This window comes from Carassius gibelio, chromosome B21, assembly GCF_023724105.1.
Source record: "Carassius gibelio isolate Cgi1373 ecotype wild population from Czech Republic chromosome B21, carGib1.2-hapl.c, whole genome shotgun sequence".
Lineage (NCBI taxonomy): Eukaryota > Metazoa > Chordata > Actinopteri > Cypriniformes > Cyprinidae > Carassius > Carassius gibelio.
This window is the reverse complement of record NC_068416.1, coordinates 7,437,933-7,510,021: the sequence shown is the minus strand read 5'-3', so window position 1 is coordinate 7,510,021 and position 72,089 is coordinate 7,437,933. Positions and strand designations below refer to the sequence as shown.

The 72,089-nt window shown below is 37.8% G+C and overlaps 3 protein-coding genes across 3 annotated transcripts; 1 reads left to right on the top strand and 2 right to left on the bottom strand.

Annotated features, from left to right (window-relative positions):
• Positions 1 to 8,452: 8,452 nt before the first annotated feature.
• LOC127985720 (NEDD4 family-interacting protein 1-like) lies at positions 8,453 to 20,211 on the bottom strand. The gene is made up of 8 exons (XM_052587789.1): positions 20,017 to 20,211; positions 16,591 to 16,678; positions 16,275 to 16,405; positions 12,743 to 12,830; positions 12,452 to 12,576; positions 12,101 to 12,167; positions 11,785 to 11,890; positions 8,453 to 9,045 (listed from the first exon to the last, which is right to left on the bottom strand). Exons 1-7 carry the CDS (start codon positions 20,044 to 20,046, stop codon positions 11,787 to 11,789), a joined length of 633 nt encoding a protein of 210 aa, XP_052443749.1. The 5' UTR covers positions 20,047 to 20,211; the 3' UTR covers positions 8,453 to 9,045; positions 11,785 to 11,786.
• Positions 20,212 to 24,008: 3,797 nt separating this feature from the next.
• mpp1 (MAGUK p55 scaffold protein 1) lies at positions 24,009 to 42,005 on the bottom strand. The gene is made up of 12 exons (XM_052587783.1): positions 41,588 to 42,005; positions 35,424 to 35,552; positions 35,189 to 35,267; positions 35,021 to 35,106; positions 32,275 to 32,343; positions 30,293 to 30,489; positions 30,067 to 30,173; positions 29,602 to 29,682; positions 29,040 to 29,120; positions 25,030 to 25,232; positions 24,823 to 24,897; positions 24,009 to 24,705 (listed from the first exon to the last, which is right to left on the bottom strand). Exons 1-12 carry the CDS (start codon positions 41,708 to 41,710, stop codon positions 24,529 to 24,531), a joined length of 1,407 nt encoding a protein of 468 aa, XP_052443743.1. The 5' UTR covers positions 41,711 to 42,005; the 3' UTR covers positions 24,009 to 24,528.
• Positions 42,006 to 53,572: 11,567 nt separating this feature from the next.
• gpr34l (G protein-coupled receptor 34 like) lies at positions 53,573 to 58,324 on the top strand. The gene is made up of 2 exons (XM_052587786.1): positions 53,573 to 55,868; positions 56,003 to 58,324. Exon 2 carries the CDS (start codon positions 56,082 to 56,084, stop codon positions 57,063 to 57,065), a length of 984 nt encoding a protein of 327 aa, XP_052443746.1. The 5' UTR covers positions 53,573 to 55,868; positions 56,003 to 56,081; the 3' UTR covers positions 57,066 to 58,324.
• The last annotated feature ends 13,765 nt before the right edge of the window (positions 58,325 to 72,089 follow it).

Sequence of the window (72,089 nt, the reverse complement as noted above, 5' to 3'; positions counted from 1 at the left end):
AACCCATTAGGCAGTGATCAGGATCCTTGTGTAATGGTTCATATAACAGGGTTATGTCCCCTACTGAGAATACTGTGCCCTTTGCCTTGAGCTGTCTTGCTAGATTAAGTTAACTACTAAGTCCTACCTGCAACTCTTTTATAAAAAACTTTGCCACTGTTAAAGGGGAATGCAAAGCTCCATCAGATTCTCAGGGTCGGTTGCTTTGGCCTCTTAGAGGATGATACAGTCTCTGGTCAGGATGTCATTACAAAGGAATGCATTCTGCAAAACAAGATCTATAGGTTCCATATGCGATTGCAGCTGGAGGCCAGTTTGCCGTAGAAGAGAGAGAATACTAATGTTAAGTAAACAGCCCTCTGTTTTTCCTGCTTGCTGATTAGTTATTCCTGTGCTGGAGTTGATATATTGATATTTAGATGTGTTCGGATATAAAGTTGCTCAGTTCATCTTGCGTGTTTACGGATCGAGTAGAGGGCAGAGAAATAATTTTAACTTTGTGCAAACAGACGTCATCATTAGCGCCAATTCAAGTAAAACTTATGTTTTATAAATTAATTTGCTTTGAACACAAGCCATGATTACTATCTCATAAAACAAAACAAAAACATGGTTCGTTTCATATTGTACAATGCCATTTTTTTTATGCTGACAAACTTTTGTCCCGGATAATGTGAATAGACAACAGTAAGGAAGCACATAGACTTAGAAAACAACACTTTGTTTATTTTAGCGGTCCGTCATGTCAATGAACATATGTGGTCAGCTAATAATGCCTATTTGGGGTGGGACCACCTGATTGAGAACAATGAAAAAATATTTGAAATCAGATTCCATTTGGTGCTACTAGTAGTTGTATCTGACCTCCAAGAAAACACAACCTAATATTACGATACACATTGCATTCATAAGGAAACTGAATTTTATTTTCTATGTCTGGGTGTAATATGTTCAATATGATGCATTGAAGACTCCTGTGGAGGCAGGAAGACCCAACCAGAGATGGGTTAGTCAGGCAAGAATAAGTGATTCCATGGAGACTCCACTCCTGGCAGAGAGGAACAGCAGTGGGGGAGCGTATGACTCACTGTCCATCCCGGGAAGAGATTCCACACAACAGCAAACAGTGATACAGACATGATGAGTTGAGGGATATTAGTGTGACCTTAAAAATCCCAGTTAAAAGCAGGATACCATTGCATATTGAGCGCCAAAACTGTATTAAATACAATATAAACTGCTTCCTGGAAGAAAACTTAACTAATTTATAATAGCTCACTATAAATAAGCATTTTAAATTGTAGGATGTGAGAATTCTCTAATAATTATGTGAAACATTTGTGCAGGACAAATCCACCTCAGGTCAGATGTAATCGTAGTCACCGGAGGTTCCTTGAAATTGCTTTGTTTGCTGGGCTGCTCTGCTGTTTTTGAACATTTAATAGCTTTGGAAAGGCAGAGAGGGGCCTCTTCTCCCACCACGAACTCACTCTAATGACAAAAACACATTTTGTTTGGGAGTAGTTTGGGAGGACAGTCAGAAAACACACACCAGTGAGATTCCAGCCCAGCATCTATTCTTCCTTCTTTTTCTTTCCAACCATCTTTCTCTTTCTTTGTCTCAGTGGAATGGTATTCTGAAGCATTTGGTTAGATCATTCTGAGGCCATAAGTTGTGCAGGCGGCTAATTATAGGCCACACTGTAGACCTGAGGGCCGGATGTGACAGCAAGCAGTGTGTGTGTGTGTGTGAGAGAGAGAGAGAAATCATGCATGCGAGTATGTTTAACTGGGTTTGCAGCAGGGGATCCAACCTTAGCCCCTCCCACAGAGTACTGCAGCAGTGACTCATTCAGGATCAAGGCAGAGAGACGGCCAGGGTCTGCACACGCAAACACATTCCTCCAGCCTAACACACACAACTGATACACTCAGATACACAGTATGAAGTCATTCACAAAAATCCAATACATAGCCTTATGTTAGCAACTGAACAACTAGATCCTTCTTGGCATCTCAAGTGAACAGAATTGAATAGAATAGAATAGAATAGAATAAAAACAAGCCAAACAAAAAGAAGCAGAACATAACAGAAACATAATTGAATAAAAAGAAGAACAGACAATAAGTATAGAACAAATCTGTGTAGAACATAATAGAGAATATTAGCAGAATAGAACAAAATACGAATCTGGTAGAACATGATAATAGAGTAGAGCTGAATTTGAGCAGAAAAAGGTCATTGGATGAGATATATAGAATATAACAGAACAGAATGGAATAGAAACAGAACAGAATGGAATAGGAATGGTATACAGAACAGAGCTAAATAGAACAAAATAGAATAGAATAGAAATAAATTTGAATATAGGCAGAAAAGAGTGTGAGCAGATTAGAAGAGAACACAATACAATAGAAACAGAATACAGAGGGACCAGAAGAGAGCAATGGAAATAGCTGGAAATGAATTGGAACAGAGTAGAATGAACAGTATAGAACTGAACAGAACAGAACAGAATAGATGTATAACTGAACAAGGTATGAGCAGAATAGAACACAAATGGAATACAAAAAAAGTAGAATCGATCACAATGGAAGGAGAAAAAGAAAATCATAGGATGAAAATTCAACTGAATAGAAAAGAAAGGGAGCAAAATAGAACACAATAGAAATAGTATGGAAGAAAATAATAGAAAATGAACAGATTGAAATAAGAACAGTACGTAAGAAAGCTAAGTAGAACAGAATAAGAGCAGAGCAGAACAAAAATATATTTAGCTATTTAAATCACATCTGACATTACAAATGTACAAGGTTTGTTTCTCATTACACTGTAGACATGGTTCAGTTCTGCTTCTGTATACGGTCCACTTAATAGTTGTGTTAATGCAAGTGTCTTTAATTACAATGCAATAATCATGAAACAATAGCTATTCCATTCTCATTGTCTGTAATGAATGATCATGCAGTAGTTAATGATGTATATCCACCAGCACACACACAGAATAAAAACGCTCGCTCGCTGTCACCTTTATGCACACACTGCCTACATGTGTGACAAAGAGTGAGATCAGCACGCAAACTCATTTAAGTTCTATTCAGAGCTGCTGCCAAGGAAGCCAGCAGACTTTTTTCTCCACTTCCTTTTTTTTCTCTCAATGAACGAGTGACGTGCTTCTGCCTCTCTCCACCCAAACCCCCTCCCAACAGGGAACAGAGCGGCCCATTCATACAAGCGCTCAGCCAATCGGCTGCCAGGGAGAAGCGGGGGTGGTCTGTGACGAATAGGTCACCTGTATTACATCACTGGGCTTCAGGAGCAGCGATCGAGAAAGAGGAGAAAATCAGAATGAAGAGCGAGCCCTCCCCACTCTCTCTTTCCTCCAGCATGAGTCAGAGGCAGTCTGATTCCCTTGATGCACTGCGGAAGCGTAGCATGACGTCTCCTCGCTCTTTCTGTGTGAGTGTTTGGAGGGCGGATGGTTGAATGAGTCCTCTACAGCCAATCGCAGCATCCCAGCCTTCGCTGTCTCACCTCATTCATAAAAAAAATGAAATGTGGATGTAGATAGCTGGGTAATATGGCTGGCCAACATTTCAGCATCTCTTGCATCGCTGCATGATTACTGCTCCATAGAACCGATTCCCATCTAGGGGTATCATTTTTCAAATGTTTTGTAAAAGGGAAAGCTCATCCCAAAAATTATTAGCAAATCTTTTTTTACCTTTGAAAATCTAAGTAAAATATGTTCAAATATATATCCATACAGTAAAAGTCAGTTGGGTCCAATGATGTTTGGAACCACAATGACTTTAATGAACAAAACAGTTGAAATATTATTTGGCGTAAAATATCTTCACATAAAAAAAAAAAAAAAAAACCTTGGGTGAAATATAAAAATGTATATACATTACAGTGAATTTCAGACTTGCTTCTATGGTATTTAAATTCCACAGCATAAATATGTATACAACTTTTTAATTCTGTTTTAATTTCTCATTCACTTATAGGCAGTTGCCCTGTATTTTTATTCTTATTATTTTTTTTATTAAAAAGTGAACCAATGATATACTACTACAGCTTTTGTTGATATATTGTAATAGATTTGATCATATTCCAATGCTGGATGACAAAATAACCATATAAACTTCATTCACTAGACAATAGAGTACATAGTGCTTAGTGTATAGTGTTTACAACCCAATTTGGGACACATATATGGTTATTTTCATTAAAAAAAATGATGTCATATGATTTCCTGTAGAATATGACTCGAAAGTTGCACATTTCTGGTTCAGTGTTGATGAAGAGGTTCTTGAGCTTTCTTGATGGGGCTGTGGGGCCTCATAAAACCAAAAAGGTTAGGAAACACTGAGCTATAGACCGTTTATATGATGGTTGCTGATTGCCAGAACAGAAGACAGGTGATATAAGATGAGCAAAAATACAGAAATCCTGAACGGCGTTCATAAACAGAGCGATGAGAGAAAGGTGCAGAAAGCAAGTGTGAGCAGAATACAGCAGCCGTCGATGAGTCACCAATCGCTCGGCCGTCACTGCCGGCGGTAACCAGTCAGCGAGAGTCCTTGCGCCGTTCGATTGACTTTATCAGCACTGAGGCAGAGACACAGACACACACACACACCATCAGAACATCTATGCCAAATGTGTGTGTATGGAGAGGGGGCTGTATGAGTCATAAGTGACTAAAGCCCCCCGCCCCCACCTTTACTAAGTGCTGAGACGGTATCATGGTACAGCCATTGTATCAGATGGTAATAGCATGGTACTTTGATCCATCCCATAGTATTGGGTGATTACCATATTATATATGCTATTTACACATGTCCCTAAAAAGGTACAACCGTGGTATGAAAAAAAAATGATGGTATAACTATGATACATATTCTAAAATCCATGTTCTCACCATGGTACATTTGATGGTATTGCAAGGTACCAGAATGGTATTTATACCATTGTACTGGATGATTACCATATATCATAGTATTTACAAGTCATATGTAAATAACAATATTGTGTAAAGACTGGTATTGCAACAAAACAATGTCTGAAAAACTGCACTGCCACAGAGCATGTTAAAAATAAAATAATAAAATATAATCATGGTGTTACCATGGTTCATGTGATGGTATCAGATGGTGATGGCGTGGATGGTACTAAATGATCACCAAATTTATCATCTTATTTACAAAAAAAAAAAAAAAAAATTGTGACCATGGTACATATGCAACAGATATAAGATGGTCCTTCCATAAAGTACCGTTATTATCATCTGATCCCATCATTGAACCCACAATAGAGTGGGGGAAATATTTATTTGATCCCCTTCTGATTTTGTAAGTTTGCCCACTTACAAAGAAATGAGAGGTCTGTGATTTTTATGGTAGGTTAATTTTAATGGATGGCGACATAATATCAACCAAAAAAATCCAGAAAAACACACATTATATAAATGTTGCTTTTCAGTGAGTGAAAAAAAGTGTTTGATCCCTTACCAACCAGCAAGAATTCTGTCTCCCACAGATTGGTTCTGTGCCCATGTGGAACACAGATTAGTCCAGACACTTTGAGTTACTCTTAATGTCAGCTCGTTAGGTGTTTAAGAAACCTGTCCACACAATCTGTATCTTCCATTCCAACCTCTCCCAGCACCATGGACAAGACCAAAGAGCTGTCAGAGGATGTCAGAGACAAGACTGCAGATCTGCGCAAGGCTTGAATGGGCTACAAGACCATCAGCAAGAAGCAACTGTTGGTGTGATTATCTGAAAATGGAAGAAATACAAAACAACCATCAATCGGTCTCAGTCTGGAGCTCCGACAAGATGTTGCTTCATGGGGTAAGGATGATCATGAGCAAGGTGAGGGGTCAGCCCTAAACTACACAGGAGGAGTTTGTTAATGATCTTAAGGCAGTTGGAACCACAGTCACCGAGCAAACCATTGGTAACACTACGCCGCAATGGACTGAAATCCTGCAGCGCCTGAAAGGTTCCTCTGCTCAAGAAAGCACATGTACAGGCCCGTCGAAAGTTGGCCAAATAACAGCTAAATGATTCAGAGAAGGCTTGAGAGAAAATGTTGTGGTCAGATGAGACCAAAATTTAGCTTTTTGGCTTTAACTCAACTTGTCAGTTTGTAGGGAGAGAAATGCTGACTATGACCCCAAGAACACCATCCCTACAGTCAAGCATGGAGGAGGAACCATCATGCTTCTGTTGAGGGTACAGGACGACTTCAACGTACAAAAGAGTGGCTTTCCCCCACTGTATTAGGGGTTCAATTATGGGATCAGATGATAATAGGGTACTTCATGGAAGCATGGTACGTCTATGGTACATTACCCCACCGCCCACCCAAAAGAAAAAAAATAAAACCTTGGTAGTACCACATGTACAATGGCAGTACCATCTTATATTGATTGGATATGTACCATGGTAATGGAATGTTTGTGTGTGTGTGTATGTGTTTTACAAATTCCTTGTACTATTGTGAATAAGATGGTAAATATGGTGATCATTTAGTACCATCCACGCTATCACCATCTGATACCATCACATGAAGCATGGTAACACCATGATTTTATTTTTAATATGCTCTATGGGAGTGCAGTTTTTCAGACATTGTTTTGTTGTAATACCGGTCTTAAAAAAAAATTCCCCCACTGTATTGTTATGGTACATGCAAAAAAAAAAAAAAAAAAAGGTTAATATTTCCATTGCACCATGGTTATTAGTTACCTTAGAAAAAGAGATATAAACTAAACTTATTTTATATCTTGGCCACTGTATATTTTTGGTTTAGTTTAAGTACAAAAAAAAAAAAAAAAAAAAAAAAAAACCTCATGTAAACTAAATAGATATAAATAATTATTAAAATGACAATGTCTGAAGCTTTACAATTATAACAAAATATTGCTTATATATTAAAGTTAATACTAGAAAATAAGTTCATTGGGGAACCCAAAATGGCTCTTCTATGGCATTCCTGCAAAAACCTCCTTTTGGAACCTATTTTGTAGAATGTATGATCAGATTAACATGAACAAAAATCAACTTTTCCCCCACTCGTCTGTCACAGTCACACTCCACCTCCCTCCGTATTCAAACAGGACTCTGGTCCCCTTCTTGGAAAGCCATCCTGGATATATTTAGGTCTCCAGAGCATGAATGTGTTTGCGTTTGCGGAGATGATTGTCGGTGGTAGGAGAGTGTTAGGTTATTAAATGCTGTGCGCTTCCCCCAGGAAGTCACACCAGAAGGAGGAAAGAGAGCTGCTGGTTTCACACCTCAAATGGACGGCACAAACAGGCAATAACAGGAGACAGCCTGTGCCTGCTCCTCAAACCCACACTCACATACACACAACTGCACTGAGCTCAGGAGCTATTAGATGGGCAAAACCCTTCTGTTTAATATTTTACATTCCATATGATTCATTACTTTCATTTCACTGACATGATATATTTCCCGTCGATAGATTCCAGCCGCAACCACAACAGAAATTTGCCCTTGTTGACATGAATATTTTCCCTCTACATCCAACCAATGAAATCAGGTCAGACTAGTTTTATTGGTTCAACGACTTCAGGAAGGGCTAACAGTCGAAAACAACCCTTCAGTAACAGATGATTCTTTCTCAAAGGCTTTCGCTGTTAGAAAAAACGGTCAAAGACACTTAAGAGCGCAAGAAATCAAAAATCTAGTTGAAAATGCAAGTAACAGGTGCTTAGAAACATTTATTTGTATTCATATTATCCTCATGTGGTTTTAAAAGTATTTTATTATTTTATATTATATTATTCTGTATAAAGTGTAACTGCTAATAATGTTTACTCAAATTTCTTATATATATATATATATACTGCACCCTTACGAGAAAGATGCACTTTTCCAGTAGTCGTTGAACGCCAGAGACGTTTAATAGCAGTATCTTATTCACAAGCAAATGCATGTGCACAGCCGCTGGAATTCAAAGGGCGACCGCAAAGCTGCATGAAAAACTGAACACAAAAGACTAACTTCCTGTGTCATGGACGAGACCCAAGGTGACAAGAGCAGACAAGCCACGGCAAAATCATGCATGATTAGACAGCGAGAGATCAAACAGGCCCCTATCACGGCCACTGCACAAGGTGAGGGAGAGGCATCCGGCTTAATGTATATTCAAAGGACGGAAAAATGTGCAGTGCCATCAGCCGCGTTGTATAAAAGAAGAAACGTTCAACTGCAAATATTAACGTTTCCTTCAATTAAAAAGTTGCAAGTACTCAAGCATGAGGCCAAATGTTGAGTGCAAAGAAACTAATTAGCTAATGACGCCATTCATGTGCCTTCTAGATCTTTTTACAAATATTCAATGATTTGAAGTTATTAATGCTATTAATAAGCCACTCGAAAATCTACATGGCCAATGAAACATCAAAACTGATAACTTAAAAACAGCAACTTTAATTTCATGTCATGTAGGGAGCATGAGAGAAACAGTAGAAGAGAATAGAAGAAAAGCATCGACCGTTTTAGATTCACTTCATTTCACACTGCCATTCACAAAGAGAAAAGCTCTTCATGAATGGAGACCAGCAGTGACTGGTTGCTTCACTGAATGAGATACGGAGACACAGATCAAAACGCAAGACTTCCCCCTACTGGTTAACAGGGAGGACAGTGCATGCCTTTACTATAAACAAGATCTCATACATAAGGCTTTTTTAATACATTACAGACTTGAAAAGAGCAAATAGCACTCGACATCAAACCACTAATGGTGTGGGACAGTTAGCATCCACTACTTTACATTTAGAAACGTAAAAACAGTATCTTGTTATCTGGCACCCAAACTGCTTTTTCAAAAGCAGAGGGTGGAAAAAACGCTCTTCCTCCATCGCTCTGGAATTCTGCGGTCTTCCTTTTCGATGAGTAGATAACAGACGGAAGGATTTTTTTTTTTCGTAAATATATTTTCACTGCTGGGTCAACGGCTCAATGCAGGCCTGTGAATGTGTTTTCAGTTCCAGCAAGTGACTAGAGCAGATTGAGAAAAAAAATAAAATAAAAGCATTATTCATGTGTTCATTTTTTTTTTTTGCTGGACAGTCATAATTATAAACTCTTCCATAGCTGTTCCAAAATGCATGCTTGCTTCTTTTTTTCTTTATGGTCATTGCTGTATTTAACCTATATGGCATGTGCCAGTGCAAGTGTCTCGGCGGAAGAGAGGGGCAAATCTTGTTCAGTCTATGAGGATGAGTTCATGGTGAGAAAAATGTAGGGCTGAATTATATTAGGTTTTTACAATGAATTCTTGCTAAAACAGTTTTTGGCCAACTCTCACAGGGTTAAAACCAGTGGACTCTGATAAAACACGCTTTAGGGTTAACAGGTTTTGGCAGAGAGAACATGCCGGAGGATCTTCTCCTTGTATTAAAAACTTGCGCGTCATACTGGAATGACTTATTCTACAGCAGGTATAAATAATCTGGTCCCTTCAGTTGGAAAATTGACAGAAATGTCTTTTTATAACATTGGGGCCAGTTTGACGGAGTTTATTCAATGTATATAGATCACACTCTGTTTGCCATTTGTTATTAACACAGGAACAAGTGATTGGTTTTAAATCCATTCCAGGTCTGCCAATAATGCATCTTTTGCCCCTGAGGATGGGATGAACTATAGTACAGCAGCTGGTGGCCACATAAAATACACAACGCAACTTTTGATATTAACCCCCGGTTTGTTCAATGCCTCATTATTCCATTTCAGTTCGTTAAAAAAGCCTGAGTAACCATTTCAGTTTGTCTAAGTTGTTTAACTACGCTAATACTAATATTTACATGTTAAGAAATATTGCTGGAAATAAAAGCAGTTGAATGTTAGAGGACTTTTTTTTATTTTAGGCTGAATAATATAATTCATTGTATCCTGAAAAGAGGTTGTTGATAGTGGGCTTTTAATGTAACCTTGCATACATTTTTAAATATTCATTTTTTAAAGCATTAAGCTCACAAGGGAATCATTATACAGTATTGTTCAAAATAATAGCAGTACAATGTGACTAACCAGAATAATCAAGGTTTTTAGTATATTTTTTATTGCTACGTGGCAAACAAGTTACCAGTAGGTTCAGTAGATTGTCAGAAAACAAACAAGACCCAGCATTCATGATATGCACGCTCTTAAGGCTGTGCAATTGGGCAATTAGTTGAAAGGGGTGTGTTCAAAAAATAGCAGTGTCTACCTTTGACTGTACAAACTCAAAACTATTTTGTACAAACATTTTTTTTTTCTGGGATTTAGCAATCCTGTGAATCACTAAACTAATATTTAGTTGTATGACCACAGTTTTTTAAAACTGCTTGACATCTGTGTGGCATGGAGTCAACCAACTTGTGGCACCTCTCAGCTGTTATTCCACTCCATGATTCTTTAACAACATTCCACAATTCATTTACATTTCTTGGTTTTGCTTCAGAAACAGCATTTTTGATATCACCCCACAAGTTCTCAATTGGATTAAGGTCTGGAGATTGGGCTGGCCACTCCATAACATTAATTTTGTTGGTTTGGAACCAAGACTTTGCCCGTTTACTAGTGTGTTTTGGGTCATTGTCTTGTTGAAACAACCATTTCAAGGGCATGTCCTCTTCAGCATAGGGCAACATGACCTCTTCAAGTATTTTAACATATGCAAACTGATCCATGATCCCTGGTATGCGATAAATAGGCCCAACACCATAGTAGGAGAAACATGCCCATATCATGATGCTTGCACCTCCATGCTTCACTGTCTTCACTGTGTACTGTGGCTTGAATTCAGAGTTTGGGGGTCGTCTCACAAACTGCCTGTGGCCCTTGGACCCAAAAATAACAATTTTACTCTCATCAGTCCACAAAATGTTCCTCCATTTCTCTTTAGGCCAGTTGATGTGTTCTTTGGCAAATTGTAACCTCTTCTGCACATGCCTTTTTTTTAACAGAGGGACTTTGCGGGGGATTCTTGAAAATAGATTAGCTTCACACAGACGTCTTCTAACTGTCACAGTACTTTCAGGTAACTCCAGACTGTCTTTGATCATCCTGGAGGTGATCATTGGCTGAGCCTTTGCCATTCTGGTTATTCTTCTATCCATTTTGATGGTTGTCTTCCGTTTTCTTCCACGTCTCTCTGGTTTTGCTCTCCATTTTAAGGCATTGGAGATCATTTTAGCTGAACAGCCTATCATTTTTTGCACCTCTTTATAGGTTTTCCCCTCTCTAATCAACTTTTTAATCAAAGTACGCTGTTCTTCTGAACAATGTCTTGAACGACCCATTTTCCTCAGCTTTCAAATGCATGTTCAACAAGTGTTGGCTTCATCCTTAAATAGGGGCCACCTGATTCACACCTGTTTCTTCACAAAATTGATGACCTCAGTGATTGAATGCCACACTGCTATTTTTTTGAACACACCCCTTTCAACTAATTCAACTAATTGCCCAATTGCACAGCCTTAAGAGCGTGCATATCATGAATGCTGGGTCTCATTTGTTTTCTGACAATCTACTGAACCTACTGGTAACTTGTTTGCCACGTAGCAATAAAAAAATATACGAAAAACCTTGATTATTCTGGTTAGTCACATTGTACTGCTATTATTTTGAACAATACTGTATGACCATAATCATCAATTGAAGGCAAACCTGGAGACAATTACGTTTTAGAGCTTCATTTAATAAACACAAAATAGCTTTGTATTCATATAGAAGAGGCTCAGAAATATCAACCTTTAATAGATGAAGAGAACTCTGGTCCGTGGAAGAGTAGAAACAGAGTCTGCCATTTTTCGGATCTTGGCATAGTTAATAAAGCCTCTGAGGAAGAGCAGGAAGCCTGCAGGTCATACAAATTCATTTCAGTGCTCTCATTTCTAACTGGGCCGACAACATACAATGTTATTCATGCATACGATGCGCTTAAAATTAAGAATGTCATTGTACTAGATAAACATCAAACTAATGCTTAAGAATCTACTTAGACGGATCATAAACCTGTTTGACAAGTGAAACATTTCACTCAGGGAACTTCAGTTGTGATACGTACCGAGCACCAGGAACACCCACCATAACCAGTACTGTCCCTCAAAGTACCCAGGGAAATAAGCAGAAAACTGAGAATGAAAAGAGAGAGGAAGAGTGAGAAAGAGATGCACGGATAAAGCACCGATCGTGTCCAGGCTTGTAATGTCTTGAAGAAAACACATTACATTACATGACAGCATGTTCGAATCATTTAGTCAGATTTGAGCAGTTGTGGTGATTACTAATGTGGGGTAATGTGCGTCTGGAATGTTCTCACTAACCCAGCCAAGCCAAAATGGTTAACCAGTTGATATGTTATCTAAATAAATCATAATGTGTCAGTTTAGCTGCGGATGTCTAGGTGGGAGCGTACCCGTACGATGAGAATCCATTTGATGATGGACAGACCAAACCCAGATATGGCGCCATATCGCCCAGCCGCTGAGGTTGTGAGGCAGAATGACAGAAAGAAGCCAATCCAGTTGAAGAGGAATGCCACTGAGGAAAAAGAGATTTTCATATCTAAATATCCGATTTTCTGATTTATTTGTTTGGTAACATTCACACTTAACTTATGTTTGGAAAGTCCTGCTTGATGGGAAGGACATAAAGGAACACGGGCATGCAAAAACTGTAAAAAAACGGAATTCCTGAAAACACTTACTGAAACATGTCAACATGAAAATGCCGTCATTGCCTATCTGCAGCTGGTCAGCATCCTCAAAGTCATCTCTGGCCACAAAGTCATCATCCTGCAGGAAAATATACAGACACAGAGAGTCCATCAACTCTAAATGTGTAACAGAGACAGAAAGAGGGAAGCGAGGTTAAAACACAACAACCGTGAGGTCGATTAAAGGGGTCATTACATGAGAAATCCCATCTTCAATGTGCTTGAGCTACTCCAGTCAAGAGAAAAAAAGGAAGTACAGACCCCAGAAGGACCCCAGCATAAGGAACAAGTGGATGGTGTCAGGAGGAGTACAGGATGTTTGTTTGGAGCATTTGACTGCATATTATGCAAATGAAGCACAGTAATAGAGAGTTTGAAAAAGCCACTTTTTGTGGAAAGATGAAGCAGCCAACTGTATTGGATCTGACAGCAGCTGCATCGCAAACCAATACATCATAAACAATTTGACAAACATTGGTTTGTCTGTTAATAGTGGTTTTATATAGATCGCGTTCATGCAAAAGCAGGGGTCATTGATACTATTTCCTATGCAATGATGTTAGTCAACAATTACAGTTGCATTTCCTAATAAACCCGCTCTTTAAAAAACAAATAATTTCAGACAGAGGATCAGAATCATGCCTTGACCCCTTTAAATGAGAAAAACGAGAATTTGATAATGGTAGGAGAAAGTGTGAATGGATGCATTGGGCCTCATATAATTCACAGAAACATAAACCAAAAACACTGAAGTGACAATAAAGCAACACTTTAAGAGCAGACTTGGTAGACATGTAGCTTCATGGTGCTTTCACACTTGCTTTGATTGCTTGGTCTCAACTATACTAGGATTGCTTACCCGTCCCCATGCTGTCTATGGATTCTGTTAAATTTTATGGGAAAAGCACATCTGGAAAACAGCAGAGGATGTAAAGTGAGCTGCTGCAGGAATACTGCATGACTTAAGGCCGTTTCACACTGAATGCAATGCAGAAAAGTGAGGCGAATTGCTGACGAACGGTGTATTCACACCAAGCATGAAACGAGTGATCCCCTTCTGCTAATTCACACCTGCACGCTAGGTGGCGCGGACCAACAATGAATTTTTCCTCAGATATGTATCTCATATATGGATTAAACATCGTCCGCTGCTCAATATACAGCATTAAATTAAAACAAAGTTTGGTAATGCTTATTTTTTATAATGCTTAGAAGAATGCATCGTAAAAATTACTTAAAAGCACAATTAGCATCAAGCTACACTTGAAAATGTACTTATTAATGTATTTATATTCAAAGATGGAAAGTAACGAATTACATTTACTTGTGTTAGTGTAATTGAGTAGCTTTGTGTACTTTGTTTTGTGTACTTATTTTACTTTGACTCAAATATATTTAGTTTGAAGTATTGTACTTTGCTACATTTTAAAACACATTAATGAGTAAAAAAAAATATAAAAAAATAAATAAAAAATAGACAGGCGTTATGGTGCAGATGATAATGGTGAAAAAGAAACCCCGTCGTATTCTGCTGAACTTGAACTCAAAGGAAATGATTTTATGCTCTATTATGCAGTGCAGCCTAAGCTGTGTTTGCCTAGGGAGACCAAACTAATAATCATTTTATCATCACATCGCAGCCCTCTGAATTATTGAAGATTACTACCCCTAGGACATGCTGAGATCAGATCACATGATGCATTGTAGAATTAAAATTAATTATATTAAGAACATGAGAATGAATCTGTCCTCAGATACCAACAAGAACTCATCATCCACTCTCTTCTGTCTTGCAGGATGCTCTTCTTCGGTGCTTGTTTGTTTACAGTGATTTTCAAAACAGCGCCACCATTCTAGCTTTTTTGTGCAACAGCAGCTGATCCAGACATGTGATCTTAGCTCAAATCTGATTGAATGGCCCGTTTCATTGCTGAGGGATGAAAAAATTTAAATAAATTGACAGACAGACAAATACATTTTTTGTTATGCCTCTAAATAGTTCAGCACAGAGTCACATTTTGTGTAATACCACCCCTTTTTGGGGCGATTTCTGTCAGACTGAGAATTACCCGGGCGCTCTCATTGAATTCCATTCCATTTGTCCGTGTTCACTCCATCTCAAATCACACTTATGGAAAGTGTTTGAGAAATGATGTATCTTCCGCAGCTTCATTCAACTAGTTTTTTATTTTGTCTCGAGTAAGAGACTGTATAACATTCACATTACATGATTTGACTGATTTATATGTAGAAGAAATGGGATAAGTGGTTTTCATAACGGCTGGCCGAATTAAAAAATGTACTAAAACTAATTAATCCTTGAGAGCAAGAGGGTTCCCTTGGTGTTTCGGGGGACATATGCAGCTTTCGTAATTTGCATATAGGGAGGTCAGACAGTTAAGATTTTGTTTGCTTGCTTTTGTTTTTCTTTATCATTTTAATTCAGCAATTTTTACTTTTACTTTCAAATGGTAAGCCAACATCTTATATTTTAACTTCTTTTTGCACTCTTTATTTGCACAATGCCTTTCTAACATTCACTATAAAATGTATCCCATAGTGTAAATTCACTAGATTTATTTTTACTGCTTTCAAATTACACATCATTTTGAGGACAACAATGGGCAGGATGTGGAATAACTATTTAGTAAATTATGGATTTTTCTTTTTTTTTTCTCTCTCTTTTGATCAAGATTTTTGATGGTTAAAGAAATAACGAACAGATTAGTTTAATTGTCAAACTTGTTAGCTGCAGTCCTAATTACACATGATTCAATTTCTGCTGGAAGGAGGCAGATTCATGCACTCAGGTTCCCATAACCCGTACCCCAGACCAGCTTTTAAAACTGGACTCATGCACAGCTCACGGGTGCACACCCAAGTTTGGGAAACAAACCGAACTCTGCCATCAAATGAACCCCAGTGTCTATTAAAAGTGCTTGTGTGAAAGTACCATAAGGCAGAACAAGTTCTTAAATCAGTCAACATAAAAAGTACTAGGAAGTGACATTTCTCTGGATTTTTTTAGGGGTGCTCCGATCACGATCGGCCGATCGTTATGCGCATCTCGTCAGTAAAGCCGGTTCTCTAATCAGGGGTTAATTCCATCAGGTGCGTGATTTCACATAGAGCAGCTGTTACTACACAGAGCCGTTGTTAATAGAGAAGATGCGCAAATCCACTTCATTTTCAGCGTTTTTTGGCGCATTTTCTCAGTTAACAACGGCTCTGTGTAGTAACAGCTGCTCTATGTGAAATCACGCACCTGATGGAATTAACCGCTGATTAGAAAACCGGCTTTACTGACGAGATGCGCATTAACGATCGGCAGATCGTGATCGGAGCACCCCTAGATTTTTTGCTGACTTTTAAACAACAAAAGTTAAAATTTTGACATCACATGAGTCTCATCCTAAAATTTCTGCTAGCACTGGGATACTAAAGTTACAAAAATAAATATACAACTATATCGTAACGGGTTCAAGCCAGGTTGGAATTAGTGGCTGAGATTTGCGATACTTACTCGGCCTGAGACGAGTGGGACAGTCGCCTCTGCTTTGGATCGCTCTGCCTCATCGTACGAGGGTAGAGATGTGGCTACGTTGTAAGATGGGGGCTTGGGAAATGCTGCATCATCTTTGTAATCAAAATATGCTGAGAAGAGTGGAAAAAAAATGTTGATTGCTATCTCATAATATGGTTTGAACAAACAAATAAAAAAAAATGTTGTGCACAATGATTTCCATGTTCATTTAAATTCAATATTAACCTTTAAAATACAACCCAGAATAATTAAAATGGAAAACACAGGAAAAATAAAAAGATTTTACATACAGTACCTGCGCTGTCAGCTGTGATGCTACTGTAAGGGGGCGGAGCATCACTGGCCACCTGAGCTCCCTCCTCTGGCTCCTCTTCATTGGGCAGCTGGTGACACAAGAGAATTCATTGACTGCATGAAATCTTGAACTTTGACTCCTGAGTTTGACTGTGACATGGTTGCAAATACAATTCTAACAAAGGCAAGTGGAAATATGAGATGATCTGGTACAAGTACAACCTTGGTGTCAATGTAAATGCATACACCATGACAGTGTAAATCCATCACAAATGTAACTAAGTTTAAACTCACATGACTTTCCATACACTCATCACATTGCCACGCACTAAACACTCACATCTGTTCCAGCAGTGTTCATCTTCATCATTACACAAATCAGGAACAAAAAAAGGGCTGCCAAACTGCCCTTTATTAAAGGGGTCACATGATGCGTTTTCATTTTTTCCTTTCTCTTTGGAGTGTTACAAGCTCTTGGTGCATAAAGACAATCTAGAAAGTAAACTTGATAAAAGTTAAGACTCGTCCTACACCCCCCCTTAAAACTTGCTCTAACACGCCCCCACATGGTGGAAAGATTTGCATAACGCGGCCCAGATGTTCACGCACAGAAAGAAGGTGTACCCTTTATTCTCTGTGTACCGACCATGTGGTGTAGATGGTGTGTGAATCACTGTGAAAACGAAACTACTTTATTTGGCCTTCCAAAAGAGGACACGACTAGAAATCATGTTTAATTACGTTTATAATGAGTTTTATGTCTCGTCGCTCTGGCTAGACAGGGGATCACAATATGTAAAGGGGCGTAACATTTCCGTCACACGCTTGAGGTATTCGGCCAATCACAATGCACTGGATAACTGGCCAATCAGAGCACACCTCGATTTTCAGACCGATGAGCTTTGTAAAAAATGTACGCATTTCAGAAGGCGGGGCACAGAGGAGAAACAATAATGCACAGTCTGTGGAAAATAATGTTCTTTTAACCTTAAAACGCATAAACATTTCATTACACCAAATAATGTTTTTTTAGCAGCATCATATGACCCCTTTAATGATGAGCAGATACTCACACTACATAAAACAACTTCAATGAAAAAAGTTTTATTCATTAAATGAAAAATTAAACAGCCACATAATAGGGATGGAATAAAATTACACCATTCTGTAAATGCAGTATTATTACTACCCCTAAATATTACTGCATTAAATCTGACATGCATTTCTAATGGTCAAAACTTTACTTCTACTACATGTACTACATGTCTTCTGCTCGCTGATGGATAGTTTATAGTTAAATTCCCTTTTAGTATAACATCTGGTCAAAATCAAACTGATTTACATTAGAAGCTATAACAATTTCTTATTTTTCAACTATGTAAATAACAACATATGTACCCAATTGCATATTAGCGCTCAATTTGGGCATCTGAAAAAAAAAAAAAAAAAAAACTGTGATGCATTTTATTAAAATAAGCTCCACATTCTCTCTAATATTACAGACTATTATTTCAGGTTTTATATCAGGCGTAACAGAAATTTATGTAACATGGTTATATACTTCAATACCATACATGGTTACATTATGTACATCTATTTATTATTTTTTATTACATTATTTTATCTTTTAAACATATTTTATGGTTGACCATGTCTCCAGACACTCATCATTGTAATGTCATGGTTAATGGGACGTTGTATGTTGTGTAGTTTTACCTCGACAGAAACAGTTTTTGAAGTAGATTGTACATGCAGTTCTATAGCAGTTGATCAAATTACCATGGTATTACCATCTGATATCAAAACTGTACCATATAAAGGTTAACGTTAGTAATAACCTTGAAGATGTAACCAAATAGGATGTTTCTTAAAACAATATAATAATAATAATCAAACATACTTCTGCTAACATGTTTGCTGTAGTGTAGTATTACATTACAAAAGCCTCTACTAACGTTAATTCAGTGTTCTAACTAGGGGTGTCCATGGTTAACCGGTTAACCGATTAACCGTTAAAAATTGCGTAACCGAGTGAAACATTTTGCTCGGTTAAGTGACGTCAATGGCGTGCATTGAATTTAGTTGTAATACATTTTTGCACCACTAGAGACCGCCAGAGCGCTCCCAGACATTTGTAATGTCCACAAGAAGAAGTCATTTTTCTAATATGAAGCGGGCAAAAAAAAGTACAGCGTTGGAGCACTTTAAAATTGAGAGTGACGGGGCAAAATGCAAGTATTGCAATACAGTGCTTAGATATACTTCAAGTACAACCTCGTTGTTGTAATCTCAACAGCCAACACCCGGGCATCATTAGGCCGGTCAGGAGCGAAAGCATCTCAGCTGCGTGGCGTGTCTGTTTTTAATTCGGCTCCCATGTTAACAGGTTAGAGCTTGCCGACTGCCTGCGTGAGACGCGCGGCTAGACGCGTGCATGCTAGAAATAGAACTGACGCCTTGTTGGAAGCGTTTCCAGGCAAAATATAATAGGAAAATATGTTTATATGTCATTTTGTACACAAATACATATTAATTCATGACATTTTGATATTTGAAAGTCTATAGGTTGACATAAATTCAGATATAAATGTAATTTAAAAAAATAATTATCGATTTTCAAATATTGTACCTGTCAAACATGATCATAGTCATAGCCTTAGCGAGGCGGCCGCGGAGCCTGCTTGTTACCTTCGCCTAAACACGGAAAGTTACATAACCATTACTAGAGCCTGTTCCTTTATAACATAGCCAAAGGTCGGTGTATATTTGCTTTATACATTTTAGGCTTATTCTCAAATACAGATTGTGTTAGTGGGCGGGATTATTAGGTAGTTTTAATAGGACAATTTGACCGGAGAGATTAAATTTTGTCGGACATTTCTTTTTTTTCTTTTTTTTGGCCAATGTCTGGAAATTACCGGACAACGGAAACCCTGGCGCACACTATGGTTAACCGATTATTAACCGCTAAGGTCCTCGGTTAACGGTTAATGTAAAACTTGAAAACGTGCAGCCCTAGTTCTAACCAAATATATATAACGTTATTTTTATTCTTTTTTGTCAATTTACATGTCTACATAAACATCTGCAATATATTTTACTCTTCTTGCATGGGTAACTTACTGTAAAAGAGTTAAGTAAATTATATTGTATAAATAAAAACTTTGACGTAAGAAAGAAACAACTGCATTAGCAAGCATTCTTAAATAACGAACTGGTTAAACGCTATATGTTCACAGGGGAGCGCAATTTAAACGTTATGTCATGCCGCTGTCATTTAAATGGACGTGTATTTAATTTCAAAACATTGCGGCCCGCATCCTGTCAGAGCCTCGGTGTTTCCCGACAACATTCCACGCCGTGGAGGCGTCTGCCTCGGGTCTGCTTTCCTAAAGAACCGTGCCGAGTCACAGTGGAGTTCACTCACCTGCTGATATCCCCCACTTGGCTCCGCCATCGTCAGCGAGATTAAAAAATTAAGGATGATCCCAGTATAGACACAATTCAAACAGCAGACTGTCTAAATAAAATTCTATATCTAGTTGATGTCAAAGCCACAGCCCTCATCAGATCAGATTTGTCTTGAGCTTCCTGTGATGTCAGTCAGACAGTTGTGAACTTTAGCGCTCTCACAGGACGAAACCAGCACTACATTTACATCAACACGACATTATATATACTTATTACATATTATATGCATTGGTTTAAGAAGCTGCTTCGAAACGCCCGTTTAAAGCGTTATATAAATAAACGTTCCATGACCTTAACATTTTCATAGTACTGCAAAGGTGCTGAAATGTCTTTTATTTGTTTTAACATTCCTTCTTTATTGATTTCAAGCATCATTTTGATTAAGATGTTTTTTTCTGAAGTAGGCCTATTTGCTAAAATTATTTAGTTAAAGACTTCATCTATATATTGCCTACACAGGCCTACAATGTGTCTGTGTCAATGGAACTAAATGCAGTGCATTTACAAGAGAGAATCTATGAAAGAGAGCAAAACTGATGTGTCAGGAACACTTAATGATGTCCCATTAGTTAATGTTAGTTAACAAAACTATTTGCACTCCCATCGGCACTTTAATGGAATTGCAGTCTTATTTGCCCTGTTTAGTAATTCTGGTCCCTTGTCTGTACTATATTAATTTTTTTTTAAATCATCATGGATGTACAGATCAGGGTAGTTTTGAATGTGACAGAACATAACACAGGCTTCCTTCAGGGGTTTATTCCAGGTGCTTTGGAGCCGTGGAAGGAAATATGTAGAAACTCATCATCTACGCTCTGCATACATGATGTGAGAAATATTAATGCATGACATGACAGATATCTGATACAGCTGAAAGATGTGTCCTTTCCAGCAAAATCCATGTTTATCATACCGACGACCTTAACATAATAACAGAGCGGCCGAAGAGCTATCACACAATTCGAACACAAATATTTATTTCACATAATATTTACAGCAATAATAAGAAAAATGAATTATAAATATATAGATAAAAAAAGTCTTGCTATACATTAAATATGTAATCTTGTTAAATGTAAGTAAATTAAAATAAAATTAAATGTATTTAAATATCATGCCGCCTACTTCCTGCCTAAACAAACAAGCAAACAAACAAACAAAAACATTCCTCGTGATAGCTATGTCTGCTTTTATAATTTCTTGATTGGTCTATTGTGATTCTCTGCATTGTCCCATGTTGCTTGTTTACAACTGGTTCAAAAGAAAGGTCACAAGGTCATGCCATTCCCTTTTTACGAGCTCTTCATTGGCTTCTAGTTCACACAGGATTCATTTCAAAATGCTCCCGTTTGTGTGTAAATGTTTACACCACATTCCTTGTTACCCATCTGAATTGCTGTTTCTCTACAGTCCTTCTAGACACTTAAAATCAAGTATTCAAAACCTACTTATGGTTCCCTGCACGAGGCTGGGATCTAGATTGTGGAACAGCCTGCAGCCAACAAAACCCAGTCTCAAGTTGCTCCTTCCCCATCTGTTTTTAAATCTCTCATGTAAAAACACCTGTTTTCTGTAGCTTTCAAAAGATGCCGATGCTCTCATTTTTTGTATGCTATTTCCTGTTTTGACTGTGTCTTTGAACAGTGCTTTGGTCTGTCCTGTGACTCTTTTTGAATGTGCTTTATAAGTAAAAGAACTAGAACTAGATGATAATATGTAATGTGTGAAGCAGGGACTTCTGGGAAGGTACATAAATTGAACAATGTTTTAACAGTGAAACTAATAATGCAGTGTTAAAACATTTTTCACCTTTCATGTTGATTTTCTCCATAGATTTCCATAGAGATCCCACAGGGCCCTCTAGTGGCAATAATTATAAGATGCATCCTCACAAGAGGTCAGAGGAGACACACAATGCATAATAATCTATTATTATGTAAAACTTAGAAGTAAGTAAATAAATAAAGAACAAAAATAGAGTGGATGAGGGTTTAAAATGAAGCATATGCATTTTTTTTAAAGATTATATTAGCCTAGTAATCCGCTGAAGATGTCGTGTGGCATTCAATTACAATTTTATTATATGAAATATGAAAGTAGTTTAACAAATGCTGTGTATTTCTCTGAAATCCCTCTTAAAAAATTCTTGGTTTCTAGTTAAACATTCAGTATAGTGAAATATTTGCCATTTAAATGTTGAATGCAAAAAAAAAAAAAAAAAAAAAACTTAACAGAATACATAGCCACTTTTAAATAAGCATCAATGGAGAGATAGCTGTGGCTCAAATTACGCCTCAAAGGTAGACAAAAGTACTTCTGAAGTGCTTCAGAAATAAACATAAAGATAATTATACATAGATAGATAGACTTCCAATCTTTACTATCTCTGAAAGGCAGAATAGTAAGAGTAATATGTAAACCATAAATCCAAATTCCTTCCCCTGTGGAAGAGTTTGTGTTGGTTCTCTTCCCAGATTTTCATTTGAACTAAAGTGGAATGCAAAGCCATTATTATTAAACTTTTACTAAAAGATATATAATATTTTACAAATATAATGAATTTAGCAACATGCTAACATTTACATGGAATCATTAAATCTATGAATGTATGATTGTAACGATTGACAAATAAAAAAAAATAAAAAAAAAGAATTATAGCGACTACAAAACAAAAATGGAGAAATCTAAATTGGGCAGTGTAGTAATATTGACCCAGTCCATCTGAATGCAGGGTACAAAGCTCTGTTCTGGGAACATTAGCTTCATGTCATATTTATCATAATGTTTTGTTCATTGTGTATTTTAGTCTGGCTAGATGAAATCAATCAATTAAGATGAAGTTTACAATGATTTTAAACTGTTTAAAGAGCATTAAAGGTTATGCAAATCTGTCACTCATAATTCAGGACAGAAACTTTATTAGTTTAATACATTTGACTTTACATGAAACAACTTTTTTAGAATAGACCTAGCACTGTGATTAAATATCAGTGTGTACATTATCAGGAGAAATATATATCGAGGCACACTGAAGGCCAGACTTCAGCTTCTATCATCTGTATAAGTGTGCATTTTCATGACAGATTAAGGGGATAAAATGAAAGAAGTCAATAAATGTGTGTATATATATCATCTGTAACCTCATCATCCCATTGTTTGGTGTTTCAAGACAACAGACTGTGTTCACACAAAAACCAAGCAAAGCCAACTTCACAAATCCAACATCCATGAAAGAGCTGAAACTTATGGAAGCCCGTTTCTGCCACTGAATAATAAAAAAAAGTATCGCACAATTTTTTTTAAGAAGAATTGCGAGTTCATATTTTGAAATTCTGACTTTATAACACACAATTTTTATATTTCGCAATTCTGACTTTCTTTTTCTCTCACAATTGCGAGTTCACATCTTGCAATTATTACTTTTATTTCTCAGAATTGCGAACCCGATCTCACAGCAATTCGTACATTTTTCACGAGGTGGCTTATTCATTCGAATTCGTATGACCACACTCGTACAAATTAATTAGATTTTTGCCACATCGTACGTATTTTACGAGTTGCACAATTCGTATGAATTTGTACGAATGACCTACACCTAACCCCGCCCCTAAACCTAACTGTCACTCGTAGACAAATCGTATAAAATTGTACGAGTGAGGTCGTACAAATTCGTACGAATAAGCCACCTCGTAAAATACGTACGAATTGGTCGTGAGATAGCGTTGGAATTGCGAGTTAAAAAGACAGAATTGCGCAAACTCACAATTCGGAGAAAAAAAGTCATAATTGCGAGATAAAAAGTCGCAATTACCTTGTTTTATTTTTTATTTAGTGGTGGAAACGGGCTTCTATAGAAACTGCCCGTCAGACACCAGTGCTAAAACGTGAAAAAGATGTTGTAGCTAGTCGCAGTAACAGTTTTCCACACTTTAACACAGAGAGTCACAGTTGGAGTGTAGGGAGAGGTTTATTCAGTTCTTTTAAAAGTGCCTTACATTAAGACTTGAGGTAAATCCATATGTAATGATGAAGAACATTTCAGGACTGCCTTTAAATATCCACTGATACAATTTCATGTGTTTTTGACATGTTTTTTTTGTTTTTTTAATGTAATACTCTTTAAGAAGAACATGGCACGTTACAAAATAAACCACACTGAAACTTCAGGGAAGATCGAAAACCAACAGACCTTAATGAACTAGTTAATGAACACTTAATGAGTGCTATCTTGAATCACAGTAGAGGTCCTTTTTGCATCGCTAACAATGTCATCGCTTAATGCTATAGCGCTATGTCATTTGGAAATCATTCACATATTAAACAAAAAAAGAACAAACTTATTGCTTTTCTGCCAAACATTCTATAAAACACTTATTTCTGTGCAAACGGTCTTGATAACGACTGTATTAGGCAGGGCACTGTGTGAGTGGGATTTACGGAGGGGCGACAGGAGAAAGGGATTGGGGTTTTAGTAGACCCAGGAGATCGGTACCCACTGCGGGGTTGAGGAGGCTCTCTCGATGGCCTCCTCCACACACTTAACACTCTCATCTACATCGTTGTTGACGAGCATTTCGTCGAAGAAGTGGCGGTATGCACCGAGGATGCTGTCGGATTCCTTCTGGATGCTCTGCACTGCCTCTGACTGAAAAGCAGAATGGAAACTTTGGTTGTAAAAATGAAAGACTGTTGATTTATAGCCTTCGGGTCATAAGCATGAGTAGAAATTAACATATGGGGTTTAAAGTAATCAGTTTCTAACCTGATTGGCAGTGTTTGTAGGAGCAACGAACACCACGAGAGGAGCGAACTCTGCCATTCTGAGTACTTTCAGCGTCTGGAAAAAACCATTGATTGTCAAAGCAGGAATTAGTGATACGGGAAGAATTAGGTTAATTGAAATTGCAAAATACAGGGCTCAAATGCTATGTTAATTACATTGATGTCTGACTTGAGAACGTGTCATTACCTGCGGTTCCACGTCCAGCACAGCGATTTTCCCTTGCTCGTGAATCTTGTGCACCGTTTCGATCTTAGTCCCAAACATGTGTCCCTGGTGACTGCCGTATTCAAGGAGCTCATTCCCGATGATACATTTGGTCATTTCATCATTGGAAATAAAGTAATATTCTTTGCCATTTTCCTCGTCCTTCTTCTGGGGTCTAGTGGTGTCTACAAAGACAAATGGTATTCATTATTTAGTTTGTCTTGCCTTTTAGTAAATATATCCTCTGAAAAGAGGTCTTTTTTTTGAGAATATCTTAAATTAAGCTCTAAAAATCATCTATAAATAATAAAAAATACATAAAAAAGATATATATTAAAGTCTTAGGGGCTGTTTACATGACAAAGTTTTTTTTAGCCAAAAAGGGATTTTTTTTATTGCTTTTGAATGTTCGTTTACACGACAACAATCGTTTTGGGGACTTAAAATGCATATTTTTGAAAACGGCACCGTTTATCGTTTCCGTGTAAACACCCAATACGGGAATCTTTGAAAACGCTTATGTCATGCGCAGACATTGTACGTTTTAGGTATGTAGACATGCGTATTACGTGTCGATTTTTAAGGCAAGTGCGAACAAACATACATAACAAAGGCATATGTTACTGTTGATGCTCAAGAGTTTGCTAACACTTCTTCAGCAAAGTCTGGATTTACTTCACCAATATTACAACCAACAGCAGAGAAACAACATATACAACATATAATAATACTGATCATGTTCTGGTTACTCCACTGCACACGTCGGATCACTTCCTCTTCACTCTTAACCTTAACATGATCTCTGACACATCACTTACCCCTCCACATGTCATCTTTCGACGTAACCTATGCACAGTTTCACCCTCCCGGCTATCTGCAATGGTTTCATCTTCACTTCCTTCCCCTAAACTGTTTGCATCTTTGGATGCTAACAATGCTACTGATACTTTCTGCTCCACTCTTACATCTTGTTTAGACACTGTTTGCCCCTTATCTTCCAGGCCAGCCCGTAACACCCCTTCTGCCCCTTGGTTATCTGATGTTCTACGCGAACACCGTTCTAAGCTTAGAACTTCTGAAAGGGTGTGGCGCAAGTCCAAAAATACTACTGATCTTATTGTGTATCAGCCACTCCTATCTTCTTTCTCTGCTAATATCTCCTCTGCTAAAAGGACATACTACCATAACAAAATTAACAATTCATCTAACTCTCGCATGCTTTTTAAAACATTTTCCTCACTTCTTTGTCCTCCTCCTCCTCCTCCTGCTTCATCTCTAATAGCTGACGACTTTGCAACGTTTTTCATTAATAAAATTAAACACATTAGTGCACAATTTTCCACACCACAATCAGTCAAGCTCATATCACCAGCAAACTTACACTCATTTACATCCTTCTCTTCACTCTCTGAGGCAGAAGGGTCAAAACTCATCCTTTCTAATCACCCTACAACTTGCCCGCTTGATCCAATTCCATCTCATCTCCTTCAAGCCATTTCTCCTGAAGTTGTACCTGCACTCACTCACATCATCAACACTTCCCTCCACACTGGTGTTTTTCCCTCATCATTTAGACAGGCACGTATAACTCCACTACTTAAGAAACCCAACCTCAACCCATCTCTTTTAGAAAACTACAGACCAGTTTCCCTTCTTCCTTTTATTGCAAAAAACACTTGAACGAGCTGTGTTCAAACAAGTCTCTACATTTCTCACACAAAACAATCTCCTTGACAGCAACCAATCTGGCTTCAGAAGTGGACATTCAACTGAGATGGCCTTGCTCTCAGTTGTTGAAGCTCTAAGACTGGCAAGAGCAGAATCCAAATCTTCAGTACTTATCCTGCTTGATCTGTCCGCTGCTTTTGACACGGTTAATCACCAGATCCTCCTATCAACGCTACTGGCGAAAGGCATCTCAGGAACAACACTTCAATGGTTTGAGTCTTACCTATCAGATAGGTCCTTCAAAGTATCTTGGAGAGGTGAGGTGTCCAAGTCTCAACATCTAACTACTGGGGTGCCTCAGGGCTCAGTTCTTGGACCACTTCTCTTCTCTGTCTACATGGCATCATTAGGTTCTGTCATTCAGAAACATGGCTTTTCATACCACTGCTATGCTGATGACACTCAACTCTACCTCTCATTCCATCCTGATGATCCGACGGTAGCTATTCACATCTCAGCTTGTCTAACAGACATTTCTTCCTGGATGATGGACCATAACCTTCAACTCAACCTTGCCAAGACAGAACTGCTTGTGATTCCAGCAAACCCATCGTTCCATCACAATTTCACCATCAAGTGAGGCTCATCAACCATAACTCTTTCAAAAACAGCTAGAAGCCTTGGAGTTATGATTGATGATCGGCTGACTTTCTCAGACCACATTGCTAAAACTGTCCGATCCTGCAGATTTGCTTTATTCAACATCAAGAAGATCAAGCCCTTTCTTTGGGAACATGCTGCACAACACCTTGTTCAAGCTCTTGTTCTGTCCAGGCTGGACTATTGCAATGCCCTCTTGGCAGGTCTTCCAGCCAGTTCTATCAAACCTTTACAATTAATTCAGAACGCGGCAGCAAGATAAATTTTTAATGAGCCAAAAAGAATACACGTCACACCTCTGTTTATCAATTTGCACTGGCTTCCAATAGCTGCTCGCATAAAATTCAAGGCATTGATGTTTGCCTACAAAACTACCACTGGCTCTGCACCCATTTACCTAAATTCTTTACTTCAGACTTATGTGCCCTCTAGAAGCTTGCGTTCTGCAAGTGAACGTCGCTTGATTGTGCCATCCCAAAGAAGCACAAAGTCACTTTTACGGACTTTTAAATTAAATGTTCCCTTCTAGTGGAATGAACTCCCCAACTCAATCCGAATAGCTGAGTCCTTAGCCATCTTCAAGAATCGGCTTAAAACACATCTCTTCCATCTTTATTTGACCCTCTAACTTTAACACTCACTATTCTAATTCTATTCTTTAAAAAATCTAACTACCTTTCTAATCTTTTTGTATTCTACTTTCTTTTCATTTATTATGCAGTTGTATATGTATGTTTCCTACAGGAACTGTTTACTAACAAAGTACCACCGAAAACTTGTGGCTTGGCATTCGTAATGCAGCATTGCTGGCAATTTTCGCAAATATGTGTAAATCATTTAGAAAATGTTGTCATGTATACGTGAAAATGTAAAAAAATGCAAGGGATAAACTTTTCAGTTTTTGACAAAATCGTTGTCGTGTAAACGTAGCCTAAATATCTTATGCATTCTTTTTTTAAGGATGACAATATAATCTCAGTGGAAAACCAACAAAAAAAATGAATAAAACTTATTTTGAAGCGAAAATCCGTCTTACATTTTTTTTAAAGCATTCAAAAATTGAAATAAAAAAAAAAAACTAGTTAGTTACTTGTTTTTTAAAAGTTGAACTAAAATAAGTCAGTCTACAATATGTTTACACAGAAAAACAATGGAGAATCAATGGAGTGGAATGGAGTGTTTTTTCTAAGGATTTCACTCAGTGGTAAGAGCAGTGGTTTCTACCATAGCTACTTGTTTGTGAACACCGTCTGCACTGCTGGATGTGGTCTTTAGATGAGTATGTAAACTAGTGGTAGCTCGGAGATTTTTAACAGCCAGCATTTTCCAAAAATACAAATAAAACGTTCACGCTGGCAAGCTATTTTAAACTATAACAAACTCTAAACAAACTTAGATCTTCTTAGAGATGACGTCACATTTGATTGTTTTTTGTAAAAAATACTTCTGTGCCTTTATAGTATACAAAATGCAATTTGCAATAGAGTAAATATGATGCAGCATGTCAACTTGACAAGTTATAAAAAATGGCAAGATTGTAATATTTTGGTAAACTATGTACACATAGATTTAAGACTGTATATGATTCAGATTGGCTCTCAGAGGTGGAAGAGTTCATGGTTAAGTAATGAATAAGAGCAGGCACGCAGCTGGACGGTACATACGTGGTGCTGGGTAAGCAAACTTCTCCGGATATTTACTCAGCAGGGAATTTTTTATATGGCTCCTTCCGACTCCATGTGCACCTTTAAACAACAGCAAAAGAGCAAATAACACATTTTAGCCTGTACACTTCTAATTAACTGTGCATTTTCAAATGTTAAGATCATCGTTGTGGATCTATATTTTATCAAGGTACTCTTTTTTATATTCCCATTGTGTGCAGAAATGGAAGTTGTCATAATTGGTTAAACGTCTGACACATTACAACAAATATATATATTTGCATTCTCATTTGCTCCAATGGACCCTTTGATGGTCATCAGCATTGTAATACCTGCAAAATGTATATTTCATCTTCCTTCAAATATAGAAAATATATCTGATACTTTGAACTCAGAGACTGAGTATGGTTGTCAGAAGAGAGAATGATATGGTCACGCCCTCAATTTGTATTTTTTTAACTACAATGTAAAAAAAATAAAAAAAATAATAACTGTGGACTTCCATTCCCAATAATTCCCTGCTGGTCTGAGCGGTGTCTAAGATAGCTATGGCGATGCTTACCGATGAGAACCAGAGTTTTTCTGTTGAATGCAGGCAGTCTCACTACCTCCTCATAGGATATTACATCAAGCTGGTCAAAGACTAAGGAAGAAACACAAATTATTTAGTTAATGCATGACAAGAGCAATGTCTGAGGCCTGCTTCTACAACAGCGGACATATGTTGCACTTTAACACAGACACCGTTTGTGCTTCATAAAGAAAATAAAGTGATTTCTGGGTTATTACATTGAGTATTTTCTTTTAATTACAGCCATAAACTGGTAATTCGGAGGTGGCATTTTTTATCATTGCAAAATCAAATTTTCATTGGTAGAAGTGTCACCTTCACATCCAAAAAGTAATTAATTAATCTAAAGTATATGCATGTATTTATCAAAAGATGGTTATTAGATGATTTTTTCATAAATATGCACTGCATTTGATATGAGTTCACATACAAGCCTTAGAGGTAAGCTTTACTTACTTGAGCTATGTTTGGCAAGGTATTTGTCTTTGCATTTCTTTTTCTTGCCAAAAGGACTGCAGGACTGACCGGCTTCTCGTGTTGCTTTGCTTTTGCTTGCTACTCGCCTGAAAAAAAAAATAATGACAGGGAGATTGAACATGTAACATTACTAATCTCTCCATAACTTCAAAGAAAGTCAATCTGTCACCAAATATACAAAAGATGAATGCATGTCAGAACGTACCATTCCTGAAGTTCTGGAGAAGGGAGGAGTCCTGCGAAGTCTGTGGAGGAGTTGTCCACCTTTCCTTGCCACCAATTTGGATCCTTCTTATTGATAATTTGAATGATGTCACCGGTTTGGAATTTCAGGCCAGCTTCTTTGCACGGGATGAGGTCATCTTTGGTAGGGTCATAGTCGAATTGGGCTCTCATATACGTCTGCAAAAACATTATTTAAAAAAACATTAGTCCCTTATAAAACCATTGTATGCACTTCATACTTATCAGCCAATCACTGATTTCTAAATTTAGAGACAGGCTTCTTCATGATCAACAAAAGATGTCAGGAACATGTATTAAAAAAAAGAAACATTACTATTTTTAATGTTTTGAAATAAGTTTCTTCTGTTCATCAAGCCTGCATTTATTTGATCAAAAATACAGAAAAAAAAACATATTGTGATATATTATTACAATTTAAAACAATTGTTTTTAAATGTATTATACTTTAAATGATCATTTATTTCTGTGATGTAAAGCTGAATTTTTAGGATCACTATCACATGATCCTTTAGAAATCATTCTAATATGATGATTCATTATCAAAGTTGGAAACAGTTCTGCTGCTTAATATTTTTTCAGAACATGTGATACTTTTTTAGGATACTTTGATGAATAAAAAGTACAGAAAAGAAGCTATGTTTTTAAAATATAAATATTTTGTAATAACAATATACACTACTGGTCAGTAATTTGGGGTCAGTATTTTTGTTTTCTTTCTTTTTTTAAAATAAAATCAATAGTTTTATTCAGCAAGGATGTGTTAAATTGATAAAAAGTGATAGTATAGAAAATATATTATTAGAATATATATTATTAGATTTTTTTTTCTTTTGAATAAATGCAGTTTTAACATTTTCTTCATCAAATATATTAGACAGCAGAACTGTTTCCAACACTCATAATAAATCAGAATATTAGAATGATTTCTAAATGATCATGTGATAGACTGGATGTTACATGTGACACTGAAGGCTGGAGTAATGATGCTGAAAATTCAGCTTTGCGTCAAAGTAATAAATTATTTTTTAAAAGTATATTCAAATAGAAAACTATTATTTTCAGTTGTAATAATATTTCACAATATTACTGTTTTTTTCTGTATTTTTGATCAAATTAATGCAGGCTTGATGAGCAGAAGAAACTTCTTTCAAAAACGTTAAAAATAAAAATATTTCCAAACTTTTGGTCTGTAATATATATATATATATATATATATATATATATATATATATATATATATATATATATATATACATTTTCTATTTTTTTTTTACTTACTGTAGAAGTTGTAACTAGCATCTTCAAAGAACCCCTGCCACTAAAAATCCCTTCATGAGATACTTTCAGGTTTGCCTAATCTATTATTTTAGATAGATAGATAGATAGATAGATAGATAGATAGATAGATAGATAGATAGATAGATAGATAGATAGATAATATCTACAGCTAGAACTAGTTACAGGCTAAAGATGGTAAGAAAGGCTCTAGATGGACCTACATGTTTAATCTTTACAGCAGCACAATGGTTACTTGTAAAAGGTGAATGAGGACTGCCATCGCTCTACACAACATCAAAACATGTCTAATACGTTTTAATCATCTGCAGTTCAGTTTGATGCTGTGTGGCCAGCAGATGGCAGAAGAAAGTTCGTAGTTTCTTCATCTAAAGAGAAAAGTAAGTGTAGTTATCTGCTATTGATGCTTTAAATAGTCACCTGTGTCTTTCAATCAGTTTCCCATTCCCAAGATAAACACCAAACCTTAATTTAACCAAGGATACAGGATAGACAGACAAAGAAAGAAGTAATAAACTTTAAGTGTGTATTTACTGATCAAAGGAAAAAAGCGGGTTGAGTAGACTGAGATCAATAATAATAAAAGCAAGAAACTGGTAAGACGTGACACTGGTTTCACTATTTATTCTTTTTTTTTTTACTCACCTCACATGCCACGGGGCGACTTGGCTGATTGGGGATGATTTTCAATGTGACTACACCATTTGTGTCTTTCTGTAATGTTGAACAGCATCCAACAACGTTAAATCGAAAGCAACACAACCACAGAAACATCTTGAAGTGATGATTACCCCATCTGTGCCAGTGCTCAGGAAGCTATAGCTAATCAAACATCAAGCTACCCACTAGTTACACAACAGAAACTTGAACTGAAGCTTTATCTTCATACGAAAGTCTAATTATACATATATACAGTGGGGCTCGAAAGTTTGGGCACCCCTTGCAGAATCTGTGAAAATATGAGTAATTTTCAAAAAATAAGAGAGATCATACTAAATGCATGTTATTTTTTATTTAGAACTGTCCTGAGTAAGATATTGTACATAAAATATATTAACATTTAGTCCACAAGACAAAAGAATTGCTGAAATTATTAAAATAACCCCACTCAAAAGTTTGGGAACCCTTGGTTCTTAATACTGTGTTCTGTTACCTGATGATCCTCGACTGTCTTTCTGTTTTGTGATGGTTGTGCATGAGTCCCTTGTTTGTTCTGACAGTTAAACTGAGCAGCGTTCTTCAGAAAAATCTTTAAGGTCCTGCAGATTCTTCAGTTTTCCAGCATCTTTGCATATTTGAACCCTTTCAAGCAGTGACTGTATGATTTTGAGATGCATCTTATCACACTGAGGACATTTGAGGGACTCAAACACAACTATTTAAAAAGATTCAAACATTCACTGATGCTCCAGAAGGAAACAAGATGCATTAAGAGCTTTTGAACACGATGAAGATGGCCAAATTTGTCTTATTTTGATGAAATATAATTTTTTTCCATTTAGTTCTGCCCTTCGTAAGCAACAGAAGATACTTGTATGTTTCCTGGTACACAAATTAAGTACAATTTACCTTGATCTTCAAATTCCAAAAGTTTTTACCCCCCAGCTCTTAATGCATCTTGTTTCCTTCTGGAGCATCAGTGAATGTTTGAATCTTTTTAAATAGTTGTGTTTGAGTCCCTCAAATGTCCTCAGTGTGATAAGATGCATCTCAAAATCATAAAGTCACTGCTGGAAAGGGTTCAAATATGCAAAGATGCTGGAAAACTGAAGAATCTGCAGGACCTTAAAGATTTTTCTGAAGAACGCTGCTCAGTTTAACTGTTCAGAACAAACAAGGGACTCATGCACAACCATCACAAAACAGAAAGACAGTCGAGGATCATCAGGTAACAGCACACAGTATTAAGAACCAAGGGTTCCCAAACTTTTGAGTGGGGTTATTTTAATAATTTCAGCAATTCTTTTGTCTTGTGGACTAAATGTTAATATATTTTATTTACAATATCTTACTCAGGACAGTACTAAATAAAAAATAACATGCATTTAGTATGATCTCTCTTATTGTTTGAAAATTACTCATATTTTCACAGATTCTGCAAGGGGTGCCCAAACTTTCGATCCCCACTGTATACAAAATGTACTTTCATTAACAACAGTAATAGGTACAAAAACTAGTTTTTATACACAGAAAATGTATGCATTCCACTCTTGTTAAATGTACCTTTATTTTTCTAAATTATGGAACTGACCAAATTCTGTGATTATGTGTGATTTAGTAGTAGAAAATCGAAGAAAAGTTTGTGACTTTTCTTACTTCATACACAAAATATGGCAAAATCAGATTTCTTGATTATTTGACATTTTATAATAGTGATTTTAAATAGAGAAAAAGTAAAAATGAATGACTTATAAGCCAATAAGTGGTTATGATTGTGATTTGATGCATATTTTAAAATTTTTCATAAGTGTTTGTTTACCAGAAAGTATATTTTGTTCAACCCATTAAAAACAGCATTCAAACTGGATCATCTTAGAGCTTTAAAGTGCTGGAAATAGGTGTGTGAAATGCTTAAAAGTCATTGAAAAGTGTTTAAATTTCTGTCTCAAAATGCTGCACAGACCCTGAAACAATGATATAATGCATTTGACTATTTCTACCACAACACCATGGCTAAAGTTAGTGTACCACTTCTGGTTTCCTGACGTATGTCAGAGCTGTTAATAACAGAGACAATTTGAATGATTCTCACTAGATCACTAGGTCTTGCCAGTGCGACCGCTCACAAAAATTAATAGCACCGATAGAAAAAAATGGTTGCAAAATGTTGCAAAACATTAAGATATATTTTAGCCAATTAATGAATACTGTCAAGAGAGCAGTCTTACGATACATTTCACATATACACAACAACAGTAATATGTACGCCGTCTTTATTGAGTATGTTTGTTCGCGCTTGCCTTTAAAATCGACACATACTGTCTACATCCCTAAAACAGACTACCCACGTTTCAATACGTCACCATTTTCAAAGATTCCCGTATTGAGTGTTTACACACAAACGATAGCTTGCACTATTTGTGTTTTCAGTCCTCGAAACTCTGCTGTCGTGTAAACGAACATGCAAAACGCATAAAAAGTTTCCCGTTTGTGGCTGAAAACGTTGTCGTGTAAACTTCCCCTTACACTAAACTAACTGCATTTAAGATAAGACTCATACATTTTGGTTTATTACAACATAACATACAATTAAATGTCCAAAAATATTAAATTCAGTTCGCACTTAAAGTATATTTTATTAATAATAGGTGCTCTTTTTTAAAAGTATGCTAAAATGTACTATTCTCAATAGACAGTGTAAAGTGTGTCCAAAGACGAAAGCACAACCCACCAGAATCTTCTGTAGCTGGTCTACACTTTGATTAGCAACACTTTTCCCATTAATCTCAGTGATTTCATCACCTTCTTGTAAAGAACCTGTTAGAAAATAAATAAAAGGTTTGTCATTCGCAATTTTTCATTGAGCTGTATGGAAACTGATTATTATTCACAAACGAACCTTGTTTGTGTATCATCCCTCCGTGCAATATTCTCGCTACTGTGCACCTCTGTCTTTCATTCAGCTTAAGAGTTACACCCTGAACAAACACAAAACCCAAATTTAGACTGTAATACTTCTTTTGAATGACTCAAGTAAATTAGACATCATTTGAAATGTTAGGATGAATCATTAATTTGAGTTAGTCACTTTGAAACATTAAATGAAATGCATAAATGAAACAAAAAGTGTCTACCAGTGGCTCAGAGGGGTTCTTCTCAAAGGCCACTTCTCGCATCCTGCTCGCGTCTTTGCCGTTCATATGACCAGCGCTGCCGTTGGAGAACACTTCCTGTCCTTTGCAGTCGTAACTCTGCATAGCGGCCTGGGAATGCAAACGTGACGCACATTAAGATCTGTATTACAGGTTTTGTATTAGATGAATCCCTATAACTTAGACAAGATATCAGACAGGAATCAAAGATGATTTTATAAACGTTTTACTTGTTTTGTTCGTAGGGGTAAAATGAAATGGTATGATAAAGGATTAGAATTAAAGAGTCAGTGTGGACATCTGTCCTGGGTTAACGATTAAACGGTTACATCTTAACACTTCATTAAATCTCGCAGTGCTGGGAACTGGTTGGCATGGTTATGTTATCTTGATCTCAGCTGACATGACTAAACAAGCTTCCTCTGAAAGTATAATGGTAGATTTTATTTAATATCATGTTAAACTGAGTGCCCCAATGCATACGTTCTTATAGAGAAAGAGTGTTGCAGAAATGGCTTGATCCTACCAGTATTGTTTTTTTTTTTTTTTTTTTGTCTTTATCTAACTTTTTATTAGTGATTTAAAATCTACTTTCAGTCTGAAATGTATAAAGTGGCTTAATTATAATTTTTTGTTACATTTTTGTTCATATATATATAGGACCAGATTAGCACCAACACAAACCTTTGGCAAAACAAAACAAAAAACAATGCTGTCAAGATTTGGAAAGTGTGAAAACATATCGTATGCATATGCTATGATTATAGGGTTACCATGCCAGGGTAAATCTGGTAATCTCAAGCATTATTTATGAGAAAAATATGAAGGAGATGCTCAGGTGGTCAATCTTCTGCTTTCACAGACACAGCAGTCAGTCATTTCAATAATAAATTAATGAATGAATAATGAAATAATGCTTTTACAGTGATCTTCACAGAAAAGATCTTACTTACACGTCTTGATGTTCAGTAAATGCGTGACAATGCATGAATGCTCAGGACAAAGTTTACACCACATTACTAGATGATCAGGACTTTAGACCTCAGCTCTTGAGTTGAATCTGATGACGCCATGACTAACATGATGGGTTTACTGATCAGCACAATCCAGTGTCAGCTAGATATGATGATGAAGTATGCTCTTTTCATACATTATGAAATCCACAAAGCATTCATATTGGGCAATAAGGACAAGCTGTGCCACAAAACGCTGAAACATTATATCTTGTGTTCCTTTAAAAAGCCATACGGTTTAGAACAACATGAAGGTGAATGAATGTTGATGGAGGTGAGCTGTCCTTTCAAGCTGTCCTCTAAAAATGAAACAGAACTAGCGAAATATATTTTCCTCACTGAGTGTCATTATTAAGCAATAAACGATACAATAAAACTATATCAGAAAAAAAAATGCAGTCCCATTCCACTGTATATTTTTTGCTGAACAATAAATAAATGTTTTAAACTAGCCAGAAAAGGTTTGTAATAATCTGAAAAGTGCTTTTGGATGCAAAGCTTCCTATCACTATTAGTTGAGTCACTGGCACACTTTACCCCAAAGCTATTCCTCATTTCATAATTTTTAGCAAAAATAACAGCACGGTTTTTTACTTTGGCAGTTCAACAACATGTTTTATCAGGCCCTTTCCACTGGACCATGGATCTTGAATGATTAGAAACAGAAGATTAGACTATACGTATTAGATTACTGCAAATGTCATGTTCAAAACCATAAGCAATCAATAACATTTCTTCTGAAAGAGGTTGTTTTGAAAGCAAAGACTGAGACAAACCATGCTTGTCTTGAGCAATGAATCATTTCACTGATTTCACTTGACACCTAAAGTTTTAGTGTGAAACAGAAAAACATTCTTTGAAACCCTCAATCTAGTTCTGTCTGTAAACTGGTTAACGAAGGGAAGCCATTAGTCTGTGATAAAGTAAGAGCATGCACATTGGACATAGTCCTTTCATATTTTAGATGATTTAAGTTATACTTAATTAAATAAAACTGAAATGTTGCATTATAACTGCACTACAGAATCAACAAACATATTAAGATACGATTAACATCAGAACATTAACATCATGCTACACACATGAAACACTTTTTCAGATCTACAAATAAAATTGATGTTGCACATTATATGATCATCGGATACTTTAACCAAACCTCCATGAGAAAAAATACATCTCATGATTCGTTTTAAAATGAGATTGTCTGTATTTGAGTTTGCATAAGGGAGAGTAAGGGTAACGGGTTTTAAGACCGAGTCCATCAGTGTAAGTGAAGATAACCGGTCGAATGGGGAGACCCAGGTCTGAGTGACTACATTAAGGTAATCAAATCACTGCTTTTGTGTTTCCTGCTCATATGGATTCTCTGAAGAAAGCCACTTACGCACACACATACAGTATGATAATCCTGAAACGCATATTTACTGACATCTGTTTACATGTAATTCAATCTGGTATAAAAATAGCGTCTGTCTGGACACATTAAGACCAGAGGCAGAAGTGCAAACTTAAAAAAAATTCAAATTGTGACATATTGAGATATTTATATAATTTTTAGACGATGCAAAATCTAAAATGATTGTACAAAGACCCCACGGAGCCCAAAGGGTGATCTTGTGCAGAATTTATATAAAACCTTTGTAGAAAAAAATACATTCTGTAAAAGCTTTAGGCCTATAAAATAAATCTCAGAAGAGGCTTGACTCCTTTGGTATATGAACCAGTCACAGAGACATTTTTTGTGTGATATTAGTCAAGCTTACAAGCTTCTAGTTGAGCAGCCGTGTCCTTAACTACTATGTACTTACATATACATTTGATATAATGCAGTTATCGTGCATTAGATGTTTTTACATTGTACTTATATTGGAAAATACAGTCTTTTAATTACAGTGTTGACCCTTTAAACCACCAAATCTGCCCCTAAGCTTACCCATATCCCACCTAAGATCCCCAGTTGGCGATCAGGCCTCAGTAAAAGCCTCACTGAACTCGCTCGTACTGCTGACAGCACTGTCCTCATCAGAGGGAAGTCACATGTCGGTAGGAAACAGCCAAACATCCCGAGCAAAGGTTGCATGCCACGATTACGCTGATAAATCATCAATGCTTGGGTCAGCTAAACAGAACCTACGAATGTGTGTCCATGCAGAAAGACATGTCGACTAAGGTCTTGTGAAATCAGCACTTCAGCTCTGAAATATGAAGAGTTCGGTGTTGGCATAACTGAAGCTATTGCAGTTTACAGAGGTCATATCCTCCTGCAGTAAATCCTGTATCAGACCCACGACTGGAATGCTAAAAGAGTACTTTTTGTAAATTTGTACAGTACACTCCCAAAAGTTTGCAGTGTGTATGCAACCAATTCTATAACTGTGAGAGGCCCTAACACATCCTCATTCCCAAGAGCAAAAGAACAGTCTGCGACGCTATCTCCTTACATACACTTCCTACTTTGGAGTTTCACTGAGTCAGGACTATCATGTGACTCAACAGACAAAGAAAAACCACCTCTGATTTCAGGGAAGTGTCATCGCATGGCTTAAGATGTTGAAACTATCACCTGATTCTCAGTGCTGTACACACAAAATAAACAGCAGCAATAACCAACACAGTCCTCTAAATGTTGGGAATGATTTCTGTTCAAACACCTCCGTTTGAAACTCGATGGTCTTTTTTTCTTCATCTGAAGACACAGCTCTGTCGTTTGAGGAGATATGTACTGCAGTGCGCTTCACCAAAACAAGTGTGATAGAGTCGGTGACTCCTGCTGATACCTGCAGTATTTGGAGTCTTGTCTCATGCCCTGGGGAACAAAACACACCCCTGATCCATGAAGACTGCACCGAGCAACACGAGCCAAAACAGCCCTAGTGAGTTTAAAAATGAACCCAAACCTAATCTGCACTGTTACTATCTACTTAACTTGACTGACTGGACTGATATGTGTACAAAATATAATTGTGTCTCTGCAGAACAAATATGAATGCAATGTATTATTCACATGCTATATGTTTTCAAGCTGGAAAGGGGTATGATAAACATTTATGACCTTGGACCACAAAACCAGACATAAGGGTAAATTAGAGACTTATACATCATTTTACATTTAACTTTATTTGTTTGCATGATTTGTGTGATGGTAATGCTGAAGGTTTACTGTTAATAAGCACATTTTCATGGGGAATATCCTTCTCTGGTGTAGACCAGCTACACACACACACGTGCTACGGTCAGTGTGCTTACAATCAGCCATGTGTGAACAGGGAAGCAACATGTCTTGTGCTTTTATCTAAAGCAAACACAATGCTGGGACACTGTGTTATACACAAGCAGCTCCAAACTGTTCTCCAGACTCCCACCTTTACCTGCAGAGAAAATGACGGCTTCTATTTATAGACAGCTCGAGCTTTCCAGTTTGACTAGTGAAGCACCCCTGTCTGCAATCGTAAAAACCTTAGTATTCTGCAGGTAGAAGGTTTAGTATCAGACCGAGATGATGGAGATGATCGAGTTTACTGGCCCAAAATCTGAAAATCATTCCAATGGACAATGTACTGAGCATAGAGTTATCAGCCAATAATAACAACGACTGCACTGACCAATAATGGAAGCAAATAATATCAAGACATTGGAACATTAGATTTTAGAATTGATTTATTAACCATCACGTTGGTATGGCAAACCAAAGTTAACACGTCTATTGTGGCTCCTAACGCTAATCTAATCTTTACCACAGAATACTATTGTTTCCATCTCATCATCAATGAGTTTATCATTAACCTTACACTTCACAACTGAAAACGTCTTAACCATGTTTGAACATAATGTCCCATGTACTGCTGGTTACACGAAGAAAAGGAGTTAATGACATTAACCCATGAAAGTGAAGAGCAGAGAGACTGATAACAGTACTACTTTGATTAATTCAATTATCATTACAGCTATACAGGCTTCTAAACCAACATGATAACAGCTTAGAAGAATGATAGTTGAGATGTCGTCAGTCTCTAATAATTCAGAGAAATAATTCAATTGAGGCTTTAACTGGAAGTTTCTGGTATTTTGGGATGACATCAGCAAAAAGTAGAATCAGTTTCTATTAAATCATCTTAGAGTAAAGGAATATTTTCCAAGCACAGACACACAAAAAATTAAAATACAAAATCAAAAATCCCCACCACAATATATGAAATACTATAAATATTTAATAAGTGATTCAGAGCGGTTCACTAAACGATTCTCCAGAGGATTTGACTGATAGGACAAAAGTTACTTGAACATCAAAACACAAGAAGCACAACACATAAAACTAAATGGAAATAAAGTTATGCATTGATTGTGTATATTTAGCTATAACTCATTTAAATGCATTTATGACATGATTTTATTGAAGATTTACCTCACATGGACTGCAAGGACATATAAAATCACAAAGTGTCCTTGTTACATGTACTAATTATTCTTATCATAACAATTAATTATGCACAGTTAAACAAATTCTAATCCAAACCCTAATCATATAGGCAAGTAAGTAGATTACATGTAGTTAATAAATAATACTAAGTAGAAATGTATAATTACACTGTAACAATGACACTTTAAAATAAAGAGTAACCATAGTTTTTTTAGTACATATCTCATAAAAGGAAGTGACCATTTGATAAAAGAATAACCGAATTATTAAAAAATAACTGTTCGAAAGAACCGTTTTACGGAAATGAGTTCCCCACTACCATTATGACGTCACGACGATGCGTCATTCCAAAATAATATTCGATATTCTATTCAACGCCTTTATATGGGACTCGTGTGAATTTAATTCTAGATATGTTGAAAACTATACCGACGACCTGAAATCGTCAACATATCTTATGGTATGACGAGGAAAGTTGTTGTGAGAAAGCAGAGTGATGCTAATCTCAAACCGGGCTGCACCAGTCTGGACCAGTACATCTTTATCCTCCTTAGAGTAACTCTTAAATCTGTGACACTGATTAAATAATAATAATAAAACTATCCACACACACTGTCAGCATGCGATTGTCAAATGTAAATGCTGAAATGAAGAAACGAGTCGTCTTCGTCTTGTGTGATCGTGAGAACAGTGGTTTGTTTGGCGAATCCTCTTACCTTGTCTGACTTGGGTTTATTCTGCAGCAGATGTTCCAGATAGAGATCGGAGAGAGCCGTTCGCGCGCTGTTCACACGCTCCAGAATGACTGCAGGTTCATTTTTATTGGAATTTAATGTCATGTTTCACAGTTAGAGGGGGAGGGCGTAGTAAAAGAGAAAAAAAATAGTCTGGACCGAGTTGAGTCTGCTCAAGGTCCGACAGGGGTTGGTCAGAAGAGCGATACGGCTTGATAAGAAAGCTTGAGATAGTTGAAGATAAAGGTTGAAGGATCAGGGCTCGAAGTCCAGAGTTTGCGCAAGAGACAGGACACAGCTGACAAAGCACATAAACATTAGTGTGAGGAGGGGGCTGGAACACTGCAGCTTCCTTTTAGAGTGCGCACTTACGTAGTTGCTCTCTCTGACAGACCGCGGATCTGCGAGCGATTTCTACTATGGCGAAGACTAAGCTCATGAATATTAATCACGTAGCAGCAGTAGTCCAAATTGATTGGCTGAAAGACAGAAGTTGATAGGCGGGCGCTGGACATTTTTATCCAAAGCGACTTACAAAAATGAGGACGATTGAAGCAGTCAAAATCAACAAAAGAGTAGTGATATACAAGTGCTATAACAATTCTCAGGTAGCTTAACACAGTAGGCTAAACATATTTTATTTTATTTTATTATTTTGGCTTTTGTTAATTGTATAATAATAAAAATAAAACAAATACAATAGAATAGGATTAGAAAAACTAGTTATTTATTTATTTATTTATTACATTTTTTTAATAAAAAAAATCTAGCGAATTAATGGAATGCTGCTATTTAAGGAGTGGTTCAAGAATATAAATCCTGTAATGTAACAGTTAGCCATCTGCTGGAGAGGGCTTGCCAATCATCAGGGGGCACTCCTCTAGACTGTTGTGTGTGTAGTACTGGACTTCAGTTCCCATCACCCCTAGCACTTATTAGTTCTCATGTTTCCCAGTTTAGTCTTGTTAGTTACCATGCCATGTTAACCTGTTAACCCTTGTTTGCTTCAGTGTTGTTTTCCTTTACTCTGTTTGTGGATTACCTTTTGCTTTTGTGTTTTTAGGATCTTAGATTTTTTTTGTGGATTAAATAAACTGCACTTGGATCTTATGTTTTCCACGAGTGATCTATGACCGAATTATGAAGCCAACATCAGATCCAGCAGATGAGCGGCATTCTCTGTTTTTCTTTAGGACCATGGGCATTCATATTCTTCATCGAGCCACTAAAAAGGATTTCAGTTCTTATTGGCTCTGTGCCAGCAAGGGACGGAGGTTGGAGGTTTCACACAGTTTTCTTGGACTTTAGCGGCGGGCTGTATTAAAATGATGTGGCACTCAATTATTTTTTTAATGGTTGCCTGGATGAACCTTGGCCCCAGTGTGAGATGAAATCTCTGTTTCCAAAGTTTAGTGGCATCACCAGGTCAGTCTGAAACATTGCAGTGCCCCTGGAGATGCCAAAATCCACCCTAAATTCTCCAGAGAACAGTGAAGTTTCCCTATCACTGCTCTGTAAATGTAGGGTGAAAAGGAGGAAGGCAGCTAAGTCTGCTCCTGTGGTCCCAAATCCGGTGGTTCTGGAGGTGCGGGATGCACCAATACCAATTTTCCAGTACTCGCCCGGTACCGATACTTTTATTTTTGGTACTTGCCGACAGTGGCATGCACAGACTTCCCGAGGGGAAGGGGCGAAATGGTGATACGAGGACACAATTGTAGCCCGGGAGCAGGGGTTTGGAGTCTGTATGGGTTTGTTCCCCCTAGGCTAGGCTCGCACTTTAGCGTCGAACCTCAAAGTGGAGGGGCTTGACCCCCAAATGTGTACGCCACTGCTTGCCGATATCAAGTACCGATATTTTTATTGCATTTGTAAAAAAATTTAATATTGGGTACATAAACCCAAAAATATGTACTGTATAATGTTAGCTGGTTAACATAATTTATTAAATAGATACAGTCAAACCTAAATTTATGTAGACACCTTCAACCTTTCTCACATTATCACAGTTTATTCTCTATGGTTTAGAAGATATTAAATATGACAAGAACTCAGTTAAACTGTGTCAGAACAAATTCAGCTTGATAATGTTAGATAACTTTCAAAGGAAAGTATGTAATGGATTACAATCAACCAAAAAATATTCAGACAGCTGTTGGTATAACAGTAATTCCACAACTCTCAATACTTAGTCGTGCAACCCTCAGCCTTTTTCCTGGAAAGACACGACCGACTGGAGGCGTGGCGTGTGGGCGGAGCTAAAGAATCACGAGCGCCAGTAAGGTTTTGCGTTGAGAGCATGTGGAAGCTGTCACATTACCGTGAGGGAAAACCCATCATCCAAAACAAACCAGGGCTTACAGTCAGATTCAGCCGTTTATTTATGATCCAGAATCAGATCCCGAGGCTGAAACTGAACGAGAGCAGCAGCAGCAACAACTCGCTCCGAACGGGGCTCGAACCCGGGTCTCTGGCATGGGAGGCGGACGCACTAACAAGGAGGCAGAGATATTTGAAGCAGTTTTACTCACCGCCTGCGGTTCCAACACACGATCGTGACCCTTTTTCGTTGGGATTGCATCATCCTTAAGAAAGAAATGATATGCAAATCCGTCGTCAAACTGGGCCTTGTTTGTAAAACAAGCATCTTCGAAATGCAGGGAAAAAACTAAAACACTTGCACTACTCCGTTGATGCTCTGTAAAAATAAACTCCATCCACTGGTCCCTTAATGCTGTTTTTTTTTTTGGTAATCTGTGCAGGGTTGTCTTGCCCTGGCAACCAAAAACACACTTCTTTTGTGACATTTCGCGACGCTCTCGCTCTGATCAGTGAAGTCTGTTGTGCTCTCAGTGCTCTGCTATACGGGAGCGCGCGCTCTTCCGGCAGAAGTGCCTCAGGACCCATATAAGGAAATTCCGCTCCATCTAACGTCACACAGAGCCATATTCGAAAAAAACTTTCCGAAACTTGTGACAAACCGGAAGGAGTATTTTGGGAACAAAAATACTCCTTCAAACGTACAACTTAATTTTTATGTTTAGCATGGGAATCCAACTCTTTAACAGTGTAAAAAACTCAGTATGCATGAAATAGCATCCCCCCCCCCCTTTAATGACTGCCCGTAGTCTCCTGGGCATGCCGTTACCCAGCTTTATGCAAACCAGAAGTTTTTTTTTTTTTTTTTTTTCAGAACTGGTCTGAATAATTTTTGGTCCTACTGTATGAAGATTTTTAGGGTATAAATTTGTCACAGTTTATTTTGTTATCCTCACTTACATAAATGAACTATAGTTCCTGCACAATCTAATTGGTAGAAAATAAAGTATTTATTGTTGGTTTCCTGTAGCTGTATCCCTTCTAGCTATAACTGTGAATATAACACTATTACTGTATTTGCATTACTCTAAGGTTTAGGGTTGTGGTTAGTGTAGACATTAATAAACCATAACTTTACAGTAGCATTTTTCATTGTCGAATTGTACTACCCACTGTTTTAGTGGGAGGTAGGAAAATCTGACAGGGTAGGACAAATTGACAGAACACCAGGCGTTATGAGTTTACTCCTGATCCCAGTCAAGTTTGAGTTCATTCTAGAGCTCACTTCAGTCCATGAGTCCACTCCTACTGCAGAGCCTCCAGAGGAGGAAGGGGTGTTCACATCAGCTCCTCTCAAAACCAGGGTGTTCATGTTCTTTTATGAACGAGGTCATGTCATCCTAGTCTCGGCCCTAAAAGCCAGTCATGATCTTTTAGCCCTCCCTATTACAGTCACAAGACTGTCTCTGAATTCACTCAGTACTCTGTTACGGTCAAGGAGGTCAGAGCATCGCTGGTTCGTCCTGCCAGCTCTACCTCTGTGTCCAGGCCCTCTGCCACTACATGGGCCTGGCCTGCCTGCCATCCCTCCAAATCCACCTCCGTTCCGCTTCCCTCATGGATTTCTTTGACTTTATTTGGAGCGTCTGGAATCCACTCTTTAACCCTCTGAAGTCGATTAACGCGTATAAGTGTTATGAGGCATTTTCGCTTGATAACCCTGAAAAGAACTTAAATTACAGTTTTGATCATACAGATAAGAGCAATACATCAATCAAATCTGTAAAGGGTCTTATTTTTTTGTAAACAGACATAATAACAACAAAACTGTGTGCATTTATAAAATAAAGATAACAAACAAGGTGTGCTGTCTGCAGCCTTTGTCTGCGGTGATCTTCATTTAGAAACGTGTCATTGAAATGAACTGTAACTCAGTGAATACTCAACGAAGAGACATGAGAGAGAAATCTATAGAAAGCCTGACATGTCTACTTTTAAACTAAACAAGCACTGCCGAAAACAAATATTCTGTGATAAGAAATCCATATGAAAACAACATGATGTCCGTTTTTCACGTCTCCCTTATTTCTAATGCGACCACAACCCCGCGCTGAACGCTCTATTCAGATTCTAATGTTTCACTGAAGCACACGGATTGAATACCCCACACAACAGAAGACAACGCAGCCAGACTGTTCAAGTTCTTTTTATTTTACTGTTTGCTTCGAGATGAGAGGAATAAGACATAATTCACCCCAAAAATATGTGATGTGGTTTTTCCTCAGAAAAAAGAATGAAGCACTTTATTCAGCAGAGATCATAAACATGAGTAAGTCTCTTTTTATTTATTTATATACTTGTACTAGTTTTCACATAACGTGTACAAATTTTAATAGTTAGACTTTTTCCAAAGACTTTTTACAAACTATAATTCCTGACTAAATGTATAAGCAAGTGAAATATTATGAAGTTTCAATATCAATATACACTACTATACACTTCTAAAGCTTGTTGTAATTAATATAAACATAACAAATGTAACTGTAACAAATGTAACAAACAGTGCTGTTCTTTTAATTTATCCCCCCTAAAAAAACCTGAAAGAAAGTCAGCTTTGATTGTTCCTAATAAACTGTTTAACTGCACTCCCAAGTGGATTTTAAATTATTTTGTGGAATAATTAAATATATTCTAAATATACTACAAACATAAAATTATATACATTTATTTTGTCCTCACATTCTTTCTTGTAACTCCTCCCTCTCAGTGGCACAGATGACTGAGAGGCTCATTATGCAGCTCATTATGCAGCTCATTATCCGGGCCTTTGTCTTCTCAGGTGTAAATCACATATTCATGATAGTTTACGCCTACTCACATATGACTTTTACAAAAAAAAAAAAGTGTCTTTTAAATCAATATATTGTTGAGTAAACAAGATGATTTTCACATAAATTAGAAAGAAAAATTCTAGGCTACAAGCTCCAGTTCTCAAAAGTCCTGGGAACCAATGTTATGTATGTGTTTTATTGCATTATTTAAGTGATTTAACATTTTTAGATTTTTCTCAAAAACACAATCATGTACATACATGCTGCTCACATATTATTATAACCCAGTTAGTGCTGATTACACTGAGATTAGCCATTTATATGTTTATAAGAAACAAATTTCAGGGCATGACAAAACTTCTTCAGACCCCAAAAATACCTTTAGTCTCCAGGGTGTTGGTCATGTCACAGCCATCTGCAGTGCCCTTGCCATTCATCAGAGGGCACTCTTCAGGACTGAAGTTTGTGTTGTTCTAGACTTCGGTTCCCTTCACCCCTTGCACTTATCTTATTGTTTCTAGTGTGTTATTTTATTCTTATTAGTTCCCATATATATACCATGTTATGTTAGCCCTTGTTTGCTTCAGTATTGTTTTCTCATACACTGTTTGTGGATTACCTTTTCCCTGTTTTCTGCTCGTTGCTTTCTTTTTGGATCTTTTTTTTTGTGGATTAATAAACTGCACGTGGATCTTATGTGTTCATAACTGTATTCTCAGGGAAGGTTTGATCAATATTAATGAGCACAGCCTTCATCACAGTATGGTTTTAAAATTAGTTAATGTTTTGGCGACTCACAGTTGTTAACCACTTGCTGATAGATGCTGTTTCGTTTCCCTGTGAAACTGAAAATGTCATAAGATGCCGAATAGCGGTTTTGTGCTCTTTTCAGCTGATTATTCAATTTTGCTTTTTATAAGTTATACAGTATATGAATGATTAAGGAAGAAAAAAGAACAACTTATGAGAAAGTTAAGTAATCCTCCTGTATATTATTGTAACTGAAATGAAAATGCAAACGAAAACGTTTCTTGTTCTCAGTGAATGTGCATTCAGTCAGTGCAGTGAAGACAAGCTCGAGTAAATATCAAAGAGCATGTACGCCCCCTCGTGTCCCACACAGAAACTTTTTTTTTTTTCCAGTAGTGAAAGTTTTACAGTTGGTGTTCTAGTTTGAACGACATTCTCTAAAAAAAGACCTCCTGAATATATTTTAGTTTAATCACAGTCATTATCACACACAATCACAAAAATGGACGTACATTCAGTTATATTCAGTCATCATGTTGAGTGAAATCATTTTGAATAATATTGCTATTATGACATAAGCCTACATTTTAAAATATGGGCAATTAAATATGTATATGTTCATAAGTATATAATTAAATTTATATTTACAGGTGCATCTCAATAAATCAGAAGGTCTCTGAAAAGTTGATTTATTTCAGTAATTCAACTCAAATTGTGAAACTCATGTATTAAATAAATCCAATGCACACAGACTTAAGTGGTTTAAGTCTTTGGTTCTTTCAATTGTGATGATTCTGGCTCACATTTAACAAAAACCCACCAGTTCACTATCTCAACATATTAGAATACTTCATAAGACAAACAAACAAACAACAACAAAAAAACATTTAGTCATGTGTTGGCCTTCTGGAAAGTCTGTTCATTTACTGTACATGTACTCAATAATTGGTAAGGGCTCCTTTTGCTTTAATTACTTCCTCAATTCAGCGTGGTATGGAGGTGATCAGTTTTTGGCACTGCTGAGGTGGTCTGGAAGCCCAGGTTTCTTTGACAGTGGCCTTCAGCTCATCTGCATTGTTTGGTCACTTGTTTCTCATCGTCCTCTTGACAATAGCCCATAGATTCTCTCTGGGGTTCAGGTCTGGTGAGTTTGCTGGCCAGTCAAGTACACCAACACCATGGTCATTTAACCAACTTTTGGTGCTTTTGGCAGTGTGGGCAGGTGCCAAATCCTGCTGGAAAATGAAATCAGCATCTTTAAAAAGCTGGTCAGCAGAAGGAAGCATGAAGTGCTTCAAAATGTCTTAGTAAACTGGTGCCGTGACTTTGGTTTCCAAAAAAAAACACAATGGACCAACACCAGCAGATGACATTGCACCCAAAATCATCACAGACTGTGAAAACACCAGACTTCAAGCAACTTGGGCTATGAGCTTCTCCACCCTTCCTCCAGACTCTAGAAACCTGGTTTCCAAATGAAATACAAAACTTGCTCTCTGTGACTTTGGACCACTGGGCACCAGTCCAGTTCTTCTTCTCCTTAGTCCAGGTAAGATGCCTCAGGAGTGGCTTAACAAAAAGGGATATGGCTACTGTATGCCTTGACCCCAGCCTCAGTCCATTCCTTGTGAAATTCACTCAAATTCTTGAATTGATTTTGCTTGACAATACTCAAAATGTCATGATTCTGCCCTCGTGTCCTTGAGGCAGGATCATGACAGACCCGTGTTTTGTGTGGCTTGGTCATTGGGCCATGTGCTTGTGTTGTCTCGTTCCCTTGCCCCGCCCCCCTTGTTATCCTAGTTTTGTCATTATTGCTTTACCTGTGTCACCTGTTTTGTTATGATTAGTCTCCCTATTTCTATCCCCTTGTGTTCACTGTCCTGTGCTGTTCATTGTTATATTGTTACACTTTGTTACCCACTGAAGAGTTGTTGTATTTCCTGTGAGTGTTTACCTGTAGTCAGAGTCTTGTGTTAAGAGTCTTTTGTTTATTGCTTGTTTCTAGTATTGTTAAACCATCTTGTCTTTGCCCTAGTCATTGCTTTCCCCCTCTCGGGTTTTGTTTTCCCCTTTTTGTCTATAATAAATCCTGTGTGTTGTGCATCCTGTCTGCGATTGAGTTCATCTCAACCCCCCACATGACACATAAGGCTGCGGTTCTCTCGGTTGGTTGTGCATCTTTTTCTTCCACACTTTTTCCTTCCACTCAACTTCCTGTTAACATGCTTTGATACAGCACTCTATGAACAGCCCGCTTCTTTGGCAATGAATGTTTGTGGCTTCCCCTCCTTGTGAAGGATGTCAATGATTGTCTTCTGGACAACTGTCAGATCAAACTTCCCCATGATTGTGTAGCCTAGTGAACAAAACTGAGAGATCATTTTGATGGCTCAGGAAACCTTTGAAGGTGTTTTGAGTTGATTAGCTGACTGGCATGTCACCATATTCTAATTGGTTAAGAAAGTGAATTGGTGTTTTTATTTTTTTTAATGTGAGCCAAAATCATCACAATTAAAATAACCAAAGACTTAAAGGGGGGGTGAAATGCTATTTTCATGCATACTGAGTTTTTTACACTGTTAAAGAGTTGGATTCCCATGCTAAACATGGACAAAGTTTAAAAAATTAAGTTGTACGTTTGAAGGAGTATTTCTGTTCCAAAAATACTCTTTCCGGTTTGTCACAAGTTTCGGAAAGTTTTTTTAGAGTATGGCTCTGTGTGACGTTAGATGGAGCGGAATTTCCTTATATGGGTGCTGAGGCACTTCTGCCTGAAGAGCGCGCTCCCGTATAGCAGAGCACTGAGAGCACAACAGACTTCACTGATCAGAGCGAGAGCGTCGCGAAATGTCACAAAAGAAGTGTGTTTTTGGTTGCAAGGGCAAGACAACCCTGCACAGATTACCAAAGAAAAAACAGCATTAAGGGACCAGTGGATGGAGTTTATTTTTACAGAGCATCAACGGAGTGTAAAGTGCAAGTGTTTGTGTTTGTTCCCTGCATTTCGAAGATGCTTGTTTTACAAACAAGGCCCAGTTTGACGACGGATTTGCGTATCGTTTATTTCTTAAGGATGATGCAATCCCAACGAAAAAGGGTCACGATCGTGTGTTGGAACCGCAGGCGGTGAGTAAAACTGCTTCAAATATCTCTGCTTCCTTGTTAGTTTAGCTCCGCCCACATGTCACGCCTTTCAGTCGGTCGTGTTTTTCCGGGAAAAATCGGTACAGACTATCTTTCTCTTATGAATATAATAAAACTAAAGACTTTTTGGAGTTATGAAGGATGCAGTACTACTCTATAGGTACTCAAGATTAACAGGATATTGAGTGAAAACGAGCATTTCACCCCCCCTTTAAACAAATTCAATGCACACAGACTGAAGTAGTTTAATTCATGAATTTTCACGATTTGAGTTGAATTACTAAAATAAATGAACTTTTCCCCAACATTTTAATTTACTGAGATACAGCTGTATATACACCTTTAAGATAAATCTGTTTAGGATTCCGCTTTACTACTGGGCACCTTTACATTTAGTGCTGCAAATGACTAATTAGCAAAATGTTTATTAATTTCCCTAAAAACACTTGGCTGATGCATCATCACTATACACTTATATCAAAGTATGTTACAATTTCGAATTAAATGCCCATTGTTCTTGTCTTATGTAAGAGAGTTCACGAGGCTCCATTGTGGTTTTGTACCTTTTAGCTCCCACCTTTCAGATATTTACAAGAGGACTAAACCACTCATTTATATTAATAATAAAGCATTACAAATATTACAAGGGCAGATGCAGGCTTTATGTTTGTTTTGCTTCCTCTTCATCTCATTTGATGTTGCTGATTCAGGTCGAAACAAAGTGATTCATCTAGATGAAAAGAATTGTAAGCTTCTCTTTGTCGCTCCCTAAATGTCCTAACATCAGACACACACAAAAAAGAAAGGAAAAATAAATAAAAATACAACAGGAACAGAGTAAGACTCTTTTCTTTGCTGACCTGCTGCTAGTTATCAAAGGAGTCTCTTGATTTGAATGATTATTAGTATTTGAAAAAAGTATATTTTTTATCATAATATACAGACAATTGACTGTAAATACAAAATGAAACTATTTTTAAAGGATGTTTGTTCTTTTTACCCCATTGTGTTTTTGTATTATTTTCCTCAGGCCTAGTAAAATAATGATCTGCACATGAAACACCATCCAAGAAACAAAAACAGGTCACAGGCTCTACTTCAGCATATTTATTTGAATAAATGATTAAGGAAGGACACATATTTATTCAGTAAACCGAATGGTTTGTTGTACCGTATGTGGATATTTGGGTTTTCTCTAGTGTGAAATCCCTACTTTTACTAACACTTCATCTGATCTGTCTTACCAGAATGTCTTTGCTGCTAGTTCTCTGCAAGTGTCGTAAGTGAAACTGGGGAGTTTGGTAGCGTGGGCTGGAAAGGTTTCGGTGACCTGTTCATCATTTTCTAGCAGTGAGCTGCAGATTTAAGAGTTACAGGGCTCAGAGATTATTATGGCTGCATTTGTGGTTTGTCTGGCATGCAAAACATGAGTTTAGAAACCAGCTCGTCACTTCCTGTGGAGGCAATGATAGCAGTCATGGACAGCCTTGAGCAGTAAATGTTTGAGAAATAATTCTGGTTTAAATTAGTTTGAATCAGGTCAGGTCTTTAAAAAAAATCCTAGTCTGTAAAAAATAAATAAATTGTTAATTGTTTCATCCTGTTCTCTTTATTGGATGTATAGTGGAAGCATAGTTTAAAGCACATGAACTTTATTTGGAAGTCAGTTTGTACTTAATTTCACCTTACATGAAATGTTACACACATTTATCTCCTTTTGACATCTGGAGAGAACTGTGGTTCAAGTTTACTTGTTGCATGTCTAGAAGAGGTGAAAAGCTGGATGTTTCACAATTTGGTTCAGTTAAATCAAAGTAAAACAGATATTATGATTTTTGCCCAACCAGAGGATGCTCAGACATTAACACTTATTTAGGTCTATTGTCAGCAAAAACAAGAAGAAGAAGAAATATAGGAGTTGCGTTTGATCACTTGATATTTGGCAAGCAGATTAATGCTGTGTTTAATAGTTGTTTCTACTTCTTCTTCTTCTTCCAGACTAGGTCTCTTACTCAATTAAAATCTATTTTTGTCAAGGAAAGATAAAAAAAAAAAGGTTATTAATGCCTTTATTTAGTCTTGTCTGGACTATTGCAAGTTTATTTTTTTATGTCAGACCATTATTTCACACTTACAGTTAGTTCAGAATGCAGCAGAGAGTCTGTTTGTGCGCTCTGAGAAGAGTCAAGAGTCAAGAGTCAAGAGTCTCTTCTATTTTGGCCTCTTGTTACATGTCTGTGGTTTTCTATATTGAATTTCCTTTTACCTACTTTCCCTAGTTGTCCTATATGTTACTCTGTTAATCTGTGTTGCATTCATTAAGTCATTAGTCCCTCAGTTGCTTTTGTTCCTATACATTTATGTAATTCATTAAAGCCCTGTTCATATGGGATTAATATTACCTGTAGCATGAAGTGAGATGAACCAACTCAAGAGTTGGAGAGTAAGTTTTGAGTTGACTAAAGCCATCCTGATCTCATGGCAATTCGTATATATTTTATGAGTTGCACAATTCGTATGAATTTCTGTGCATGACCTACACCTAACCCCGCCCCTAACCCTACCCACCAGTGGGGTCTAAACAAACCACTGAGTAGTGACTGTGTTTCTCAGCAATAGTGTGCACCCTTAATTTACAGAGAAAAGAAGGTCAGGGAAAAATCTGTAGATGATTTTTTTTTCTACTTGTTACTTTGCACTTTTTGTTACTATTTATTCAGGTTTTTTAAGGTATCTAATATTTTGATACTTAATTTCCATGATCTAAATAATGTTTTTTTTTTTTTTTACTTTTTTTTTTAGTCATTTAGAAGTGTGTAGGCCTTCTTGCATTATTTCGCTGTAACATTATGATTATACAGTATATTCAGTTGCATAAAATGGTCTTTAAAATGACAATAATATCACTTATTTGCTTGGGCAATATATCACACAACAAAAAATTGTTATCGTGACAGGTCTATGTACGAATTGGTCGTTTGAATGCGTTGCAAAACCCAATAAAGCCAAACTGGTTTAGATCAGTTTCACCAGGCCCACAAAGCGTGATATAAACATTCTCTGTCAACTCAGAGTTTGGACCAGAGTTTGTCATTATCTCTGGAGTGTGTGCACCTGACAGTGTGACACTTGCAGCAAACAAGATATGTCAACATTAAACATTTTATAAATTTAAATGCATTTCCAAAGAAACTTCAATATCCAAGTAGAATTTTATTTTTGCATAATATCACGGCAGTGCAGCATAAGCGGAAATCCCAGGGGGGTCGGGGGAGACAGGACCCCTCCATCTACGAGTTGTCCACCTAAAAATATTATTAAAAACAACTCTGTGCATTTATAATTAAATAACAATGTTTTATATTTTAATCTATTGTGTAAGTAAAACAACACAAACGGGACAATCTTTTTAGAGTCTACCGTACCTTGCCTCACAGTGCTTTGGTCCGAATGCCTTGTTTCCTCTTTTACATCACCTACACACACAAAGTCCAGTGAAAGAGAGAACAAAGCCAATAGTTGTGGAATTCCAGTAAGTAAGGCTGTCAATGCTATTTTATTCACTTAAATATCGGATGAAGTGATTTTTTTTCTTTAATACAGATCTACCAGAGCTGTTGAAAATTCATTTCTCTACCATAAGCCGTCTCCAAAGGCGTTCCAGGGAATCTGGCAGTACATCCAACCGGCCTCACAAACACAGACCACGTGTAACCATACCAGCCCAGCACCTCCACATCCAGTATCTTCACCTTCAAGATCGTCTGACACGGTTTACAATCGGTTTACATAACCAAAGAATTTCTGCACAAACTGTCAGAAACCATCCCAGGGGAGCTCATCTGCATGCTTGTCGACTGTAGTTTGTTGTTATAACCGACTCGAGTGGGCAAATGCTCACATTTGATGGCGTCTGGCACTTTGGAGAGAATCCTGAATCCTGGTTTTCACTGTACATGGCAGATGGCAGACAGCGTGTATGGTGTCGTGATGGTGAGCGGTTTGCAGAGATACCGTGACGAGATCCTGAGGCCCGTTGTTGTGCCATTCATCCACGACCATCACCTCATGTTGCAGCATGATAATGCACGGCCCCATGCAAGGATCTGTACACTATTCCTGGAAGCTGAAAACATCCCAGTTCTTTTATGGCCAGCATACTCACCGGACATGTCACCCACTGAGCATGTTTGGGATGCTCTGGATCGGTGTATACTACAGCGTGTTCAAGTTCCTCCCAATATCCAGCAACTTCACACAGACAATGAAGAGTAGACCAACATCCCACAGGCCACAATCAACAACCTGATCAACTCTATGTGAAGGAGACGTGTTGCACTGTGTGATGCAAATGGCAGTTTTACCTCACGCAGTGCAGCAAAACCCCCAATACAATATAACTACACATTTTAGAGTGGCCTTTTATTGTGGCCAGCCTAAACCTTGCTATGTGCACTGTGCTAGACAAAGACTAGTGAGACTCGTCACAGCAAGTATATTGTTGCTCACTCGATGGTCTGATTGCTTCTACTTTGTAAGTCGCTTTGGATAAAAGCGTCTGCTAAATGACCAGGCCTAAAAGTAAATGTAACTCATCAGTTCTGTACATGGCTTTGAACATGGTATTATATCCAATGCTAGTAAGAAGGTTTTTATGATCTGAAGGCCTAAAGAGAATTTTAAAAACTTCTGGCTTTATTTTGTCTAATAAGGATCATGCTGTTTGTGTTAAATTGAAATACTGTATATTGGACATTTTGTTACAGAGCACATAGATGAAGTCACTGAAAGGCAATTTTTATGGGGAAATAGATATTTATGTTTTGGTACTTGTAAGGTTGTTTAGGTTGTTAAAAGTCAAAGAGCTTTAAAACAGAGGTCTTCGACCATAATCTTGGAGACCCACGGTCTTGAAGAGTTTAGTTCCAAACTTAGTGGGTCTAAAGTATATGTTCCTCAAGCCTCCTGTCTGTTTTGTTCGGGGTAAAAACCCAGTTTTAGGCAACCAGATATTTCCTGTGCTCTGAGAATGGAAGCGAGTTTTGCTCGATTTATCTGACTCTCCTCTGCTTTTCTGCTGAGGTTAGCAGTTATGTCAACCTCAGCAACCAGGATCCAACGTCACATGCGAGCAGAGTTTCCTGTATAGGTACTGGAGTTTCTGAACAGTCATGTATCTAGTCAATTGCCCCAGCACAAGCAAACCAGCCAAACAGGTAAGAGTGCTATTCTTCTCTTGGGGTCTTAGAATTTATTCAAAAGCAATTTAACAAGTTTTAAAAATAGATCAAGGGAGAACCTGTCATCATATTGCCAATTGTTTTGACTTTGTCCTCCCTTGCCCCATTAGGACAACCAAAAATCACTGTATGTCTAGATTTTGAGGAGCAGCGGTCAGCAAGTGTACACCAATTGTTTTGGCTGTCACAATGTTGCAGGAAGGCAATTTAACCACCAATGAGTCCTGTCAGATTCATGATGGCTTTCTGTGGCCCGTCTTGCCCATTGGCTACATTCTCATCTGTTGCATTGGTCTGCTCTGTAACACCGTCACCCTCTACATATTTTTCCTTCGGCGGCATGCAGACTCTTCCATGGCTGTGTACATGCGACACCTTGCCCTGGCGGACACACTCCTGGTCATGTGTTTGCCCCTGCGAGTGTACTACCACAACAAAGAAGGTCCCTTCTACTTGTGCAAGGTGGTGGGCATCTTCTTCTACATCAACATGTATTCCAGCATCCTGTTCCTCAGCCTCATCAGTCTAGATCGCTATTTGAAAATCATCAAGCCTGTTTGGGTCTTTCGAATCCAAAAGACAAAGTGGAGCCACACGGCAAGCTACATCATCTGGGCGATCCTCATTTCTGGAATGATTCCCTTTTTTTCAAGCAACAGTCAACGAAATCCCTGTGACAAGGTCTGCTTCCACTTCCACAGCAAGGGACCCGTCGGTGGGACCATAAACCTGACAACAGTGGTTCTCTTCCTTGTTTTTTATGTAGCCTTTCTTTGTTTTTATGTGAAGATCACTAAGAAACTCAAGACTATGACCATGGGTAATGGTGACCCTAAGGCACAGAGTCGCAAAAAGAGGGTCATCATCAAGACTTTCTTAGTACCAGCCATTTTTACATTGTGTTTCTTGCCGTACCATGCAGTACGCATACCATACGTTCTGGCTCAGCTGAACGTGATCGGAGATCTTCATAGCCAACAATTGTTGCACATCTTAAATGAGAGTACTTTGCTATTGTCTGCTCTAAATAGCTGCCTAGACCCAATTATCTATTACTTCTTATCCAGTGCATACAGGAAAACAATACTGTGTGCCATTCAGGGCAAGTTTAAAAACATGTATGCTTTAAACAGAAGGAGGATCAGCATAAACCGCTCACTCACTGAAATTTAGCATTAAAGGATGACTTTTTCAATTGTGACTTGTCTAGATGAATCACTTTTTTTATTCAACAAATTGAAAATATTTAGTTTTAAATTATGTTTACTATTGGTCACAGCTTGGGTTCACATGACTTAATATAATATTTAGATTCAGATTCAGATGGCTTTATTAGTCCCCAATGAGGCAATTCAGTTCTACAGCCAATAAATGTAAAAAATGTAAAAAATGTTTATACCTTATTTGTATAAACATGTAAGGCATATGTGTGTGTGTATGACGGTTCTAAAATTGCTTTTCTGTAAATAATGAATATGTAGCTGCAATTTCTCTAAAGCAGTGGTTCTCAAATTATTTTTCTTTGATGTAAATTTTTTGGCGGTGCCCAAAAACTATATATATATATATATCATATCATCAGTGTAAAATTGTTCATATATATTTATATTTATCTGTGTTTATTTGTGTGCACACTCACAAACAAACACACACACACACACACACACACGCACGCACACACACACACACACAGTTTGCACTTAGCATTGTATTTTCTTATTTCATTTTCCTTTGGTGTCTGTGACCCAGATCTGACATGGAGCCAACCAGTTGAGATCCACTGAGCTACAGTGCTCTGAGTGTACATTTGTGGATAGACTTTTTACATTTTCTTCATGGCTTTATTTAACTGAGAGAATGACCTATATTTATGATAGTTATAATATGTGAAAAAAATACTGTAAATGTTATGGATTTCCCCTATTGCAATAGATCGCATGTGGTTGACATGGGGGCTGTTGTGCTATGAGTGTAACCCATGTTTGTGGTGGTAGATTTTGTAAGTGTAACGTGGGAAAATACTAAATGTTGTTCAAAAAAAAAAAATAATAATAATAATTATTATATATCCACAATATATATATATATATACACACACATTTGCACTTTTTATTATTTAATTATTTAAACAATTTCTACTTTTTATTTTATTATTATTTTTTATTTGGTTGAAGGTTTGATTTGATTTTGTTGACTAGTAACTGAAAGCTGAATGAGATGCATTAGTAACCTAAAAAATACAAATAATATAATAATGAGTATATATTTTTTTTCTGTTATAAAATGCATTACTGTTTGCATACCTTACTTCTGTTCTTTATAAACAGTGTATGTACATACTTATACATGCCTGCAATTTGGCTAAAGCCATTACTGTAACAATTCATGGTAATATAATGCAAAAGAATTATTTAAATAAAGATTGCATTGTTTGTTGCAAAAACTGCAGTTCTCAGCTGATTTCTTAGATAGGTTTAGGGAGCTTGACATGATGCTCAAAGCTGCTGTGTGGGTTTGATGTTGTCGTTTGATTCTGATTAACAGATTGGAGAGAGCATCGATGAACTGACTTTTTTTCTGCAGATTGTGGGTGACTTGCAGGATCCTGTTGGTGACTTGAGTTTCAAGTTTAGATAATTTTCCACTTGCACACCATTTTGCATTTAATACATCCTTATGTATACGTGCGCACTCACACACACACACACACACACACACACACACACACACACACACACACACACACACACTTTGTGTATTCCTTTTGTATTTCAGAAGGTTTAGTGCAACATGGAGTGTGGGTGAGTAGATGATGAATGGAATTTCAGTTTAACAAAAAAAAAAAAATGTTCTTAGATTGACAAGACAGTGTTTCGTTTCATCCAGATTTAGTTAATTGAAGTGAAAGGTCACCACTACATCTGCTCTCATGACCTAGTTGCATAGACCTTGCACCATAATCAGGTTTTATGATGTGTACTGGATATTCATAAAAAAATAAAAATAAAAATAAAAATATGCCCATAGCACTTACATCAATTGTAATGAAATGCTTAGAAAGATTGGTCAGAAACTTCATTACATTTGTGATTGGTCAGAAACATCCCTGGATTAATGTTAGCTTCCCCTGTGTGTTCCCCAACTGTGTCCCATGTTGTGAAGCTCATTATTCATTGTTATAATTGGTGCATTACCACTACCATTCTACACTACCATTTCCTACCCATCATTGACTGATGACCTGAGGTCGTAGTGCAGCAACGACACAAAAAACTTTTTTTTTTTCACATTGTTTCATCTGAACAATGCACTAAGATGTTTGCTTTGTAGTTTAATTCTCTCTCACTGGCTCTATACAATCTGCATTTAGCATGACATTTTCAATGCCGTCTGTGACCCAGAACGGATTGTACATTTGTGGGCAGACTTTTTAGATTTCCTTCATGACTTTATTTAACTGAAAATGACCTGTATTTGTGAAACAAGAAGAAAAGAAAAGACTTTTGTAATTGTTATGGATTTACCTTATTGCAATAGATCGCATGTGGTTGACATGGGTGCTGTTGTGTTATGAGTGTAACACATGTTTGTGGTGGTAGATTCTGTACATGTGTTAGCCACATTCCACTTTTCAGACCGGCTGACTAAAATGAGACTGCAGCAGCAGATATATGAGCTGTCTGAAAACAAACAAAGTGGTGTAGACAATATATCTGTTGGCCATCCTAAATATGGTAGCAATAGCTTACCACAGCTATTGTCAGTATACATTGTCAGAATTATTTCAAAAGTTTTAGAAAAGACTTTGCTGCCTAGAATAAATGAGTTAACTGGTTTGGTTCTAATGCTAACCATGGAAGTGACCTGTTTATGTATGCTTTACAGGAAATGGGAAACAAGTATATAACTCATTCGTTCTTAGGTGTTATGTTGATGTATTTAAGGGTGTTTTTTTTGCACATAGTGGTATAGCTCATACAGGCTATTTGAACAAACCAAGTGACGTCACCTCAGAGACCCCTAAAGTACCCAAAAGCGAATCATAGTCAGATTACCTCCATGGGTGGTTCGACTTCCTCATGATTTGTGAAAGCAATGAAGTCCCAGTACACTTTGTATGGACCCACATGACAGTGATGCTTCAGATTGAACTAAGCAGTTTATTGTGTCTCATGTTATATCGTGTAGTTGTAATCTATGGCCAACTGTGCATTAAATAATTTTAATGCATGATGGAGGCAACGGACCACCCGACATATCTCCGTTACCCTTAATGCAAGAAGTCTGAAACAATCAGGACTCTTCTTGGCCTCCTGGCCCAACTGAGCAATTGATGGAGAAGGGCTTTGGTTAGAGTGGTGACCAAGAACCTGATGGTAACTCTAGTTGAGCTCCATGATCATATGTGGAGATAGAAGAAACCTACAGAAGGACAAACATCACTGCAACACTTCACCGATCTAGGTTTTAAGGCGGTATGGCAAGAAACAATCCTCTCCTGAGTGAAGACATATGAAAACACACATGGCATTTGCTTGTCCAGTTCAGGCTGTGCACTGAAGAGATAATCACCGTACAATGAAGCTCTTTACTGCAGTGCAACTCAACCGAAAGCATCTTATACAAGATAAATAATATATACACAATATATATAAACAAGCTGAAATGTTTTGAAATCACTTTTACTCTACCTGATAGAAAAAATCCAGTCTTTCACTCTGTCTGTGTCAGTGTGAGTCATGTTAAAGTTTTAAATCCCTGCGACCAAGATGCTCCTCTGTCAGTCACAGACTATGGAAAGTGAAATGTAAATCTATAGGGGAGGTTGGATTTATTCACGCACGATAAAATATTTATTTGAAGCTTCTTTCTGGCATGATCATAACAACGAAGCATTGAATCGTCCACTATTCGGGGTCACCCCTAGGAATTTCATTTTTTATTTTTAATAAATTTACGAAGTTGTGATTTCTGTTTTTGATTTGTCATTATGGTTTATGGAGTGTACAGTCATGGGCAAAAGTATTGACAGTTACATAGATTTTGTGTTTTGCAGTTTGCTGCTTCAGTATTTGTAGATTATTTTCCACGTTTATACGGTGAAAACAATAAAACAGTGGCCCTAGCCCACTGTGCCCACAAAAAGCCAGCATGGGCCCCGCAAGGACATGTAAGCAGTTTCATCAGCATCTGAACTGTCATTGCAATCCATTTTTTAACTTCCATTATATGGACAAGCATGTGTGTGTGTGGGACATTTTTTCTAAATCTCCTTTTGTGGTCTGAAAAAGAAAGAAGGACATAGGGCATTACACCAACACAAGGGTGAGTAAATGATGACTTAAATATATATATTTTTTTAATACATATATTTTTATGAAAACATTCCAGGAATTTCCTACATATAATAGACTTCAGTGGTGGGCAATGGGTTGAAGATTCAAATTGCACCATTTCAATGGAGCTTCAAAGGTCTCTACACGATCCCATCCCAGCTGGGGAATAAGGGCCTTATCTTGCAAAACGACCTGTCATTTTTTTTTTTTAAATGAATAAATAAAATGTATATACTATTTAACCACAAATGGTTGTCTTACACTAGCTCTGCAATGTGCATGCATGTCTTCATGCATTGCATAATCACGCTGAAAAGGTGACGCGTGGTTAGTTTTTCATCTGTGTACTCTGGTTCAAAAGGATAGGATAGGGTGAAAAAACCCCTCTCGCTTTCTCCTCCAACGTCACAATCATCCAAAATCATTGTTTTCACTTTTTTTTTTTTTTTTTGTAAAGGGCGTTTAACTTTCTTTGCACATTCACTTTATATTCACTGGGTTGGTAGATATGTGTGTGATTACATAATGCATGATGTTGAGCTAGTGCATGATGAGCATCTGTGATTAAAAAGTATATAAGTTTGTATCTTTCTCAGAAAATGACCGATCATTTCAATAGATAAGACACTTATTCCTTGGCTGAGATCACATAGAGCCCTTTAAAGATGCATTGAAACTGCAATTTTGACTTTCAACACATTGGCCAACATTGAAGTCCAATATATGGAGAAAAATCCTGGAATGTTTTTCTGAAAAACCCTCAGTTGTTTTTGACTGAAGAAAGAAAGACACAAATCAACATTCTGAAATGTGGGCTGTGCATACACATTGGCTGGCATATCCTGAAAAAAATAAAGCTTTTTTAATGCTATTTGAGCAATTGAAACAACATTTATGATACAGTTGTTATCATATTTCATTGATGAATTCAAATATGAAATTTAATTGAAAGTTTGGTTAACTTTTTTGTAGAATTTGATGTTTCCAAAGAGATAAGGATCTGCACTTCCTTGCCCAAGATGCCCAAAGTTGGCTCCATGCATCCAGCTGTATCTGATCACAGCGTAAGTATAATAAGGCAGCAGGTGCAATGATTACCAGGTTTTTGCTGAGGAGCCTAGCCGGTGACCCGGGCACTCAGCAGTGGTACAGCAGCCATGGTGACGGGATGTGACATCTCTGTTCCCTCCTTCAGGAATGTTACCGAATTGGGGCCAAGCGGTGTAAGTGCAATATGCCCCAGGAGCCTCTTAAAAAGTTTCAGTGGGACAGCTGTGCTGCCCTTGAACTTATTCAAAAAGGCTAGCACTGACCACGCACATTCCTCTGTGAAGTGTGCTGTCTGTTCAACCGAATCCAACTCCATGCCGAGAAAAGAGATCCTCTGTGTCAGGGAGAGTTTGCTCTTTTCCCAGTTGACCTGAAGGCCCAACAGACTGAGGTGCTGGAACACCAGGTCCCTGTGCTCGCACAACTGATCCCGAGAAAGCCAGTCATCTTGATAGTTGAGGATGCAAAGACCTTGCTCTCTGAGGGGAACAAGAGCCACCTCCAAAGACATGGGGAGACAGGGACAGCCCAAAGTGCAGGACCTTGTACTGATATGCCCATCCTTCGAACACAAACTGCAGAAATGGTTTGTGTAAGGTTCGACACATGAAACTACGCATTCTTCCGATTGCTGCAAACCAATCTTGGGGATGGATGCACCCGAATATGAATTTCTGCATCAATATCTTGAATGATAGCCAATGAAGGGCTCATTTCAAAACTTGCAGATCCATGATTGGCCATTTCCCACTGCCTTTCTTTGGTACAATGAAGTAAGGGCTGTAAAACCCAACCTCATATCGGCTGGAGGGACTGCCTCTATAACATTCTTCGCCAGTAGGACTGCGATCAGGACAGGGGCATTGGCCGCTTTCACTGTTGTGAAGTGAATATTGCTAAACTTGGGGGGGGGGATGCCGGGTAAACTGAATCGCAGAAGCCAGTGTGACGGGCTGGGTATCGCTTACCAGGCACCCAGAAACCGTTTAGCAGAACCACAGGCGTACCCTCAGGGGGGCAGCTATATGGAACACAGGGACCCAACTCGGGCACCTTGTGAGTGGGCAGGAGAGGGTTATGAGTGGGAACAGAGATAGAAAGAAAACACTCTTTCATCGAGATTTCCAGATTCCTCACCCGGCCCAACTCCGGGTACCCAGAGCTTAGTAACGGTCATCTTCCCGCAATGGGAACATGACTCATTCACGAACGTCGCCTCAGTGTGTTTGCCCAGACACGTGTGGCAGCGATCATGACCATCACCCAGTTCCAGGTAACGACCGCATCCAGAAGCGCACGGGTGAAAGGCATCTTTAAAAAAATGATCTGTCATCTTTACACAGATGCACCCATTAATTTCTCTTTTAGAGAAATTGCTCTTTTAGGGAAATGCTCTTTTATGTGCTGAGGCGCACAGGGGAATGGCCTGCTGCAGCACAAAAGGGGGTATTGCAACCTGAAGTGCGCAACCCACTCGACGAAGGGACTGCTGAAGTGCCATACTGCCAACACCAAAAGCTTCCAAGAGCGCTTTGAACTCGTAGCTTACATTTACATTTAATCATTTAGCAGACAGTTTTATCCAAAGCAACTTACAAATGAGAACAACAGAAGAAATCAGACCAACAAGAGAAAAACAACAGTATACAAGTGCCATGACAAGTCTCAGTTAGGCTAGCAAATAACCGTAGCTAGGTTTTTTTTTCTTTTCAAGAAAAGGCTAGACAAGAAAAGGTAAGTGCTAGTATTATTTGGTCAAGTGCGGCAGAAAATGATGAGTCTTTAGATGTTTTTTGAAAATGAGTTAAGACTCAGCAGTTCGAATTGAGATTCGGAGGTCATTCCACTAGCTGGGCACAGTCCAGGAAAGGGTCTGAGAGAATGATTTTGAACCTCTTTGGGATGGCACCACAAGGCATCGTTCCCTTGCAGAATGCAAGTTTCTGGAGGGTGCATGAGTTTGAACTTGTGAGTTTAGGTATATTGGTGCCGTGCCAGTGGTCATCTTGTAGGCAAGCATCAGTACCTTGAATTTGATGCGAGCGGCTACTGGTAGCCAGTGTAACCTGATAAAGAGAGGAGTAACGTGAGCTTTTTCTGCTCATTGAAGACAACCCTCGCTGCTGCATTTTGGATCAGTTGCAGCGTAATAGTCCAGCCTGGAAAGAACAAGAGCTTGGATAAGAAGTTGGGTGGCTAGCTCTGACAGGAATGGTCTAGTCTTCCTAATGTTGTATAAGGCTAATCTGCAGGACCGGGTCAATGTAGCAAAATGGTCTGTGAAGCTTGGTCTGTGAAGCTTAAAGAGCCACACAAATGGGAAATCAAAAATTACCTGTATTACAGTGTATGATGTAGCTGTCCATCTGTGTAAACAATGTGCGAATAATTAAACCAAAACTGCGTTTGGCCATAAAAGATGGTTCATTACCAACTTTATTTAGAACAACGAGCATCTCCGAATCGCAACGCGAAGTATGATTATGAAGTTATGTGTCTGTTTTCTCCCGAGCGTCTTATCAGTTTGTGTGCTGTCTGCAGCCTTTGTTTGTGCTGATCGTCAAGTAACGTTACAAACACGTCATTAAAATGAAGTGTTACTCCGTGAATACTCAACGAAGAGACATGAGAGAGATATCTATAGAAAGCTTGACATGTCTACTTTAAAACTAAACAAGTGCTGCTAACATATATTCTGTGATAAAGTAATCCATATGAAAACAATGCGATGTCTGTTTTTCATGTCTCCCTTCGTGACCACGCCCCAGCGCTGAACGCGCTATTCAGATTCAAACTGAAGCGCGCGGCTTGAATACACCAACACAGAAGAAAAAGCAGCGAGACTGTTCAAGTTTTTTATTTTACTGTTTGCTTCGCGATGAGAGGAATAAAACATAATTCACCCCAAACAGATGCTAACGCATAGTTTACCGTGGAGGTGTGTGCAGAACAACCAATCCAAACTGGTTATGTTAGTTGACCAATCAGAACACAGTATGCTACCGAAAGGTGGGGTTTAAGGAAACTGAATCTTTTGAACAGCTTCACGCGAACCGTTTGGGGATCTCTGAGAATTTAGGTAATTTTAAAATGATATTTTGACAAAATGACAATGTTTTTTTAACCTTGGATGGATTTAAACCTAATGTACAGGACTTATAAACAGTGATAGGAAGCTTAGAATTTTCATCTTACTGGCTTTTTAACTGATGATCGATCGCAACTCCTAGATTTCTAGCTGTCCTGGAAGGAGGTATGGTTGACAAGCCCAGCTGTATAGAGTAGTTTTGATGAAATGACGGGTTAGCTGGAACCACCAGCAGTTCTGTGTTAGTAAGATTGAGTTGAAGGTGATGGTCATTCATCCAGCTAGAAATGTCACTCAGATCTACCATCAGATCGTCTGGTTGGAATGAGAAGTAGAGTTGAGTGTCATCAGCATAGCAGTGATAGGAAAAGTCATGATTCTGCATGACAGATCCTAATGATGTCATGTAGATGGAGAAGAGAAGTGGTCCAAGCACTGAGCCTTGAGGAACCCCACTAGCAAGAAGTAGTGACTTAGAAACTTCACCCCTCCAAGACCCTGAAGGATCTATCTGAGAGGTAGGACTTTAACCACAGGATTGCGGTTACAGAGATGCCCATCTTTCTGAGGGTGGACAGTAGAATCTGGTGTTTAACTGTGTCAAAAGCAGCAGACAGATCCAGTAAGATGAGTACTGAGGATTTGAAAGCTGCTCCTGACAGTTGCAGGGCTTCAGTAACCGAGAGCAGGGCAGTCTCAGTTGAGTGACTGTTTCTGAAGCCAGATTGGTTGCTGTACAGGAGGTTGTTCTGTACAAGAAACATAGAGAGTTGGTTAAACACAACACACTCAAGTGTATTTGCAATGAATAGAATAAATGATTTCTAGATGTGCTGGATTTAGAGATGGTTTCTTTAGCAGTGGGCTTACCTGAGCCTGCTTAAATGCTGAGGGAAATGTACCAGAGTGAAGAGAGGTGTTGATAATGTGAGTAAGTGAAGGTATGACTGAAGAAGAAATCGCTTGAAGGAGGTGAGAAGTGATAGGATTAAGTGGACAAGTAGTAGCTCACTGAAGACACTTTGATGGAGCAGAACTATGTTGTCACTTGGCTCTGAAGCGTAAAGCTAGTATGCATTGCACCTGCTGCATTATTATACTCACACTGTGAGCAGCGGCAATAATTGCATGCCTATGTGCATTGGCTTATTTAGTTTACACTCAAAGTAGATTGGTCTATCAAAGCAATATCCAAAATTCGTTGGTCAACGATGTCACTTAGAGAGTGAGTGACTGAAAGGGAACTATTATTCTGACAGTTGATCCTCAATACATTTCTGCTCTCCTTTCTAAGAGTGCCACTATAGCTACTGGGCCACCATTAACTTGTTGGTTCTCTCAAAGTTCTCTGTTCGTCATCTACAATGTTTAACACATTTGTCAGTGCTAAACATTCCTAATTAATTGAAAATATTAAAAAGATTCAAAATAAAAAAGATGCAAAAATGTTTTATCTGTATTGTGATTCTGTAATTCAGTTTAATGGATGACATTACGATGTAACAAAGAATTCCACTGTATGACAAAAAACATTACCCTGAATGGCAAAACTTTTACTTCAGCTTATATTACAGGCCAATTACTCACAACATCTACTTAAAAAAAAAAAGAAAATAAAAGAAAACAAGGTTTTCTAATTTAGATAAGAAACACTTTGCTGCACCATCACATGGTGACTTTTAATGATGACATCCTGGCTTGGGAACAGCACCAAACGGTTCTGTGCATGGCTCTCTGCTTGACTTCTGTTATACTACATGCTATAATATACTACTGGATCCAGGCAGCACGGCAGACAAACTGATATTACAATTTACTTCATTAAATAGTCAAAGGGTTTATTGTTTATTCAGTCTATGTTGTGAAAAGAGTGAAAAACTTTTATAAATGTTTTGTTCCACTTTTAATGTTTCTTTATAAGGTTTGTACGGTGGCCGAGACAGCTCAACATGCTGCAACTTAAGAAAATGCATTCAAATTGAAAAAACATCAGCAAATGAAGAAAACATCTTTATCAGTTTGACAACACAAAGGTTGCAAATCATCACAACACATGCATATAACGAAACGCGCTGCAAATCATCACAACACATGCATATAAAGAAATGCTGCAAATCCTCACAACACTTGCATTAACGAAATGTGCTGAAAATCCTCACAACACATGCAATTAACAAACGCGCTGCAAATAGCACTGACCACAATGGAAATGTGTCAAGGAGACCTCAAAAAGTGTCGGATCCGACTTGGATTTGTTTATCGTGCAGTGGCTACTGGTCAGTGGAGTTGATGGTGAACTGAAAGGTAGAGTTGTTCCGATTCCGATACTAGTATCGGAAATATCTCCGATACCACAACAAATTCTGGCATCGGCATTGGCGAGTACATGAACCCATATACCGATCCGATACCATTTTCTTAAACAAGACCTAGTTATGACTGCTAGCTTTGCCTAACCGCTGCACAGTTCTTATTCGCTGCTCAGAATGCATTGCAAACACAGGAAGTTGTGCTGTGTTGCCACAAGCAACCCGTTTAGAGCAGCGAAGAAGAAATGTAAACGCGTTAGCAGCACTGATCTATATATGACTATATATGAACTGCAAATTCCACATCTCTGTGGGTGATGGGCGCAGATGTGCGGGAGCTCGCTATTTTGTCTCTGCCGTGTGTCACTATATGAGGACACAAATGCATAAACCGTCACTTCATAAGAATTTACTGTTTCATTTGAGAAAACTGTCATATCATAAACACAGACACTCAAAGATCTTCATGGCAGCCCATTAAAATAAATGTTTGGCTTAACATGAGTAAATTGACAATATATTAAGCTACTGTTGTAGCCTACAGTAGATTTAGCTATGTATCTATGTAGTAATAATAATACGTCTCTATTAATAATAATAATTATGGCTAGATGGTTGCTTGTTTTTTACTTGTTTTGTTGTAAAGATATTATCTGATTAATATATCATTTTTTTTATATTCCTAGACTTATTTGTTGCAGTTTTTTATACAGTTACATTTGAAGTTCTTTTTTGCTTAAGAAAATAAATAATTCTATATTATAGATCAGTGGTTAGCAGTATGTCTCTGTAGTACCGGTAGTTACTGACATGTCAAATTCATGTCAGATAATAAAAATACTGTAATGAGTACAGTAGTTCACCATGTATTTGTTCATGTTTTATTAAGGGATCAGTCTGAAACACACCATAAAATAATTCTCTCAATTTACACAGGGCTAGTAGTATCTACAGCTGTATATACAGATACATACCAAGGTATCGGATCAGTACCCGGTATCGGCCGATACCCTGAGCCCAGGTATCTGAATCGGTATCGGGAAGAGAAAAAGTGTATCGGAACATCTCTACTTAAAGGTGAGTTTTTTTTGTCTTTTGGATATTATAAGCCTAAATAAGCAGAATAATTACATTATTAAATGTAAAAAGTTACTTAAGATGGCTAACTTTAATATTCTCAACTAAATATAATTACAAGGTTAATGAAAAAAAAATATACAAAGCTTCATTAATTGTTTGTTAATGTGTATGTGCTGTGAGGATTTGCAGTGTTTCTTAATTTATATGTGTTGTTAAGTATTTGCAGCGCATTTCGTTATATACAAGTGTTGTGAGGATTTACAGCTCGTTTTGTTATATGCATGTGTTGTGAAAATTTGCAGAGTGTTTTGTTATATGCATGTGTTGTGAAGTATTTGCAGCGCGTTTTATTGTATGCAAGTGTTGTGAGGATTTGCAGCGTTTCTTTATATGCATGTGTTGTGATGATTTGCATCTCATTTCGTTATATGCATGTGTTGTGATGATTTGCAACACTTGTGTTGTCAAACTGATGAAGATGTTTTCTTCACTTGCTGATGTTTTTTCAATTTGCATATGTTTTATTAAGTTGCAGCATGTTGATCCGTCTTGGCCACCGTAGGTTTGTCATGTTGAATATGAAAATCACATTACTTTTTGTGTATCATTAATATTATGTTGACAACTTATACTATGCTAATCTGCTATTACTCATACATAATAAATTATGACTAGTCCCACAATGTTCTGGAATGTTCCAGAAAGTATTATAACATTTCAAAATATCCCAGATTGTTACATATATTTCTAGAATGCTCCCATCCTTGCTAAAGGAAACTGTTTAAAAAATGGGCAAAATTAGAATAAAAACCTGTGCTATATAAACCAGTGTTTAATAATTAATGCTAGAAGCTGGCCTAAATGTTTACCAAATTATTGATGTTACATAATAATAAATAGTACAGTAATAAGAGTAACAGAAGAACCATAAAAATGTAACTATTTTTTTCGTTACATTGTGTATAATAAGCACTCTCTGCATTCAAATGATTTATTTTGTTATGTAAATATCTACCCTGTGATGTAAAATGGACATGCAAATGTAACGTTTGAAATTCTTTGTGTATGGCGCAATCTGCTGGTCATCTTGCACAGTGCAGAATGTCTAATACTTCAACACTCAAATAATTATGAGAATATTCGAAAAAAACAAAATATTACTACTAATAAAAAAGAATGTATGTATTGTATATAACTTTGTGTTTAAACTCAGAAAATTAATATGGCAACCAATCGTACTCTCACCTTCCATTGAAAAATGCAAAAGAGCCATTGGCTCTCATTTCAGAGGCTGAAGTGTTACTAAGCAACTGTGTTAAGCCATATCCTTTCACCATCTGTTGCCAATCCATTTTAGCGCCCACTGATTTAAATGGCAGCCACTTAATGAGGACGGTGGGTATGATATCATTCCCAAAATAGCTAAGCCATACTAAACTGTCACAAGATACATTCGTCTGCACAATAATTGGAGCTTTCCCTATCTTCGTATGTCATTTTATTTCTTTTTCTTTTTACAGAAAAAGATGGATTACTGAAGCCAAGAGCTACTGTAAAATGAAATGAAAAATTTGGTTGCACGTTTTCTCATTAGTTTCTAAGAAGCCTGCAGAATTTTGACAGATATTTTTTTCAAGGATATAAGTTTCTTTTTGGGAGCTGACATTATTGACATGCACACTGTCATCAGTTTTTCACAGACAGGTATGAATTAAAATGTAAAATGTTCCATTGTTCACATATAAATCACCACAAACAAACTGTCTGGGTTCCTTCATTTTTCAATAAATGAATATCCATGTCTGGAAATGTTTTTTTTTTTTTTTTTTTTTTTTTTTTTTTACTGATTGCTAATTAATTTAAATCATTATGATTTTCAACTGACAAAATTTCAATTTCATTGCTAAAAAATGTGTAATTAAAAATATTTTGGCAGAACAGGAAGCCAGGGTGGAGCAGGCAGAACTGGAGCCCACCGGGGCAGAGCAGATGGCGCTGGAGCCCACCAGGGTGGAACAGACGGGCCAGAAGCCCACCAGGGCGGAGCAGAGGACCACCACAGTGGAGTCGATGGCACAGGAGAGCAAGTCTGGTCAGGCAGGACTGAAACAGAGAACATAAATAGGTTAATGGCAGCCTCCGTGGCCGTGACAGGATAGGATGAGAGTTCATAGACGGCCTCCATGGCTGTGACAGGACAGGCGGTGAATTCATGGATGGCCTCCATAGCCGTGACAGGACACGACAAGAGTTCATGGATGGATACTACTGACACCTCCGAAGGTTCTGCAGCAGTTGCTGCCACCTTTGGAGGTTCCACAGCAGTAACAGTCTACTTGACAGCAACACAACAGACTGAGAGAACATTGCTGGGTGCAACAGACAGGATGCGATGAGGCTCTGGATAATCAGCTGAGACGTGACAAGCTTTTAGAAGTTCAGCTGAGATGTGACGAGGCTTTGGATGATCTGTTGTGGTATGATGACGCTCTGGAAGATCTGTTGAGACGTCATCTTGTGCAGAGGCGCTGGGCTGGTGGCCATCTTGTGCACTGGAGTCGGTTTGGCAGGCCTGACAAAAGCATGCTCTGGAATGGCGGCCCTGTTATGACAAGACTCTGGAATGACGAGACTCTGGAATGGCGCCCATGTCGTGGAATGTTTTGGTAGATACTGCAGGACTGCAATGTTCCTCATACACAACACTTACAGTAAATTTAGAATCCACCAACAAACGAAACATGTCCTTGAGTATTATGTCCCCAAAGGATACCCGGTAGGACAGCTCACAAAACTGGGTAACATACAGTAATCCTCAGTGGAAGAATTTCCTTGCCGCAAATCAAGCTGCTGCTCAGCTTGGTCCATACCTGGCCTTGGTTCCTTAGAAAATAAACACTGGATCCTTTGTTTGGCGAAGTCTTCTGTAACATGGAGTAAGAGACGTTCGGATCCATATGCAGTACTTTATTTTCAAGAATGGTCAAACAGGCAGAGATCAGAGAACAGCGTCAGGTATGTCAGGCGATATCCAAAATCAACAACAGAAACAAGCAGGGGTCGGGGCAGGCAGCAGAGAATCACAGTCGGTATACACAATCCAAGATCAAACACGGAAGGAACAAACACAGGGAAAACGCTCGGAAATGCTAGACCGTTTATATAGGGGAGTGGTAATGGGGAACACCTGGTGGTAATTAGCCCTAAGCACGGGATTATGGGAAATGGAGTAGGGAATGGAAATGGACACCAAATACAAGAGTCCTGAATGTAGTGCTCTCTACTGGAGTTCATGGGCACTCCAGCTGATGATCGTGACACTTCTTTAGGAATT

Excerpts from the sequence above, each read along its gene's own strand:
- LOC127985720 (XM_052587789.1), bottom strand. The coding sequence starts at position 20,046 with ATGGCGGAGCCAAGTGGGGGATATCAGCAG. Across the intron at positions 12,831-16,274 it reads TCCCACTCGTCTCAGGCCGA|GATGATGACTTTGTGGCCAG; the intron begins GTAAGTATCGCA and ends ATTTTCCTGCAG. Across the intron at positions 11,891-12,100 it reads GTGGGTGTTCCTGGTGCTCG|GCTTCCTGCTCTTCCTCAGA; the intron begins GTACGTATCACA and ends TATGACCTGCAG.
- mpp1 (XM_052587783.1), bottom strand. The coding sequence starts at position 41,710 with ATGACATTAAATTCCAATAAAAATGAACCTGCAGTCATTCTGGAGCGT. Across the intron at positions 29,683-30,066 it reads CCTTGCCAAACATAGCTCAA|TCTTTGACCAGCTTGATGTA; the intron begins GTAAGTAAAGCT and ends TTTCTTCCTTAG. Across the intron at positions 24,898-25,029 it reads TGCTGGACGTGGAACCGCAG|ACGCTGAAAGTACTCAGAAT; the intron begins GTAATGACACGT and ends GGTTTTTTCCAG.
- gpr34l (XM_052587786.1), top strand. The coding sequence starts at position 56,082 with ATGTTGCAGGAAGGCAATTTAACCACCAATGAGTCCTGTCAGATTCAT.